The 70,353-nt window shown below is 46.8% G+C and overlaps 3 protein-coding genes across 3 annotated transcripts in view; 1 reads left to right on the top strand and 2 right to left on the bottom strand.

Moving 5' to 3' along the window:
* Positions 1–5,729, top strand: part of ACSBG2 (acyl-CoA synthetase bubblegum family member 2) — an 11,808-nt gene extending 6,079 nt beyond the window's left edge. The window contains exons 7-14 of the mRNA XM_009485731.2: positions 186–335; positions 523–699; positions 1,305–1,486; positions 1,747–1,980; positions 2,683–2,900; positions 3,845–3,984; positions 4,924–5,170; positions 5,581–5,729. Coding sequence (XP_009484006.2) covers positions 186–335; positions 523–699; positions 1,305–1,486; positions 1,747–1,980; positions 2,683–2,900; positions 3,845–3,984; positions 4,924–5,170; positions 5,581–5,696 — 1,464 coding nt within the window. The 3' untranslated portion in view covers positions 5,697–5,729. The remainder of the gene's footprint in view (positions 1–185; positions 336–522; positions 700–1,304; positions 1,487–1,746; positions 1,981–2,682; positions 2,901–3,844; positions 3,985–4,923; positions 5,171–5,580) is intronic.
* Positions 5,730–10,847: 5,118 nt separating this feature from the next.
* MLLT1 (MLLT1 super elongation complex subunit) lies at positions 10,848–40,320 on the bottom strand. The gene is made up of 12 exons (XM_075723518.1): positions 40,309–40,320; positions 37,049–37,229; positions 34,225–34,307; positions 25,313–25,456; positions 23,463–23,588; positions 21,155–21,700; positions 17,336–17,423; positions 16,418–16,529; positions 15,091–15,190; positions 14,795–14,866; positions 12,922–12,993; positions 10,848–12,405 (listed from the first exon to the last, which is right to left on the bottom strand). Exons 1-12 carry the CDS (start codon positions 40,318–40,320, stop codon positions 12,277–12,279), a joined length of 1,665 nt encoding a protein of 554 aa, XP_075579633.1. The 3' UTR covers positions 10,848–12,276.
* A 16,418-nt stretch (positions 40,321–56,738) lies between these two features.
* On the bottom strand, positions 56,739–66,851 carry ACER1 (alkaline ceramidase 1). Its single transcript, XM_009484287.1, has 6 exons — positions 66,759–66,851; positions 60,234–60,348; positions 59,717–59,855; positions 58,460–58,597; positions 57,729–57,866; positions 56,739–56,907 (listed from the first exon to the last, which is right to left on the bottom strand). The coding sequence occupies exons 1-6, from the start codon at positions 66,849–66,851 to the stop codon at positions 56,739–56,741; spliced, it is 792 nt and encodes a 263-aa protein (XP_009482562.1).
* Between the last annotated feature and the right edge of the window lie 3,502 nt (positions 66,852–70,353).

The following is a 70,353-nucleotide window of genomic DNA, read 5'->3' as shown; positions in this document are numbered from 1 at the left end:
CCATGCCTCTTGTGGCAGGCAGAGAACATCGTGGGGCTGACAGCGCATATTTACAACCTTTTCAGATTCTGCCAGAGCTTTGGACATAGGGAACAGTTTCCTTCTCTTCATGTGTAGCAAAGGGTTTAGTTTCACATGTGAATGATAGCCTACAAAGTGATTGAGCTCTTCTCTTACATACACAGTGGAGTGAGTTCATGGACCTTGGCAAAGATGTTCCAGATACTCAGCTCCGTGAAATCATTGAGTCGCAGAAGCCTAACCAGTGCTGTACATTAATATATACCTCAGGGACAACCGGACAGCCAAAGGGAGTAATGCTCAGTCATGACAACGTAAGTATCTCTTTGTTCAAATGCCCATTCTGTGACCTTAGGTGGGTGCTGAGGGAGGGTAGAGATCAGCTGAAAAACATGCCCCACGATCACAGGAAGTCATAGACTTGTTTTGTGAGCTGCGTGTTCTGTGTTGGGCCTGCTCGGAAGAGCTGTCACTTAATACTGACGTGGGTTCTTGTTACAGTTGACGTGGACGGCATCGGCGGCAGGGCGCTTCATAATGCTGTCAGATGCTAAAGAAAAGCAGGAACTGGTGGTCAGCTATCTGCCCCTCAGTCATATTGCTGCACAGATGTCGGATATTTGGTCGGCGATGACGTTCGGTGTACAAGTTTTCTTTGCTCAACCAGATGCATTAAAGGTAAAAACGTAAGAAAATAAAAATCCTACACCCATCCACCTGCTTGTAGCTGGGGTGGGTGCTTTAAAATGAATGTGGCTGACAGGATTCTGAAAGCTGTGCTAGCTCGGTTTATTTGTGTAGCGTTTAAGGAGCAACTGTTCCTGTTTAAGGGTCTGTTGGTTTGACAAATATAGCTGCTCTGACCTTTGCCTTCGACTATTGCAAGCTAGGGTGAGCTGACCAAGCACTTCACAACCAGGAGCTGCTTGGTGTCTCACCTGACACCAGTTCTCTGCCCCCGCAGCTTGCTTGAGCAACGGCTTTGTATTTGCTCTGTCCACATTGCAAAATGCCACCACCATTAAATCTGTGCCCTGAGAACGATTCTTCTCTTGGCGCTGTGTCAGCGCTGGCACTGAAAGCATCGATCCTTGCTGTCTTCTCAAAACCACTGTGGCATTTGAATGCTCCTGAGGTTCCTTTCTCTTGGTGGCACTGCAGCTGAAAATGAGCAATTCCTCAAAATTGATGGCAGAGTCCTAAGCTTCGGCTAGCGACCAGTGCTGACCTGAACTCTACAGTGAAGCGCTTTTGAAAGCTGTATTAAATTCTGCTTTGCGCAGGGCACCTTGGTAGACACACTGCGGGAAGTGAGACCAACTGCCTTTTTGGGAGTTCCTCGTGTCTGGGAAAAAATGGAAGAAAAAATGAAATCCATAGGTGCAAAATCGTCAGCACTCAGAAGAAAAGTGGCATCATGGGCCAAGGGAGTTGGGTTGCAGACAAATCTGAAGCGGATGAATGGGTAAATATGAACTACACTCAAGGGATGTAATGAATATTAGGAGAACTCTATTATTGGATCAGGAATTATATCCCATGCAACAGGCCAGACTTGGGAACAGTAAAAGCCAAATGTAGTGCTTGGACCAGAGGGTGAGCAGCAAGGGCTGGAGGGGGAAATAATTTTTTACTGAATAAACTAAAATAGGAGGAAGATGAAAGGAGGAAGGGAGAGAAGTTCTCCTTCGTGACTGAGATCTTGTAACCATTTTTCTCCTACAGATATTCTGAAGTCCCCGTGAACTTCCGCTTAGCCAGGCACTTGGTGTACAAGAAAGTGCGAAAAGCCATTGGGCTGGACCGATGCACAAAGTGCTACACGGGGGCTGCTCCCATTACCAGAGAGACGCTGGAATTTTTTTTAAGTCTGAATATTCCTGTGTTTGAGCTGTACGGCATGAGCGAGAGCTCTGGGCCTCACACGATCTCTCTACCTCACGCGTTCAAGCTCACCAGGTAAACGTCCTTCTGTGAGCAGAGCACTGCTGGCTGGAAGGAAGAGCTGCTTTAAGGTTTCTCCTGCATCTGGCACGTCCATCTTGCCTGATGCAGCTCATCCCCAGAGTCTTGCTGCCAGTGAAAAGTCGCTAGGGAGCCAGTTCCTTTGGCCACGTCTTGCAGATGAAGAGATCTGCCAAGGGCAACAGCAGTGTTACTTAAATTTAATTTGACCTGGATTCTCTAGGCACTGTGGAGGAAGCAAAGGGATTGATGGGAAGAAGGAAGAATTAGTAACTCTAGCCTACAGTTCCCTTTAATGTCAAATGAATAAATGCAGGAAGACTGTGCTGTTGCTTGGAATGGCTTGTTCAGTCCCCGTGGGTTCAGTCTGCAGAGTAAATACCACCATCAGTAAAAGTTTGCTGCCAAGGACATAAATCTTCTAATTCAAAGCTCAGGTGTTTGAGAACAATGAGTGGAAAACACCAGGTGTGTGAGCACTGATCTCTCTGCAATAACAACTTTTTTGGTAGTTCCCCTTACATAAGCAGATGCCTTTTAAGTTTATAAGTTCCTTGCTGAAGCAGTCGTCGTAAAAAGCTGGCTTTGTTCAAACACTTTAGCTTGAGACGGTACTGCTATAATTTCACTCTGCTGCTCAGCTATTGAATTTAAAAAAAAAAAATGCCATGGGTTTGTGTTTGTGTTCTTTTTAAGCTGTGGAAAGGAAGTCACAGGCTGCCAGACGCTGATTCATAAGCCAGATAGAGATGGCAACGGGGAGATCTGCTTCTCGGGAAGGCACATCTTCATGGGCTATTTGAACATGGAAGAAAAAACCAAAGAGGCAATTGATGAAGATGGCTGGCTGCACTCGGGTGACCTTGGCAAGCACGATAAAGATGGATTCCTCTACATCACCGGCAGAATTAAAGGTAACGTGTCCCCTCGCTTTGTCTTGAGGTTACGCAGTATTATGATACAACGTGTTCGGACTCTGCTAGTTATGTGGTTGTGGCTTGCACAGAACAGTATTTAAATACCTCTCCTTCTGAAGTTTTTGATATTCATATGGCTGCAGCGTGTCCTGCCACTGAGCACATGGCAGGGTGTGTGGTGAGGGGTGACCTCTGAAACCACCGTGTGTTTGCAGAGCAAGGAAGAAATCCTCTGATCTCAGAAGCAGTAGTTAATGCTTTGTTGGCTTGTTTTATGGTGCTGGACCTGTCCAGGTCCCTCCAGTTTCAGCCAGCTTTGCTAGGTAACCTCTGAGAGAAAACAATAGCTTAACACTGTGTGAAAACGGCTTGCAGCAATGCCGTTCTTGGGACACCACTTTGACCAAGCCCAAACAAATCCAATTTTACGCAAGACTTCAATCATCAAAAAGAGATAAGTGGTCACGCAAAGGGGCTGCTTTAAGAAATCTATAAAAGACAGCCAAGAAAGGCAGGCTCTCCTCTGCTGTGTGTCACACTGCATAACTTCAAACAGCTCTGCAGTGTTTGCCTTTGAAGTATTTGCCTCAGCAAATTTTGTACTTAAGTTTCTGAACAACTTGGGTACAAACTTACATGCCTTAGTCCAAAGTGAGCGTGGCAGGGCACTGAGGTGCTCGTACGCCACACCCCATGTTCCCGAACTGCAAACACCTCTGGAGCATCAAAGCAGCTTTTGCAATGCCCTTTGCATGCACGCCTCAGTCTCGTCTCTCCTCGCCTGACTGGCGTCCTTCTGGTTTGCTGCCTTCTCCAGATGTTGGGACACAGACTGGCTATTGGATCCAGTAGGCACAAAGGAGCTCTAAAGTCATTTCAGATTGTGAAGGAAGGGGGGGAAAAAGCTCTAAGCAATTAATCAAGATTTGACTGTTTTCCAGAGCTCATCATCACTGCGGGAGGTGAGAACGTTCCTCCCGTTCCAATCGAGGATGCTGTGAAAGATGCTGTTCCCATCATCAGCAATGCAATGTTGGTTGGAGACAAAGCAAAATTCCTTGCTATGCTTCTAACGCTAAAGGTAATGGAAAACAGGATGGGAATTCACCTGTGTTGCTAAATGTTTAATTCCAGTGAGGAAGATAATTGTTACACACTTTCACGGTGTCTTTTAGAGACAGGAGGCTACTTGTTGTAGCTGTGTTGCAAACAGCAGTTGTAACTGTACAGAAGAACAAGCATTGCTACTTGATCAGACGATCGGGTGGTTCTGTTGTTCAGGGCAGCTGGTTCTCTCTGTACCACGTAGGGCAGAAAGCAACAGAAGTAAAAGACCTAAAAGTGAGACTGAAAAAAGAAACCCTTCTGCTTTCTTACCCACTTTTCAGTATCTCCCAGAGCAGTCCGGACAGTAACAAGCTGCCAGTGATTTCTTTTTAAGGCACTGGCTTTAAACGCCACAGTGACGCATCTGTGGTGGCCCACACTGACTTCTGTCCAGAGACCCTGCAGGCTGCTGGTTTCCCAGGGCGGTGCTGATCGCTCATTAGCGAGACGACCGCCGACCTCCTCGCCCTTGTGCAAGGAATGCCGAGCCGGGCCCTGGAGGTAGTGGTGCCGCACGGGTTGACTTCCAGCAGACTGTTATGCTGCTGTGGGATGCAGGGAAGTAAAGCTGTGGCCCAGAAAAAAAGGTCCAGAAAACAAAAGGGATCAACTTAGGGTAGCACAGGAGGAATTTGGAAGATGAGCTCCGTACCCAGCTTGCTCCTTGGTATGGACAGGCTGTGGAGTATGCAGAGAGCTGAAGGGGTTTGCTCTGCATTTTGCCTCAGTGAGTTCTTGTCTGAGGCAGTGGCTGGCATCAAGCAAAGTATAAAATCACAGTGGTTGATTAATTGGACAATTGGTACCGTGGTGGGGAAGGAGATGGGGCAGCTTCCCATGGCCGTAAGCTTATTAGCATGAAGGGACTCGGTGGTTAGCAGCATGGAGTTACCTGTTCTCACTTGTGTTGCAGTGCAAGGTAGATGTAGAAACTGGCGAGCCAGGAGATGATCTCACTCCAGAAGCTATTGAGTACTGTCAGAAACTGGGCAGCAAGGCGACAAAAGTCTCCGAAATCATCAGCAGCAAAGACAAGGCTATCTACGCGGCTATCCAGAAGGGAATTGCGGCAGTCAACGAGGGAGCTGTCTCCAATGCTCAGAAAGTCCAGAAGTGGGTCCTTCTGGAGAAGGACTTTTCTGTCTTTGGTGGGGAGCTTGGTGAGTGGTGGGTGGGGCGTTTGGGGTTACCCCCTCACCCCTTCCTTGGAGGCAGAGCAGACAACACAACCAGGACCCCCAATACACAGAGCTACCCACCACCTTTCGCTGTGGCTTTTCCATGTCAGTTTTGGGAAGGGTGGGATGAATTCCCACCTCTGCCCAGCAGAACTGAGCTGAGCAGTGCGGACCCTTGGTTCTGCGTTGTCTGTTGTGGGATGGTTGTGCTGCTTCTATTCACGGGGGAAGGAAGGGAGAGATTTTTCATTAATCGCAAAGAGAAATTTAGAAGTCAACGTCTGTTCATGCGTTCTGAATCTTCCTCCCGGCTTGCTTCACTCTAATATTGATTTGTGTCTCAAAATGGTCACCATTAAAACCTTGTGCTGTATTTTTTTTTCTTTCCACAGGCCCAACAATGAAGCTGAAGAGACCAGTGGTGGCACAGAAGTACAAAGACCAAATCGCTCAGTTTTACGCAGATGTGGATACACCGACTGCAACAGAGAACGCCCTTCGGCAGTAGCGTGGAGGCTTTGTGCTGTGGACTGAAGCAAGCCCGGAGGACGATCCCCCAGCTCCTTGGGAAGGATTCCCTGGGTTCAGTTGAAATAAATGCGGCTCGGTCATCAGGCAGCCCCTCTGAATCGCTTCACTGTACATTTTTTGGCCCTCGTACTGCAGTGTGTTGAGCGTGTTTGTGCCCAGTGTTTTCCTGTGTCTGTGTTCTAACGCAGAGATATTCCCAAATGTCTCTGCTTCGTATTTTTTGTCTTTCCATTTTTGTAAGGGCAATACGATGTTTACCTTAAATCTGTATTCTATATTATGTTTTAACCAAAGTTTTCTTTTCCTGAGCTTGAATGTAAAACAATCAGGAGCTGCACTTCTCCTGCTGAGGGAGAAAGGCAGATTTCTTTTTATAGCGGTGTATTTCACCCCCCCGATGCACGTTTAAACTGCATGCTGATGACATCCAAATTATTTTAAATCTGTTTTCTGTTAAAGATGATGAATGCTGTGTGACTACACACACTGGCTCAGTGTGTACGTGAAACCTCACGTTTGCTGGGTTTTTCTGTGCAATATTTTGAGTTTGTTTTATCTTCTTGAGTTATAATGAAGCCATAAGTTATTGTTAAAGCAGTATACATGGCCTGTGTTCTGAGAAGTGTTTTACGCAAGGCACTATTTATGAGGCTGTGTACAAATGTGTGTGAAATCTGTAGTCTTACAATCACAGAAGTGCTGGCTAGAGCTTCTGGAAACGGGGAACTCCAGAGCTGTAGGGTGGGCTGAGGCTTTGTACCTGCGCTGGCAGGGAGGAGACTGTGCTGGGAACCTGGTTGTTCAAAGGCTGGTTCTTTTGAAGGTCTGCAATCAACCATTCCAGCCACTGTAACGGCCATTTACATTGAATTCATCGACAATAGGACACAGGGCACAGCCTTCTCCCAACCTGTGCGAAAGCACCCAGTACCAGTAGCTCTTGAAGGTCTCTTCTAAATGCTTCTGCAAGGCTTATTCCAGTCTGCCCAGTGCCTGGAGGGACTGTTAATCCCAACAGCAAATGAAGGACTGCTTGTAAAATGGCTTATTTGAAACTAGAAATCATTATCTGAATATAAGCACAACAGCTCTACCCTCTGGTTCTGGGTAATTGTTTCCCGTGGCCAGAGGAGCACCAGGAGCTGTCGGGTGCTTCGAGGGGGAGCATCCCGCAGGCGAGAGGCATCTACGCTATCAAATAACAGCAGCAGCTCGAGCAAGCTGCTGGCTGCGGGTCACAGGGGCTCTGTGCCTACAGCACTACCTGGCATCGAAACCTTGCTGGGGCAAGGTGCCTGGAGCCAGGCACCTTAGGGAGGTTTTTACACCTAAAACCGATCTGGGCTCAGTGAAATTCCTCTTGCGCACATGCCTGCAGCACCTGTGTGGAAGGGGTGGGTAACGCGCTACTGTGACCACTGCTGCTCTCATGCAAATGTGTGTGTTCTCAGCTGTATGAACCTGAAATGTCTCCCATGTTCAGAGGAATGCCTAATAAAGAAACTCTGCAGTTTGTGTCTCTTAACACTTCGGTACTTTCTGCAAAATAGCGCTCAACTCGGCATTGAGGGCAGTGGCAGTGACAGCGTGGGGAGCAGCAAAAAGGTTCATTTGCCTTGTGGCAGCCAGAGCTGGCTCCTGGATCCTTATCAAGGTTGAAGCTGCTCCCCGCAGCAGCAGAGGGAGGAGACCAACGCGTACAAAACCCTGCCGCGGTCAGAAGGGGAATTAAACTCCAGGCCTTCGGTCAGAGCCTGCAGCTGCAGAACACCTGCGCCAGAGCTCTGCCTCGCTCCTCGCGGTTGGTGCTGAGTCCTGACCGGGTTCAGGAGCCGGGAAAAACCTCCGCAGGCCCCATGGAAGTTGAGAGGGAGCACTTGCACCCGCCTTAGGCAAAGCTCTGCTCTGGGCTGCTCGCTCCACCTCGCGCTCACCGCTCCTTCCTGCTGCTGGCAAACTGCAGGGAACCCAGACACGAAGCTGCAGCAGCAACAGGATTGACGCGACCGACTGAAAGCTCCAATGTATTGACGGACACCGGGGTCACCCCCCAGACCGACTGTGCCTCAAACAAGTTTCCTTTCCCTTTGCTTTCCCTCTCCTGTGCCCCGGCGCGGTGCTGCCTGCAGGCAAGGGGCTGGCAGAGCTGAAGAGCAGCCGACTGCGTCACCGGCTTCTGTATTTCTAATGGAAAACATTTTCGCTAACAAGGCGCTTGGGGAAAGCCTCGTTGCTGTCCATGGAGAAGCAATACAACAAACAAAAAACGCTTGAAGTTTTACTTTTCCATCTTACTTTATTTCACTTTTTCTAGAAAATTCCTCCATAGTTCCACAAATTTAACAAAAAGTTTAAAATTCAGGACAAACAATCCTGTAACGTATTACAAACATGATTTTTTTTTTTTTTTAATCTTGAAGTTAGTCTTGGGCCAGCTGAATTTCTTACAGCTGAGTGAAGAATTCATTTCCCAACACAACTTTTAAAATCCTCAAGTGACAAGGTATTTAATACCTCGGCTCTAGGCAGAAATACAATTAAAAATTATCTAGACGTTGAAGTACTTACATTTTTTTTTTTCTTTAGGAGTGCAAACTCATCTTGTCAGTTTTTGATGGCTATTTCACGCCCCCAGGAAAGCAATACCGATCGATTTTCATCGTTTTAGAAGTAATACTCGTACAAGGTGCACAATGGTTGTCTACAGCATCGACACACGCATGCCAACTGGTGAGTGCCAGGCACCTGGGCTAGTAGAGAGAAGCTTCGTCCGAGTACACCGCCCGTGCTCCAGTGCATTCGCCAGCGTGACGGCTGAAATTTCCAGAACCAGAGTGACTCGGGTCTCTGCTTGCAGAGAACACGACAGGGCAAGCTCCATAAGGGAAGTTTAAACCTCTCTCACCATCAAATACGTTCAAGATCTGACAAAAACTGCTTCTGGATTGTTGCATCAATTGTTTTGCTAGTTCTGATGCTACCACCGCACACAGCAATAGAAGAACTGGTGGCAAAATCATTGCACTTCCATGTATTCAGCCTGACCACAGCACAGCCAGTCTCGTTACCTATGTGTCCAATATTCCTCAGCTGCTGTTTTGGGATCCAGCTAGCCTTGCTATCTTTTTTTTTTTTTTTTTTAATAGTTAATGTCAGTAATCAAAGCCTCAAGGCTTAATACATACGCAGACCAAGACAACAGGAAAATACTCCTGACCCCTCTTTTGCCCTTTAATACAAAGGCCAAGGACAAAGGAAAAGCTGTGTCCTGATCTTACCTCCAACACGATTCAACTCAAAGCAACTCTGAAAGCCTTCAGACTGATCAGCACTTGTTCATGCCTTCAGTAACAAGATGAAGGACACTGAAAAGTAACAGAATTCTGTCCATTTTCCTTGGAAAAACCATTATGGCTAGAAGTCAATTTTGGCTATTTTTTTTTTTTTCCTTTTTTTTTTTTAAACAATGCAAGCTACTACACATCCTCGAAGACCTGAGGCAATGCTGACAGCAGCACTGCCACCTCCTTCCTATAGTACAATAATCCATCCATGCTCTCAAGAGTGACACAAGAACGAACACTTTATCCACAAATACCTGTACACGGCATGTTCAGAACAGCATTCAGCCAGCCTATAGAGAATCTACACAGGGAACTCGTTCATATGTAACTAGAAGGGGACACAAGATGAGGCCCAAATTTGACCATTCTTTGTTTGCAGAGTCATTCCTCCTGTGGTCCCCGACGCTACCACATACCCCAAAAAACAACAACTCTGTAGAACAACTAAGTACTTGCAAGAAACCTTTTAGTAACAAATCAGCATGTGCACACAATGGAAAAGAACTATTGCTGGGGGAACAATCCTATTTCAGGTTTTCAAGGAGATTATAAACAGTCTAAAAAAAAAAAATCCATGTGTAAAATACTTCTTATAAAAACCAAACAAAATTCCTATCAATGCTCATTAGACTTCACGAATAAAGTCGGTTCCAGGACAGGACGATGCCACAGCCGCGGGCGGGAGCCCCGGGCACTTCCAGCCCAGTTCAGGAACACCCTCCCACACGTGTTCTTGGACTGGCTGGGAGCAGCGTGACGATTCAGATCTTAACACGAGAAGGGGGCAGAAGGGAGGTGGCACCTCCGATCCCTCGTGGGGTAGCTCTGGAGGCTACTGATAGTCCCAGGAGAAATGCTGCCAGGATGGGCGACACGGATGCAATGGCTGTGGGAGTAAGTTAGTAAGTAAGCTCCTATCGCTTCGGGGACGGACAATGTCACCAACCCCACCCTTCACTGGGGGCAGCGGGCAGGAGGCACTGCGTGCCAGGGGCCGCCCCGCTCGCCCAAGGAGCCAAGTTTGGGGCCATAGCGACCACGCAAGGCTTGCCTCCTCCGTGCCACAGACCCAACAGAGACCATGAGTAGTTCGCACGTACCCACCACGCCTAACACAGCACACGAGCCAGTCCGTGTCACTCGTGGACCGCGTCCGCCGTCCTCCACTGCGGTGCATCCCACTGCCAACCAAGACAGAACTGCAGCTCCTTCTCTTCCCGCTGTCCTCCACCTTCTCGGTGTACATTTGCGCACAGGGTTTCTATCCAGGCTTGGCATTGTCCATCAAGAAAGAAAACAGCTGAGATCACTGTCGTGACAGGGTTTGCACCTGGCATGAGCTTGATTTTTTTTTTATATATATATATATATATATACACACACACACACACACGACACATGAAAGATGGTACAAAGACAAAATTAATGGGAATCGGGTCAACATGACCCAACTCAAACAAGCTTATCATCATATTGCCACTTAAGTTGATTAGTTGCAACATTTCCATGATAAAGAAAGGGGTAACCCAAAACAAGGGACTGCAATTTCATAATGGAGAAGGGACAGCAAACCCTGGCGTGATGCAACCCCCCAGGTCCCACACAGGGCTTTCACAGATATGGGAGGTCCACTCATGAGCAGAGGGCTCCTCTGGACCATGGCTCTCCTCCTCACTGCCTGCAGCCCACCTAACATTTGGCAAAAGCTTACACACCAATTGGAAAAACTGAGCAATTCTTCAAAAAAAAAAAAAAAAAACAAAACAAAAAACCAACTGAATTTAGGGAACAGGAGTGTAATACAGTTCTGATGAAAGCTGCAGGACTTTCCTCACACCCACCTAGACAACACTTGGAAGTCAATACTAGTTTAACTAGAACTATAGAAAGATTCTGGATTAGTGTTCACTGTTTTCCTGCCATTTCTTCAACAGGCAGCAGGGCAGGAGAGGGAGGAGGAAACAAACCTGACTTCACTTGGTTTTTACATAAGTGTTTTCCAGGTGTGTCCCAAGATAAAATTCTCCCTTGTTTTGGTTTTCCCAAAGTACAGCCACTACTATAGGGGCCACTGTAGGAGATTCCTCTTTGAGAACATAGAACAAAACCAATCACGTATTTTGGCAAAGTTATTAAACACTGACAAATGAAAAGACAACAGGTGAGCCCCTTCCAGAGCACAAAATGCTTTGAAGATTGCTGTTCAGCTTTCATACACCAAAAATTGTCCACAAGAGGCATTTTAACAAACAAGTCAAATCTTATTAAGCACCCTTCCCCTGCCATAGCCATAAAAAAACATAACAGAAAAACACACCCTTAAGATCATAAGACCCAACTAGGCCCTTCTTATACATACAGTACATACATATATATAATATATATATAAAATATACAGCTTACAGTTTTGCAGTCCTATTACAGTTAAAGCAGACTGAAAGGAGTGAGACTTTGTTTAGGAGCTCAGATCAACAAACAAGACATCTCAAAACCCCAGCGGGAGACAGCAGATTCTAGAGGCCTCTTCAAAGAGCACGAACTGTCTCTGCAGGAAGCTGAGGGTCCTGCGCGTGGAACGATGCCCTGTAGGAATCGGAAGCCAAATTACAGCAGTGCTCTGTACCGAACCGCAGCAGAACTAACTTGCAAGTGATCAAAACTGGAATCTGTCCACTTTCCTCTGCAGCAGACCAGCAGGACCCCTGGGAAGCCTCCTCTGTCATCAGTCTCTCGGCTAGCTTTGTAAAAGCCAATCTTGCTTACACAGCATGAACGCTTCTTCACAGAGCTGGAGGAAACGGGACTCGCTAGAGCTCTGCGCAGGCAGGCTGGTCCCTAGATTTGGTGAAGAAAACATCGTCCACACTTCGGATCTCAGAGACGCCTGAAAATGTGCTCTTAAAACACAGTTTCTTGAAGTAAAACCAAAAAGGTCACACTGTGCAGCTAAGTGCAGCACATCTTTTGCTCTACTCAGGACCTGTGCCCAAGCGTACTTACGAAGCTAGGGAGGACAGACTCAGCAATACGGGCGCTTGTTTGAAGCCTACAAGAAAGTGCAGCTGGCTGTGCATTCATAGAGCATGGCTGTTCTCTAAGGCAGTGCTTCGGGTGAATCAAGAGAATAAGAAGGCCTAGTTCCATGGGTTCGTTTCCTGGTACCAATAAACGGGATTTCTGGTTTCAAAAGCAGCCTGCTTCTAAGGCCAAGCGTCATGTTGCTACCGCTTCCAAGTAGCTCTGCAGCTTACGGACGGTTGTCTCATCCAAGGAGAAGAGGTCAAAGTCAAAGGTTGTGTTGGTAACATTAAAATGCCCGGTTTCCTCAATGAGATTTACAATCTGTACAGAAAGGAGACAAACAAGGATGTATACAGAGACCCCATAAAGATTAAGCACAGCAGAAAGGCCAGCAAATACAGAGCAACCCATCCAGTCCTTTTCTCATCCCTTTAGAATAGCCTGAGAGTTGAGAATGTCTCACAACACAAAGGGAATCCTCTCCCAAAAAAGCAAACCAGCTCCTCCTGCATGCCTGACTAGCTCAGCCCAGGAAGTGAGGTGGGCACATTTCTTTCCTTTTAAATGGGACCGAGAGCGCCCAGCTTTGGGACCGCTACCAGTGTGGCAGAGGAAAAATGCACAAGCCACACTTCTGTGTCTTTCCCAACAAAAACATTGCATGCACATCTGATTTTTTTTTTTTTCTACATATCTTTGCTTTCAAAGTAAACCAGACCCTCTCATGAAAGAGAGGCAAGTGAAAGCTCAAGCATCACAGGGGTCCGGCTGAGACCCTTGGACACAAAGATTACCAGAGTACAACAGCTTGCCAGAAAGCTGACAAATGATCTCTACCTGCTGTAGCACATTGCGCTCTCGTAGTGCCATTAGTCGCCTGTGAAGCTCCACTAATTCATCAGTGTAGGCCTGTAAAGGAGGCATGAACAGAAATAGTGACATATGTGGCACGTTTGTATGGCTGCCAAAGTGACTTTCCTAGTGAGGATCAGAGGAACTCGAGGCCCTTTCAGATACGTTCCTATTCCCAATTCTTCCCTAAATTTTCTACTGCCTCCTCCATCCTTATCGAGTACTGGGAGAGTAAATACTTCATAAATACAGATGGTCTGAAGACCATCAGCAAGACTATTTAATGACACCATTATACAAACACCTGTAACCAACTTTAAGAAGTGGTGAGAACCTTTGAGCTTGGAGGACCTCAACAAGGTGAAGTTCATCTTGGTGAACTTCAGTACGAGTTTTTCATCAGTGGGCTGTACTAATAAACTATTCATTACCTGAAAACACCTGCATCGATGCTCAGTGACCAACACCCCAGCAATCTGGTGAACAGTGATTTGTGTTTAGGTAAGGAAAAAATGCTGAGTGCACTGTATTCCCGGGTGGTTTTATATACACCACAATGGGAAATGCAGGATTGTTTACAAGCTCAACATTTTCATTGTTCTTACATAAAGATGGTTTGGGGTTGGTTTGGGGGGGTTTTTTGTTGGTTGGGTTTTTTTTTTTGTTTTGGGTTTGTTTTGTTTTTTTTTTTTTATGTAGGCAGCCAACAAGGCAAATTTCTGTTGGCCCACTATTGCTCACAGGGGATAGATTCTTAATCTGTAAAGCTGCCCAGAGTTGTTCATGTCTGTATCAGCAAAACTGAACTCATTTAAGTAATTGTACCACGGCAAAAAAACCAAGCCAAAAAAAAGAAAATCAAACCCATGAAATATACCCCTCCCCAGCACATTCACACAGAGAAAAAGCATTCTTCCGAAAACACCTAAACAGCACTGAGTGCTATGCTTGCTGGGAGAGCTAGCATCTTTTATAAAACCTCTGACAGTTAAAAAAGCTGATATTTCAAGCACTCTCTTCAATGGGTCTCAAAGGTGTCCCCTTCTCTCTATATTAAGTAGTCTAATGAAAGATACTATTACCTACAGACCTCGCCTCAGATAAGCCACCTCAGCTATGGCTAACAGTATTTAGTGGTCGAAGATTGTGTAGCTAGCAGGAGACTCAGATGCAAGTAGCTCAAGATCACACTTAGACCTAGCATTAAGTGATTAACCTGTGCTGTATTCTCCTGTTGAACAAGTGCTAAAACATACAAGTGAGAGCTACAGACCGATTCTTTGATTACTGCAAGGACCTCAGTGCAAGGAAAAGTATTAAGCTCTCATTTGATTTCTTTATGAAAAAAATGACAGCGGGAGAACTTTCTGGACAACCTGGGGTTTGGTTATTTGCTTGCGAGTTAGCCATGCTTTAGAAGCATGTACACGCTCAACTTTCCTTGGCGGCAAGAAAGAAGGGATTTTCATCAAACAAAGGTTTCAGCAAACCAGCAAAGCAGAGCATCAAACAATCTTTAATTTGTAAGATCAAAGACAGATGAAAACTGCCTTTTAATGAAGCACTCGCCACTGCAGCAGCAGCCAGACCATTGGTTCAGACAAAGGGCAAACAAATAAAACCATTTTAACATTTTGCATATGGAAATGACCTGGGGGTCCATCTATTTAGTATACACAATTTCTGCAGTGTCACTCTCCAAAGTCTGTCCTTTCGACATCTGTTTTTTGTTATACTCAAGCTTTTAACCTGCCACGGCAGAACAATCTGAGCAGGCTAAGCTGATTCAAATTGTTTTCTACACAGAAATGTTAGTGAGCATCCAACAGTTCTACAATATGTAAATCCTCAAACATACCTTGTCATATGTTCCTTTCTTCAGGATCTTCTCTGGCTTGTTACAAGACTCTGGGCTTTTTCTTCCAGATGCCTGATGGTAAAAGAAATCAACATTAGGGACCAAAATTAGTTCAGACAACATGGTGGTTTAATGGTTTGGATGCACAGGACTGAACAGAGAGAGATTACCTGTCTGATAAGACAGTGAAATAGGGAAAATTTGGTGCAAGTCAGAACTAACACCGTGGACTGAACACAATGCAGGAACCAAGAGTGGTGGAAGGCAGCATTGTATGGACACGTAGGATGCAATACCTTATTATTTGCTGGGGGCAGTTTCTGACCAGGAGGTGGCTCTCGACTTGGCAGGCAGGAATCTGCACTGTTATCACTGTCACTGTCGCTAAGGCTCAGTCTGAAAAACAAGCAGCAGAGAATTAGCATCACCAGGTAATAGGACTGACTTAGCTGTCAACTGAACCACACAAGATCCCTTTTTTCCCAGCTGATGTCACCTTTGCCATCTTCCATTCCCTGGGCAGGCAGAGTAGGGAGTTTTAGTTTACGCATTACAGCCAGCAGTTCGACTCTTTCATACACAAGTCCCCTTAGAACAACTGACTAAGCACCACCTGATTTTCACAAATGGCAACTGTTCATTTTGGGGATTCATTCAAAGATCACCATGTACCTGCAGGAGAGGCTTACCAACACCTCCACTGAGAATACAGGCAAAAAAAAATTGCATTTAGTGTTTCTGTTGTGACCTTTGAGATTTCCTATTTATTCTCATTCTTCTTGTGGCTCTACAGATATGTTATAGCAGATATCCTACTTTTGATGAGCCTGAAAAACTGTTTATTACCTATACCCTAAAGGTCTTTAAAAAAAAAAAAAATCCTTCGAAGTCGCTCCACTCCTGTTTAGTTGGCAATGACAGAGTGCAACAACGGATTTTTTGTTTTGTTTTTGGTGAACACAAGCAGCATTTGAAGTTTGCAGCTGCTAGCTGGGCCAAGCATTTGGTTTCAAATATTCAGCCTGAGACTCGAGGTTTTGGCTACAACAGCGTTTCCTGAGGGGAGAAGGCTGAAATTCAACTATTTCCATTGACTAAAGCAGGAAACAGCTGTTAACCAAATCCCGTAGGAGTCAAGTAATCGTCAGCATGCACTACCAGCAAAGACTAAGACTTCTCAGTTTTGTATCAGTCATATGCAGCAAGAAGAGCACACATGCTGACAGCCTCCATAACACGTCTCTAATCTCTGTGGATCAAAGGTGTCACACACCATTCAGCTCAGTAGAGATCTGAAGACGACAATTAGGTGACTATTTTAAGGGGCTCAGTCACCAACGCCTGCAAGCTCAACACATACCATTTCCCAGAGGCTTCCTCTCTTTGAGCTCCGATGACCTCTCCTCATCCAATTCTGTTCTCACCCTGCTGTTTTCCTCAAGTCTGTGTCCCCACCCCGTGCTAAGTACTCCACACATCTGGCCTTTCTCTCCTTCTCTCACACTTTCCTCTCACGCATAGCCCCATCACTTTGATTCCTTCCTCCAAATGGAGGGCACACAAAAATACCAAACATGGAGGGCAAAAAGACAACAAACGTCCGTCTTCCTGATTTGTTACCACCTGGAATCCCGGCTGACTGGGTTTGCTTTGACTGCTGCCTCTTCTCCAGAGGAGCTGTCATCATCATCTGATTCCTCCGACTGCAGATCTTCCACCATGGAGCGCAGCGGGCCTGGGATCAGAGGGGAGAAAGCAATTCAACACCAGGACACGTGCAGCAGAACTCCATCCAAGCTGGATTAGTTATTATCACGATACATCAAGATTTCTCAGGAAGATGTCACTGGTATTTTCATTTTGCCCAAAGATATTGCTAAAAGACACTGTATTCCAGTCTCAAAACTAAAGCAGAGTTGACAAACTTTACAACTGCCATAAAGTCACGCTAGCCTCCCCCCAAATCCTCCCACTCTGTTCTGAAACGAAAACAAAAGGACACATTTTTCATGCCTTTGGGGAGTATTCTAAATGTCACTCAAGAGACAGTATTTGTAACAACACATCATTTGCTAAGGTTAGAACATTTACTATTGCCACAGTATATCTCTTTGGATTATCAGTGGAGGAATCTGAAAAAGAAGCTATGTTATGCACTGGCAAAGTGATGAATGTCGCATTTATAATTTTTAATAAAACATATATGAAATTGGAGGAGAAATATTCCAGTGACGCTATAGATCAAGTAGTAGCAAACACACTTATAAATTGAGGCAGAAACCAAAGTCAACAGGGAAAGAACCAAATCCAGAGAGATACCCTACTCATAAATTAACTGCCAAAACAAGAAAAATACTTGTTCATGATTACGCTATGACATTATTGCGTTTTCTCACTGAAGTGTCACAGCTTCAAGACACGACTGCATACAAGAAACTGTATTAGCCTCATATATGGTCCCGGGAAAACAAATCTAATTCTCATGAGCCTTTTAAGGTTACACAAGGAAGATTTTAACAAATTTTATTTCTTGCAACACACCTTGACTGTGGTTCTGAGATGGCTCGAAATCAGAGTCAGAGCTGGAGTCGGAGCTGGAGCTGGAGTTGGAAGGGCTGGACTGGACAGACTTAACCCCCCATAAAATGAAAAGAGAGAAAAAGAATCTTAACCTTTCTAATTCAGAAAACCAGCGCAGAGCACAAAGCACAGTGAGACAGAAGCATCTGAGCACTCTACAACATCATACATCACTGAATGCAGTTCTTGGAATTACAGAAAATACACAAGATGCAAGATGAATAAGAACAACATTTATGAAAACTTTGGCATGCTGTAGCTCAGCACTCCTGGGCAGTAGCATCAACAGCTCCCATCAAAACCCTTCACGCCACTAGTTTCAAATAGCCTCAAGCAATGAAATATAGCATCTGAAAAATGTCAAAGTGAAAAAACCCTTACTTTGAAGTGCGAAAGATGGCTAGCATACAACCTAGAACAATTATCAAAGCCTCTTAAAAAGTGTATTTATTGTAACCCACCAACATTCCCTCTGAACACCTCATACCAGTCATTACACATGGAAAGGATGCCTATCCTGACTAGCCTACTTGACCCCAAAATTAGTTCTAATTTATTACTATACTCTCAAAACAGTTGTTTCTATACCAATTTTAGCGGTCCACTGTACTGTTTCCAGCTTATTGTGAAAACATAACAGAAACCACCTAAACTCTAGTGAAACCAACTCCACTGACGGTCAGTATTCAGCAGAAATGCCAGGTGCATACTATACAGTAAGAGTAAAAAGATACGATGAACTACTACTAACAGCAGCATCCAGAAGCAAAGTTTTAGTGCTACGTCTGGTTTTTAACATAAACCCAGATATCGTACAGCAATCACCTGCTTTAGCTTAAAGGACCACGAGGTGGCAGTGAAGGCTAAATCAACTATTTCATCCCCAGTAGCAGCAGCGACTATTACAATAACCTTAAAGGGTTTTTTTTATTACTCAGTAGGATCTAGTTTAAAGATTCCCAATGTACTGTAATACGATCTTGCGTTTTTTTTAAAGTAATCCCCTGGAAATTTAGCATTTCAGTTTCAATGCACCATTCCTGGGAATCTACCTATTACTTCCACTACCAAATCCTGATGCTACAAAAATCACACATTCCCACTGATCAATAAACTTTATTACAGAAAGTGTTAATACTATAAAAACATTGTAAACAGGTAGGAAAGAGGCACATCAGCAGCTCTGGGCATTAATAAGTGAAAGCGACGGCAGGACTTTCATCCCAATACCACCCTTCCTTATAACAATACTTGGGTGATAAATTTTAAGAGTTTCGTTTTATTCAACTGTAAGAAGGCGGGGAAAAATGTCAAAAAGGGGTACTACAACCCTTGTGAATTATTCAGCAGCAAAGGCCAGTAACTTAACAATTCCAATATCTGGTACATCAGCACATTGCAGCAGCCCCATTTGTTTAGAAAAATTACAACGTGAAAGAAAAGAGCAATATTTTCAAGATACAGGAACACAGCTCTTGTGTCTTATGCACCGATTCAATCCTAACATCCTTCATTCCTGATAATCTAGCAGGTGTTCCCTTAAAATGACTTAATAGGACCTAAGAAGCAGAAGTTGGAAGTTGTATAGACCCCCATCTCTCCTTTTGCCATTAACCCTATCAGCTATTTCAACCGTTTAGGAGGCATCCAGCTGGACATGCTCTGCGTGCTCAGGCTGCAGTTACTGTCACCATGATATGACAAAAGCACATGCCGACAATGGAAAAAAGCAATCCTGCTCTCACATCTCAGCCTCTCCCTTTTGTCAGCACTAGCATTTAGGCAGCCAAGCATGAGGCCAGTTCAGGGAACTGGACTTGATGAGGGAAGGAAAAAAAAAAAAACCAAAGAAAAAAAAAAGAAAGGACAACTAACTTTCAGCAGGAGCTGAAATGGAAGGAGAAACTCCTCCAGCCCATTGCAAAGTCACACCAGCTCTCGTGCCAGCAGCACAAATGAGAGCAAGACTGTTCCTTTCAACAGCAGCCTGCAAAGATGTCAACTCAAAGCAATTGTGGAGTTGCAGCCTCAGAGCATGTTGCACAATACGTTGGCTGCAGCAGCAAAGCTGATTTAAGAGTTTCCGGGCCCCGGTCCACCTCCAGCTGCTCATTCGCTTTAGTGATGTGGCTTACCACACAGATGCACAAACAGCTGTACCAATACAAACGATGGAGTAGCAAACTGCAGCGTTGGGAGCAAAAAGAACCCCGCAGGGTGGAAAAGGAACTCAAACAGTCTTCTCTGCTGATGCCAATGCATTATACAGCTATACCCTTAAGCTTCAAGTTCCACAGAAACCTAAGCTGATCTGACTGGCAGCTGCCACGGTTCCCCCTCCATCACGCTGAGTATTCCTACCCTCCTTCTGGGCTAGCACTCAAATACCTCTGTCAAGCATCCAACAGACACAAGAGCTGGTGCAAGAGAGGACACAGAAGCATACAAAGCTTGGTGGGGGCAGGACAGGACTGCAGCAGATGCAGTGGAACCACAACCACAGCTTGCGGTTTCACAGAACAGTCTGAACACCTCTATCAGCTTACAGCTGCATGGCGAGTCCCAAGGGGATAGATGACACCTAAGAAATAATGAAGTACGAGACACTCGGGACTTAATAGAGAGCAGCAGAGTACAGAAGCTTGCAGCGAGGGCCACGTATCTGTATAGAAACGAGGAGCTTGCTACACATGCTGACGCACTTCAGGAATAAGGCTAAAGTGGAGAGGAGCTGCTTCTTTTTAGTGCACAAGCTACACATTTAATCAATCTGGGAAAAAAAATCTCTGCCCAGTAACTTGAATTAACACTTGAATTAACACTTTCCCAATAAAAACTCTTCTACTGGGAATCTTTTGGAAAAAAGTCCATTCTGAAATAAACACATCAATACTTACTGTATCATGGTGCTGATTAAATCATAATACAAATTGTCCCTAGAAGATTTATTCTAGTAAAACAAATCTTTCTAAAAGTGGTCAGTAGAAGCAGTTCAAAAATTCATGTGGTATTATCCTGTGAATCCTGTTAGAAGATACATGGCTTCTTTATAGCAAATACAAAATATACAGGTGAAAAGTAGCAAGAGTCTGGATTTAAGTTGTGTCCTCCCCCTCTTACTTCTCCCCCCCTTTCTTTTGGAAGATGATTTTTAGAAGACAGAGGATGAGGAATATTCTTAGTTGTAAAAAGGAAAAAATGCTTAGACAGCTTTTAAAAATAGTAGTACAATAACATAATTTGTTTTATATTTTACAACATGACTTATCTAGGTTTAGTGGCATGTGGTTGTATTTTGAGCTTTAGCCAATCGCACATTTCTTACAGGCCATGTCAGGAATAGTTTTTTTTTAATTTACATTTTAATGCTGTTTTTTCAGAAACAAAACTGAAATTATTTCCTCCTGTTCTGAATTAAGATCACGTTCAATAACATCATGTTGTCATAGGCAGACAGAAAGCGTATCTATGCCTACTATGCTCTAGCTCTGTAAATGTCACTGCAAGGGATGAACGAGAGACCATAACCTTAAACTCTGACTTTTAGGTAACTCTGCCTGCAGATAAATCTAAATAGAACTGCTGTCGGAGACAGGAGGTAAACCAGGTAGCGGTAGTGATTAATACTGGTAGGATTCTCAAAGAAGAGATACAATCCAGCCTAAGCATTTGCCAATCTGGTTCTCTGTCTTATCTGAGAGAGTATTTTTCAACATTTTTTCATGCAGGGATTTAAGCAGCATGCTTAAAAGTTCTTGTTAAGGACAAATCCCTACTCACCTCTGACTTGAAAGAAGTTTCATCCTCTGAATTTGACTCCTCCATTTCCACAGGCTTTTTGATCTCCTTGGCCTCACTTTCAGATTTTACCTTTTCCACTTTGGCATTCATCTTCTCCTTGGTTTGTTTCTTCTCTGGGTATGAGGAAGATGAGGTTCTGGGAGATGTCCCTAGGATATTCTTTACCCCTTTGGAGCTACTCTTTTTTTGCTTTTTGGCACTAGGCTTTGGTGACTCCACATTGGAGGGCCTCTTGCTGGAAGACTTTAGCTCCGGCTGTGGCCCACCCTTTGGAGAAGTGTTCTCCAGTTTGGTCTCCTTCACGGCCAGTTTTGGTTCCTTGAAGGCAGCTTTTGGAGGTGCCTTCTCCTCCTTAGGCAATTTGTTCTCAGTTGGTTTTCTGGAGGAGTCCTTCAAAGGCTTGTTTTGTTCTCTTTCAAGGTCTTTGGAGGAGTTTTTACTCTCAGAGTCTTTTCTTGGCCTCTCTCTGTGCTCCTTGGTTACTTTGTGTGGCTTAGATGCCTTGCTACTTTCCTTGTTTGCATCCTAAAATTCAGCAACAGAAACATGCAAGCTAGGTGTGAAATTGAAGCTCTGCACAGAATTATAACACACATTCTCATAAACCACACTGAAACATTTGTTTCATGCAGACATCCACCCACAGATGCCCAACGTACTTATCTACCTCTGAGGTAGACATCTTGATTTCCCTAAAGCTGATAGACAGAAATTGACAGTAGGCACTTAAACATCTACATTAGGACAGGATGAAACATGTTTCACAAATGCCTGTTCTTTGTCATGGTCTATAAAAGGAGGTCTATAGACATCTACAGATGTTTAGTTCAGATTTAATCTGCAGGGTTAACAACTGAAGCCAGGTAAGAGAAAACTCTAGCTGTGTTATACAAAGTTACACTTCACACCACATTTTAGGGGAAAAACCCCAGCACCTAAAGAGGTTTTTTTTTTTTTTGAAGGTTAAATCGCATCTATGGCAAATGCGAGTTATGTTCGCAGCCTAGCCCCCAACTCACCACATCAACCACACTGCAACTCAACAAAAATACTCAATGTCCCCACAACCATAAGAAAGCCAAAGTCTCTGATATCAGCAGGCATTTTATCACCTTGAATAAGAGCTTTAAGACACCAATCATTAGGACCCTGCCTATCCTATGTGTCAGGTATGCAAAGGACTACTTCCCTTTGCAAATTACATGTGAGCTCAAAACAGAGAAGTGGGTCTTGTGTGGAGACACTGGAGCATGAACAGGACACGCTGAGATGCAAACACACATGCACCTCTGAGGGCAACCTGGAGGAAGAGAAGCAGGAGACTACTGTCTCTCTAGCTACGGGCAATTTTCACCAGAGCTTGGGTCAGAGCCCTTTATTTCTCTTCTGTCTTCTCTGTTTTCTAATGCTTAATTCCTGACCAAAATTAAATCAGCCACTCAACAGATAAGTCATCTTTATTCTGTTTCATAACATCAACATCAGAAGACGTGACCGAAGTGCCAGACGTGTTTAGAGCCCTGAACAAAATGGCTATCAGAATTGAATTACACCATGAAATGAATTGCTCCTAATATTTGTGACTGTTCAGGCTGATAAAGTGTATGTAATCTGCTTCAAAACACATTGCCTGTGGATTGCTTTTCTTATGCAGAATTACACAAGAGTGTACTCACACAAGTGAAAAAAGGAAAGCTTCACACAAGTGAAAAAAGGAAAGCTTAAGCTTCTTCTGAAGTCTCAAAAAGTAGATACTGCTGGATGCAAACATCAAATCTTGAAATCACTCGTTTGACCAAGTGCAGCATATTTTATGTTCTTTACACCACTACCCTAAGTAGTCCTAATGACAGAGGAAGTGCCGATTCTCTGCTCAGCCTTGCTGCTAAAGAGACGCCATGACTTAGAGCACAGCTTGACATGACAGACAGTGAAAGATCCACATAATTCATCCTCAGCATCAAGGATACAAGTCAGAACAATCAGAGAGGACTTCACTCAACTTTATCTGCTATAGCAGATCAGGAGGAAGATACGGTTTGCCAAAAATGCCAGTCTCGGACATCTAATTTTCTTTTCAAAATTTCCCTGGAGAGAAGTCCAGCAAATCATAAAAAGGCCTCCTAAATTATTTTAAGTTCCAGACCATTAGCTAGTGAACTAAAGAGTACAAGACAGACGTTTTCAGAATTAGAAGTAGCCATAAACAGCTGCTAAACAAGCTCTTAGCAGCACGTCCTGAAAGACTTCTTCACCTCGGGATGACACAAAAGCATGCTTCACTGACCTTTGACCCATGGGAAGGTTTGGTCTTCTTGGGATCAGAGAAGGCAGAGAGTGGTATGGTGGGTAGCATCGGATAATCGGGACTTGGCCTTGAAACAGTTTCTGCTCCTTCTGGCATTACCATTACCTAGTAATAAAGAGGAGAAAAATTATGCATGAGTAACATTGCATGGACTATTAACACATGATTATGTTAAGTCACTTGCTCAATTAACACACTATTATTCATCTTTTGAATGTTTTTTCCCCTGCTTAAAGGCCATAAAAAGATATTGTCTAGGTAATGCTCAGTTTCAATGCAACTCCTCAAATACAGAACATTAAAACCACAAAAAATGAAAGGCAACATGCAATATCAAGTATCTTTCCCAAAGGGAACTCCAATATTCTGAACACAAGCAGGCAATAAAGCTCTGGACAAGAACTGTGTGTTCTGCTGCAAATGGTCTTATCCTGCAAAAGGGTAGCAAGGTAAATCTGGAAGGAATAAGCAAGACTTCATCAATTTAGAGGAAGCTAAATTCACTCATTCAGGGGAGGGGGAAAAAAAAAAAAAAGAGAAGAAAAAAGCTGGCCTTGGGTCTCTCCCTTGACCAGATCTTAACACTAAGCACTGAGCTCCATGACACTCCTTCTTATCTCCCCTATATTCTGTCAGAATAATCCCATTGAAAATTTTGACCAGATGAACACTATCAAAAATGATTCACAGATGAAACGTCTCAATACGTAAGGAATACAATAATGTACTATGAAAATCCTAGAAAGCAAATGATGTTCTAGCCATCCTATGGCTGAAATAAGCACTCTCCTCTTTGTGCCAACCAGGAAAAGCACTGGCACAACAAGGAAGATCTGGACAGATCTTGGAATACTTGCCACTCTTGAGATCTATTATTGACAAATTTTCCCACAGCTTTTTTTACTTTTTTAATTTTTCAGGCTAGAAACATGCTTTTTCAGAAGAAAATTTTGCCAGCAATTAGGACTATCTTGAATAAAGTCCTTGAACAGAACATAATTATACATTACCATATATGGGGGTGTCTCAGAATACAGTCTTGACATTCTCTGTCTGGTTAAAAACTTCACGCACTTTTGTGGCTTGCACTAATTTGCCTAGATCTTGTAGTTAGCATTTCTTTAGTCTATCACCGCATATTACTTTCCCAGAAGCAAGAGTTCATCCACTGTAGCAACCTGTATCTTATTGTGCCTTCAAGAGTGTATCTACTGGTAGTGTTAGGTTAATGGTTGGACTGGATTATCTTAAAGGTCTTTTCCAACCTAAACGATTCGATGATTCTATTTTTTCCTCCCACACCAATTTTCACTCTAAATTCTAATGCTTTTCCTTAATTTTTTATTATCTAAGCCACAAGCAGCCAACCTCAGGTTTAGAGGACATTTATTGACCAGGAAGTGCTAAGTATTAAGCTTTCCTGTGGCAAAAATGAGTAAGGAACACACTGGAAGCCTCTCCCTTTTCTTGAGCTTTTCTATACTGATACAGTGCACGACACTAGGAAAGTCATAGATAACTGTAACTGCCTGATGGACAGCGTGCAACATCCACAGATCTCCATTTCCAGAGGGGTTTTAGTGCTTTGATATTAATGGTCACATTTAAATTGAAAATGAAGTACCACCAATCACACAAGCAATGGTTTAGTTCTGCTTCAAGTGCTGCAGTCGTATAACCAGGAGTAAAAATTGTCTGGGTCATCCTTTAGATGAACACAGAAAACTGCAGCCTGCTGGGCTGCAGCTAAAAAGAAACCCCAGAGCCGAACGAGATCACTACACATTTTAGCGGAACCTCTTCAGATCCCCAATCCCTCTGGCACTTACCCCTCCAGCCCTAATGAGTTTGCGTCTGAATTCCTTGGTGGGGTTGTTGAAAGTCAGTTTCTCACAACGAAGGTGGTTCACAGGTGGATTTCCCTCCAAATTTAAGAACAGGTCATATGTAAAACAAACCTTTTTCGGCTCCTCCTAAAAACAAGAAAGACTTTGGGAAAACGGAAGAAGTTTGGCAAGCACACTAAGGCAGAGGATTCCAACAGTCGCTCCTGAAAATCCCAAATAAACCACTGAGTAAGTGTTGCATTCATGGAGTTTTTCATCACGAGATCAGAGAGCTAGAAATTAAACTATTTGTGCCTAAAGTTAACATACCATTCATCAGAAACTCGGGCATGGCTTTTCACTGCAAAAGAAACACGCGGACAAGGATACTGACTGACAATTGTCTGTTTAAAGCCGTTCAAGTCATCCTAGGAAAGCAGATTCGCAAGCTTTACCCACTATTCTGTTTTCACTGAAATTCAGATCCTATCGCCTTTGGGAAGCAACTGAACTATAAGTATCAATATTAAGAAAAGCATAATCCTTTATTTAGAGAAGGAACAACTTCAGAACTCACAGGATCTCTGCGGGTACTGAGAAAAGATTAAACGGAATGGGAAAAGGATGACTCGTTTTGTAAAATCCTTTTCAATATGCATATTGCAGGGGCTGAATGGGAAGATATCCTAGGCTTTTGAACTTTCCAGGGGCGCTTTCACTGAAGAAATCCGGAGTTTGTATGCATGTTGGGGATCATCTGCGCCTCACTGGTTCTGTTCCACCTGCTGCAGAAGCACAGCAAACACTCTGCATTTGCAGTACAGAATGGAAGAAATCTCTTCCTCCCCCCCCCGAAATTGCAAATATTGCATACTAGTAGTGTATTACAAATATTGACATGACATTTCCTGGTATTATCTTGTATTCTACATTTCAAGATGAAAACTCAAAATGTGGCAAAAGAGACTCTCCTGCAAAGCACACAGAGCCTTACAGTACATTCAGTATTTACATGAATGCATCCCACATGCCTCATTCAATGCGCAACATCGAGCGGCCACACAGCAGTCTTTTCCACAATTCATATCCAGCAGCTCGATTTCCTGGTGTAGTTGCATTGTTGTATGGGAACAGACGCCGCAGGCTTCTAGCCCAAGCCATTAGATTTGCTGAAAATAGGTTGAAGCGTCAAACGGCTTCAGACCACACTGATTCCCGCTGTTTGCTTGGTGGATACTAACGTCGCTAAAGAAGCCATTTCTTGCAAGAACTATACCTCTAATAATAAAAAGTGCGGTAACCACACCTGGTTCACATCAAAACCAGTACCCTAAGCCCACCTGGGAGTCAAGGTCTTGGATCCTAACTCCCCAAACAGGGGAAAGCAGACATCTAAGCAGACACATACAATAGAAAAGTCTCACATTAACAAGCAAGAACATGCTACCAACACGAGGGTCCTCAGACCCTCTTTCGGAAAAGTCCTGAAGAATCCACTTATACTTGAAAAGGTTCAATGTTTACTAAAAAAGATGAATGGGAAGAAGAAGAAAAATACTCGCGAAATACACTGCATTGTCATTTTGCTCTTTTGCTATGACCATTCTCATTAACTGAATCATTAGCGAGCTCTGCATGTGCATGCTTACGCTGGAGTTCAAACAGCAGCTGTAGAGGGTCCCTCAAAGTCTAATAAACTTAAATGAAGGATGAATAGAAAACCAAACGTGGCCTAAGAACGGTTTCTAAAATGCTTTTCCTAGTTTACATCATAGAATGAACTGATCTTGGATATATTAGCAAAAGCAGGCTTTAGTCAAAAGCTGTTATGCCATCACATTAGCAGAGCTCTGTTTTGTCACTTGCCTGTTTGCTTTCAGAGCAGGAGAGGGGCAGCAGATTCATTTCCCTTTTATCTTCGGTATCCCATTTTTATATAGACTCAAAAGCATCAGAGAACCTCCCAAATATTTATTGTACCTCTGTTGACGAGCTTCCACTTTTTGTAAAATTAAGACAGTTTTTCAATGTGATTTTTCTCCAACTCGGGGATCACGACCGCCCTGGGAACCGAGCCCTAGCCACGTACCATGATCATTAAAATATCCTTTGTATCGTCTCAGGCCATCAGAAGCCCCTCACCCAAGTGAATAGTTAAGATTACAGCACTCCTAAAAGGAGGAGTACAAAAGTCTCAAAGCAAAAAGCTGCAAATAAACATTCTTTCCTTTACTGCCTTCACTGACAGCTAATGATTACAGCTCAAGACACTCCAAAGCTTAACCCATCCGGTCCTCCCTAAAAGGTTCTTCCCTCCAAACAACCATCAAGGCGAGGGGGGTGGTGGTGGCAGTGCATGGGAAAGAGGGAAAAAGAAAAGAAAGCCAAGGAAAATCTCTCTCAATTGACCTGGACCTACACATCCTCTAACTTTAAATGGAAAGCTACACTGAATCCACACTTCAAAGCCTTTCTAAATAACACGGTGGGATCTACACACCCTGCTGCTTGGAGTTGCAACAGATTGTAGGTACTTTTCCACCCTACAAACCTAGGCCCAGGCAGTCCGTTTTCATACTGCAACACCACTTCACGTACTCCTGCTCGAGTAGCAACTATGCGGGCAAGCCAAGCTTTACTCATAGATGATTCCATCTTCTGATATTCAACCCTTGATGTCCACAAGCAAAACTGAAAAGGGGAGACACTTTCTGTGGATATTTTGTCACCGAGACCGTAAGCTTTTCTAAAGGGCCTTACTTCCAAGAAAGGCTTTAGAAAGGCTGGATCACATCCATTTCTAACTGGTAGATACTGCGGTTACTCAGATTAAAATTCAATGGTCAATTTGGACATGAAATGGTTAACCTGGTAGGGCATCTCAGAGGGAGCCACCTTAGAACCTCAGTTTCTATCTGCCCCTTAAATCTCATGATGCCAGCGAAGTAAACTAGGAGCGTGTAGTACAAAGCTAGGGCCAAGCTTTATTTGCAGCTGCTGTGAATCTCCCTCCATCCAGTGAATCCCCCTCAGTCCACCTCCAGCCTCCAAAGCCGAGTACGCTACACTTTATTTTCACTGTTTTCCAGCTTCCTGTCTGCCACTGCACTGTTAGGAACACTGAAGTTTTTTTTTTTTTTTTTCACTCTGAGCTCTGAAGTAATGGGTTAAAGTTCTTTTGGCACTTTTCATAAGAGAAGGAATTTTTCAAAGTCTTTTGTTAAAATTTCCTTGTCCTGTTTTTAAGGCAGGGTGTGCCCTTTGCCACTTAAACACAAATCAAAAGAATTTCACTGGTAGCATGTGCATAAAGCTCATAAATCACTTTTAGAAAGCCATAAAACAAAATTATCTACAAAAATCTAGCACACCAAGGAAGCAGACTCATGGTTATTCAATAACTATAACATCTAACACTACTTCCCTTTTGCCATAGATCTAGCCTGACGGAGTCATTTATCCGTAACCAGTTCATAACGTCTGTTAGAAATGAAAACCCCTTTCCAGGCTTGTACAACCCGTCCGACTAGTCTTCCACCCCACTTAGAGATAGGACATTTAAAAGTGAATAGCCCAATATTCATTTTTTTGAAGCCAGTAGCCTTACGTTACACACTGCTAACAAGTCCATGAAACACCCTTATCTTTTATGAGATTCTACAGGGTTATGTAAAATAACAGAGAACAGCATTTTGGAACTCTCCCCCATCTGAAGCCTATTACCTTGGTTGAAAATTAGGAAAATACACTCGCTGCTCAAAGACAAGCATTTAATAATCTACTAGCTCTTACAAATACATGATAGGATGCTGGCATGCTAGTAAAGCTGCTACATTCAATAACGCTTCCTCGGCAGGCACTGCGATCTATTCAGCATATGGAGATGCCTATCGATGCGCCACACTGAATGGCTACTGAAACACACACAGCCCTGGTGTTTTGACCAGGAAAACAGTCCGCTCGGACAGAAAAATGGGTAAACTGGTAATGCTTATTAATTTATGACAGAAAAAGGTCAAAAAAGGATTCACCGCTCATCATCAAAAAGAAAGTGCTGCAGGTTTGGTAAGATGATACAGACCAGACCTAAAAAAATGTGGGCAACAAATGCTTCCACTTAAAGGCTAGACAAAATCTAAGTTTTACTCCTCCTGCCACAACTTCCAGCAACACTGAATAAATACGAACAGATTAAATCTACTCCTTTCCTCAAACCTGTGCAGACTCTGTCCCAATAACACAGCAATTTAAGTAAAATCAAATGTCTCACGCAAACACAGGCTCTTCAGCAACCTTCCTCAGGAGTATTTCACAAGGCAATCCCTCCCTCATGGCACAGTCCTGACACGCAGTTCTAATTGATCTCAGTTTCACCTACCCTGCCAAATGTGCAACCCACGTGCAATGTCTCCATTGAGCTCCTACTTTAAAACACAAACAATTTTTCCCTTCTCCAATATTTTTCTATGTATTTTATATATCACGCCTATAAATATCGCAGAAGGGGTAAAATATGCATGTTTTTATTTTGAACCTAACTGGAAAAATCAAACCGATTTCTCTGCTTTCTTTGCTTATCTCCCTTTTCACTAACAGAAAAAGCCCAAGTTACATGTATCCATTATGTAAATACTGGAAGCCTTTTATCTCTAGCACTGAAATTGGGAGGTAGTATCTTTAAAGAGACTTTAATACAACATCTTATCCATGTTGCATTAATATCAGCTGCCTTATATCGGAATAGCATTTAAGCACACTAGACCTTTAGCTTTCAGTGGTGGGGAGGATTGATCTAATTTGATTAGGATGCAAAAAATGTAACAGGGGATGAATACCAAAGTCATACCTGTATTACAGCCTCCAGATTACAACATACGCCACTGCAAGAGATGTATTTGGAGACAACAATAAGGCCATGAAAAAAGCCTCAAGACTGTTGAAATTGAGTGGGGGAGAGGGAAGGGGAAGAGCAGTAGAAAAACAGCAACGCATTTATTGTACCCAGTTTGTATTGATTCAAGCACCAGAAGCCACTAACAGCAGCCCTCATTATAGGAAGGAACACAAAGGATTTAAAAATAAAAATAGCATTCTAACATTTTCAGTCCAACAATCCCAAATGATCCGCTATCATTAGTCAACTGTGCTTTCAAAAGCTTTATCATTCAACCTACAGAGACCCTGCCATTTGTTTTTCAGGTTCAGTTACCGAGGCAAAGGCTCTAGCAGGCCGCCAATCTCAAATGAGACTGCAAGTCCTGTGGCCTGTATCGACCACTGCAATTTTCTAGAAAGCTCAGATATACAAACTATCCAGGTTCACAGCAATACTCAAAATACATATTCTGTAATTCAAATAAGACTGAGAAAGCACCTACTTATTGAGAAACTGAATTACAGCACAGGAAGGACACACGCCAACAAGGCACAACTACGTTTGCAGAGGATAAGAACAGGCTCTTGCACCTTTTTTTAATATTCTGCTGACACTTCCCTGCCTGAAAGGCACCAAAAACTTCAGTGGGGCCAAGAGCACTGACTGTACTACTCCAAACAGACAACAATAACAAAAAGAGAGTACTGCAACACAAAGAGTTAATGGGCAGTTTTATGCAAAGTTGCCTAAAAAAAAAAATCCCTGATGAAGTTCATTAAAACCATTCTGAAGTCTTTCTTAGTAAAACCGTTCCTTAGCAGTGAACAGGCCCATGTTCCTTTAGCCAAAGCAAAGAGTACACTGGCTCTGACAACCACTATTTATCATCCTAGTAACAAATTAGAACAGGGAAAGGAAATGGCTAAGAAAGGAGGCTTAAACTGTGGAAAAAAATTTCAGCCAACCATGGCAAAGATCAACCTCCAGAGATTAGTTCACTCCCTCTTTAAATCCTTTCTCTTCTCACCTTTACAAAGCTAAACATGCATGATAAACAAATCCCAAAGCCTTTGCAACTCTTGTTTCAACCGAGAGGACACACATCAACAAAAACGTGCTAGAATGTAGGGAGCAGATGGCCAGAAAGACCCACCCGACTCCTCCTGCCCAGCCACCTACGGAACAACCTTTCCTACCCAATCCCAGAATCAATCCGTAACATCTACTTGGAAAGAGTTATTCAAGGATGAGTCCCAAGTGCTGTAATCAATTCAGGCAAATTCAGAACAATATACGCTCTACACACAACAGCTGATCCCCACCAATGTCAACAGGTTTACAGAGATCAGAGTGAACATATGGTCTTGAAGTAGTAAAGACTTATTCAATGTCACATTCTTTAATGCAAAGGAAAATAGGCTGTATTCTAAGCCTTTGCCATTCCTCCTCCTCCTTCCCCATCTTTTTCATTTCTACTATATTCCAGCCTTTGCTTATCTTTTGTCTTTGCATTTCTATCTTTGCAGAAGTATTTACCTCTTACATTTCCTTCAGCTCCACTTACTGAAAACAATCATAGCTCCTAATATTTCAAGATGGCATTATCACTGGGCAATAGCGGTCAGGGGAACCAAATTCCTCATGTTGTCACGCAGCTTCTAAGCTTCCAGCAATAAGTACCATGTGTAACTTCCAAATGTGCAGAGAATATAACATTTGCTGACATAAGGACAGAAAAATTACTTTTAAGCAGTAAAAGCAAATTTCAAACAACTTCAGGATAGCTCATGGATTTCAAGTTCACTTGTCTCTGTTCAAATGACATGCTGAGAGACAGAAGCTATCATGTTTTCCCTCAACCACCGCTTGCCCCAATTTAATAATGGGAGGTGCTGCCTGAAACTCCTTAATTAGTCAATTTGTCAATCAGCTTAAAAGTGGAAAAGAACTTCTCCATAATGCGTGCATCTAAAAAACAGGGCAAAGATGAGTATTTTGAAGATTTGTAGTTTTGAAAACAAGCCTGCAGCTAAACCTGGTTTCCTATTTATTTTTCATCTTTCTGAAGACCAAGAAGCCAAAACCAAACCGCCTTCTCCTAAATTAACTGCTACTTCCATTGTTTCCCCTAAGAAGAGACCACCTATTTCCCTTATTTACAAAAGCCATCCTACCCCTAATGCTAGAAAGAACAACTATGCAGTCACGTGTTTCTAGAAACAATGAGAAGTGATGACCCCGGTGGGTGTGAAACCAAGTTATACTCAGAAGAGCTGCCGGTTCCACATTCTGTGAGGAGCATATGAATATAAGGGACAGAGAAAAAGAAAGCATACAAATGCAGACGACAGTCATCGCAAACAAGTGCGCCTACAAAAAAATACAGGAGAGGCAGAAATGAGAGAGAAAGATCTGAGGACTTGTGAAAGAAAGCCATCGGTGACCTGCAGGGAAAAGGCAAGTGTGAGAAAAGAGTGGGTGAAGAAAGGAAGGAAAAACAAAAGGTAAGAGTAGACACTAAACATAGTGCACCCACCACAGTCATTCGAGATTCCTCTTACAAGAAATCAGCGTGGAGAAGTTGACATTTTCTGGTCAGGAACGTAAAGGTAGATTTTGAACCTGAATTAAACCAACACACAACGCAGATGAAGACTTTCCTGATTTCCCTCCAAACCCTCAGCAAAGCCACCAGAAGTCAAACTGCTTTTAAGCTTTTGAGGTTTTTTTTCTGCTTTCAAGTCGTAGTTTTCAGTGTTTGCCAAAAAAGCTGCTTCTATCAACAACATTCGTCCCCTACCCTCTAACTGCCATTTCTCTTCACATCCTTTTGGCTTACCCCACCCACCCAAAAGAAAGTTGTGGGCAAAACGTTCCCAGGTTTAGAAGACAAGTCTTCTTGTGGTTCAGTCTCATTACTTGGCTTATTACTCAGACTCATAAAGTGGGGTAAGAGCAATGCGGTAGGCCAAAACACCAAACTAAGACGTTAATTATTCACAAATGACACCGCCAGGAGAGTATACTGGGGTGAGAAGGAAACAACAGACGGATACGTTGGTGGGAGGTACAATGGAAAGGATGCTGGGAAGCTAAAGAGAATTAGGTTGTGATATGTGGTCTGCTGTCAACACAACCTGGGGTAATGGCTTGTGCTGGGAGGGGTGCGGGGGTAGGGGTGACAGCACACATAGTGATGTGGCTTAACAGTCAAATTGTAGTTTAGCTAGGTTCCCTCTTAGGGATAACAAGCAATTTTTTTTTTTTTATTTAAGTAGTAATCAAAACCGGAAAGATTCAGTATTCATGTTTAACACCACCATTTAACTGAAACTGAGTTAATAGGAACGCAAGTGCCCAAATGCCTATTTTCATAACCTTCTTCAAGTCATGTACCATGTGACCTCTGTGGTAAGACTTAAAGCAAGCAATAAATCCCAAATTTTAACTTTCATATACTTTTTGGCAATGCATCTGAAGATTTAAAATATTCAGTGTTTTCTTTTTGGAAGAGTACTGAATCAGAACGACAATATTTTTAACACAGCTGTAAATATCTGCCCTATATATGCAAATCTTTATCTTAGGCCTATACAAATTTTATACCTGTACAGCTAATTTAATAAGATTGCAAATAAAAAAAGTGGATTTTTTAATATATTGCCAGTCACCACAGTATTTACAAATGTTTAGAAAAATCAGTGGTTTATGTTTATTTACTTCCCTATTTGCATAAAATCTTTTAAACTGCTTTAATATTACCCATGCTAGAAAAGCTCGTTACAAGTGGTACAATCTCTGTTCAGAATCTCTAGGACCATCACACTGTCCTGATATTACCTTTCTATACAATTCCCTTTCCTCCAAAAGCTTTCTTTTGAAGTCTGGCAGGAGCTTCCAACTCCCAGTTAAAATCTATTTATTAGACTAATAAAAAACACACACATAAAACAGTCACATAATTTAGAGTCTTTCTGTCAGGCAGTTTCAGGCTCTGGCACAGCTCAAAACAATTAGAAGACCAGAAATCAGATTCTACCTTATTTTTGAAGTATACTTCAATGGGCATAATGAAGCCTGCGTAGCCAGACTCCTCCACTTTGTAAGGGGGCTCCTTGCACACTGAAAAGAGAACAAACAAATGTTATCTTTGAATATAATGCAACTTAATTTGAGCCAAAAAGGAGTTCCAAGATGAGAAATGGGCCTCTGACAGCTCAGGACACATTTAAAACACTGACCTTTGTGAAAAAACAAAGTAAGATGGTGGTCATGAGCTTAGTTAAGAACATGAAAATCTGTTCCTAGCTCCTCCCATGGAAAGGAAACATAAAACACTCCATGCCAGAGTCTTGGTGAGATTCTCCCCCTCCCCACTTTTGCAGTGAGATACAATTACATTTCTGTGCTGTTCCACAACAATGCAAACTGCCAGTTAAAGCTGTCTTGCAAAAAAAGGCAAAGACCCAAAAGGTGGGAATTTGAACAGTACGGAAAGGTAAAATTTACTTTGATGCCAATATTTATTAATCAAAACACTATACCATGCGAGTGGGTATTTTTTTTTTCCTTGAAATGCTCTCCTGCAATGCTCAAGCTTCATAATTACGCAACAGCCATACTACAAGCTGCTTCATCCAAACCTCCTAACAAACCTGAAGGGCAGGTAAGCACTGCTATTTATTTCACATACAAGGAAACGGAGAAAGGTTAAACACTTTGCCACTGAGGTCACAGTGCTGCCTACTGCAGAAACATCGATTACAAAAGTTAATCGCTTCTAAGAAATTAATCTACGTGCTTCCTCAGTTCCCCCATCCCGCTACCTGTTGTATCTTCATGTTACTAAATCCTTCCTATCATCTACTCCTGCGTTTCAGTATAACGACAGCCGGCTCGAAGGATTCTGGGATCATTTGTTTGGCCATGACATAGCTATATATAACAGCTGCCAGAAGAAACATGAGACCAACGCAGATATTCTCCCTCTCAGGAACCGGATGCACTTGCATATAATTTATGCGCTACAATATATGTAAATAAAGTCGGTAAGTAATTAGAGGAATTCAGTACAAATCTTTTTACTTTCTCTAATGAATTCCAAGTAATTAATATGATTAGGAAACAGTACCTCAAACCTAAAGAGCACACAAATTATTTTCCTTTAATGTAGACACACTACCCCCAGCTCTAAGCACTTCTACCATCATTAAGGTGCTAGAAAGCAGTACTCAAAATTCAGCTGTGAAAAAAGAGCATATCTAGAAATAATAAAAATCTCTAGACTTGCTTTAATTTCAATTTTGTTTAAGAACCCTATCATTTAGGGGAAAAAGCCCCAAACCAACAAACAGTGCCAATATGGCAGCAGGAATCTTAAGACTATCTGCCAAGTAGCAGATCTATTCTGCCGCTCTATTCTAACAAATTAAAATTACTACACAAGCAATCTGCTAGCAGCACAAGCCTACCTTCACCAGTAGGTTTTGCTCCAAGTAAGAGCAAACCATCTGAAGAAACCCTTCAAACAAATCTAGAAATAGTATGCATCTGCCATACCGTTTATGTACAACCCAGACACAGTGTGGTCAAAAGCAAGCTGGCGTTACGAGCAAGCTTAAGAAAGCATGCAAAACCTAGAGCTCGGAAAAAACTGTCTCTTTAAAGGTAGATGATATGGCAACCGACTGAGCAAAGACCGTGTACGATCCCAACACAGTTGTTTGTAATAAAGTAATTACACCAGATGACAAGAATTGTAGCACAGCAGATTGTAACTTTTATTCTATAAATTAGTTTTCAGCTCAGTACTGCACTTGCTTATCATACATCAGTTTTACTACATCAGTTTGAAGGAGATGTTATTAACATACAGACTAGATTCACATCCTTATAAGCTGAACACCTTTGAGTTACTTTCCACTGTGGACTCTCACAAATAACCAATGTAGTAGGTACTCCTAAGGCATCCTGCACGACCAGCAGTTTTCCAAAGAAATATTTCAAAGAATGCACATTACGAAGTAATTTACAGCAATACTCTTAGGCAGCCAGCATTCCTTGTAACACTACATAACAATAACACTGCAGATGCAGTTACACAATCTTAAGCAGATCTAAGTGTTTGCTGCTGCTGAAAAGGGCAATTCCTGCTCCTCCACCTCAACCATGTGTTCCTGCTGCCCCGTGCCAAGAATAAGGTTCATGTTGCTGCACAGTCAGAAAGAGCAATGAACAGATCCAGCAGAAAATAACCCTACAATTTGTATACGCTCCCCAACCTTGCTGACTGCACAGTGCTTGCACACATAGGCGCAGCTGGAACACACAGCCAGTGGCAAAAAGACCACCACACCTTTGGCATCACTGATTTCTGCTGGCTTAAGTACTGCCTGAATTGGCACGCGAGACTAGAAACTGCAAGAATCCTGATGGCCACTTAATGACCAATGCAGAAGCCTACACACTCCTGTATGTACACAAGCCCACATTTGAGCATCTCTCACCGATCGCATGCTTCCAGCTCATGTTGGCAAATATTAACAAATCAAACCCATCGTTCCCATTCTGTAACATGAATTATCTTCTGCTGTCACTGTCTTGAGAACCTGCATGTACTGATGCTTAAATAAGAGGAGAAAGCATCTCACCCCCAGCCCTTTCGTCAGAAGAAAGGTCCCATTCTCCCTGACCTTCCTCAAACAAAGACAGTAAAGGTTAGAGCTGAAGCGCACGCGATGTACATTTTGCTCCTCTTTAAGGAGATATTTTACAGAAATGTGACAGTTCAAGACAACCTTAACTCACACAATGCTCTTTCATACAGAGAAGACCTAATAACGCATCTTCAAAAATACACTCACCTCGCTTGGGTTTTGGGAAGCTCTCATGTAGCCGAAAGACCACCCTTTCCACAAAATGCTGGATGTCACACTGCTCCGGGCCACGGACAAACACCATCCAGTCATGAGTAAACCCTTCGGTGGTGGGCTTTTTCCGCAGTTGGGCTCGGTGCCCCAGCTCCAATTTTACTTGAACCGTGCACTGTTTTAAGACAGAGGTAAGCAAAACGGAACAGCTTACGTGTTATGCATAATGCTGAGCCCCACAGACAGAAGACGCTAGATCACCACAGGGGAGGAATACAACAGCCTCCACAGAGAGATTAGTCTAATTCTGAAAACTACAGTGTTGTCAACAGAAAAGGGATCATAAAAATAGCTCCTAGCACCATTTCATACCTATTTTCTTCCTAATATTAGCATTGCAGAGAAAACAGCTTTAGAAGAGGGATAGGTTTATCTGCCTCACTTATCAACTAAATTGTCAGCAGAGTCCTAATTGCGGAATCTTTATTTCTAGAAAATGTCAGAGACAGAACTTGATGTTCACAGCTTACAGAATTCACAGCACCGACAGAAAACTAATCTTAAAACAGGAAAAATCAGATCATGAATTGGTGGTTCACGATATTCTCCGAGATATGTAATCCATTAGAATACAGCTATGATGCTCCTTGTATTCTTTTAAATGTATTTTATTAACGCAGTTTCAAAGACCAAGTCTAACATATAACATGCCTGCACAATATCCAACACTAAAACGACCCCATTCTGATTTGCACTCCTGAATCCTACTCTAATCATAGAATAACAGAGACTGTGTATTTAACATCTCACTCAAAGGACAAAAATCCCATTAAATGCCTTAAAAAACAGATTAAATTAATGGTGAAGATCCACATATTGCAGACTGCACAGTCAGAAGTAAGCAAATGAATTAAACAGATGTAACACAGGAAAGGCAAACGTGATTCAGACACAAGTTAAAAGCAAGCAAATCTTAGGGCAAGATTTGTAGAGTCAGGGAATAACACCTAAGGTATCCGACTACTTACTAATTTTGTGCATATACGTTACACAAACTAGACCAGCAGCACAGTGATCTCAAACTAAACCGAACAAAAATTCAGCTTCAGCAACTGGGAGCTTAAAAAAAAAAAGGGGGGGGGGGGCACGGCCAGTTTTTAGTCATTACCCCCTTCTTCACCTAAGACTTGAAAATAAGTGTCCTGTTCTTTCCGGCAGTTCTCAGTTACCATTAGGAGAAGCAACATTATTTGTCATGACCTGTACTACAGGTGGACACAGACCCAAACTGAGGGCATGATGTTAGACAATGAATATAGGAAGAGCGAGCTTCCCGAGATCTAGACAAATGTTTAAGAAAAGTATTACCCTCATTTTCCCATTGAGGAACTGCAACAAGGAGTATGACCATGATTAACGCTCAAAACAGTATTTCGCATGTCCAACCCAACATTTTATGGGAACGTGATTTTTCAGAGCATGGTTAATGCTTTCAGAGAAAGTGTAAGTCACTCCATCTCTGTATTCTTTTCTTTGTAAAAAGATCACACAGGAGGTCTACAGAGTACCAGGCATCAAAGCTCGACCTCCCAAACTGCAGTCCAGTTCCAATTTCAACTACAAGCCTTAACACACTCCTTCAGGCGGTGGTTACCTTTATAGCAAAATACCTTCAGCTGCCATCCAACACATCATTTCTCGGGGACAAACTCATCTAATTAATTGCTTCACCTGTTTTACTACAACATTTCTTTAGGTTACCTTCCCCTGCAAGTTCTCTTGGCAGGCCATTTTTCCCCATTCTGCGCTTTAGGGCTTATCTACACTGGCTCCATCTTGCTCCTGGGCTAAAAATGAAGGTACACGGCCGTCTGTTCTTTCACGTTGTATTAAGGAATAAGAAAAAAAGGCAAGGTGTGTTTCACTCAGAGCACAGCAATCTCTCCTGCGGTGGAAGCGCATTGTGCGGAGACAGTCTGCCTAAATCCCAAGCTCGCACAGGAGAGTGCTTGCAGGCCTGCTTTATCTGGGATACTTCCCACAGCGTTCATGCAAGCGTTCACATCAACCGAGCCAGTCTGTTCGGCAGCTTCACGTTATCGATTCCATAATTACCCTTTAAATTGTGCTACTGTTGCCAGTTACTACCCCCCTCCAGAGACGTGCAAATGACTGTCGGTCTTCAGAATTTGCCTTTCTAGTTGAAACGGCTGAGAAATTTTAGCTGAGAAACAGATGGGACTATGTGGAAGAGAACAAAATTAAACGTAAAAGAGAACTGTTTAACTGAGAGTGAAAGTTGTACTTGCTATACTCCTCACATATCGGTCCAATTAACAATCGCTACGAATTAAGCCAGAAGTTGAAACACATTTGAAAATAAGATCTCCCAACATAACAAACATCCAAAGTTGCTCCACTGAAAATGGAGGGATTTTTTTTTTTTTTATCCCAAGCGTGTCTCTCAACAAAGGGAAATCAGGATCCTATTCAAACAATTTGTAATAATATAAAGGAGTCTGCTTTTCAACTTCTCAATAAACATTCTGAAGGCTGCTCCGGGTTTTTGTTTGATGTGCTAATTGCCTGAAAGCCATAACCAGTTTCCATTCGCTCTCCTTCGGCTGGTTATTCACAGGCTAGCGGGGCTCACCTCCTGCACCTCAGGCTCGGAGGTGACCTGTTGGCAGCTCGCACACAAAAGGCCGGGGCCAGCCTGCTCCGGATCACCTCAGGTAAACTTCCCGCATCCATCCCCGCCCGCCGCAGCACCGCGGCGACCCGGCCGCTGCCGGGCGGCTTCCCACCGCCCCCCCGCCGCGGCAGGAACTCTCTCGGTGGCATTAACCCTTCGCGCGGCGGCGGGTGGGGGCAGGAACCGCCGGCACCACCCCTCCCCGTAAATAAGCCCGGGCAGGAATTTGCGGGAAAAGCTGCTGCCACCCCCCGCCGCGGGCGCGGCTGTGGCGCGGCCGTCCATGGAGGGGCGAGGGCTGAGCAACACCCCCCCCTAAAAAAAGGGGGTGCGGGGAGGAGGTTTGCCTCCTCAAAGGGGGGGCGATGCCCCCCAACACCACGGGGGGATCAGCCCCCCCCTCCAGGCGGGGGTGGGGGTCCGCCCAGTGCAGCCCCCCCCCCCCGGTGCAGTGGGGCCCGGCCCCTCCCCACGCGTGTCCCCCGTGGGGGGGGGGGGGAAGGGGCGGCGCCCAGGGGCCCCACCCCCCCGGCGGCGCGGGCGCCGCCGCTCCCCTCACCTGATTGTCCATGGCTGGGCGCAGCGCCGCGGGCCCCGCTCGCTCGCTCGCTCCCGCCGCGGCGGTTTCGCTGGCCGGTCGGCGGGGGGGGGGGGGGTCTCGTCCCCCCCCTCTCGTCCCCCCCTCTGCGAGCGAAGCCGCTCTCCGTCCCCCCCACCCCCCCTCCCCGCCGCCTCGGCCGCCGCCGCCGCCGCCTCCTCGGTCGCGGCCCCTCACGGCCCCGCCGCCGCCGCTCGCCTCATTGTGTGTCACTCACAGGCAGCAGCCCCGCCACCCCCCCGGCGCCCGCCCCGCGGAACCGGAAACCGACGCCAGCAGAGAGGCACACGCCCGCCGCCAATAGCCGCGTCGCCTCACGCCTGGAGGCGGGGCTTCCGCTCGGGCGCCGCCGGCCTCCCCCGCCTCCGCCTGATGGGCGGCCCGCGCGCCCAATGGGCGGCGGGCGGGCTGCCGAGGGGGCGGGGCCAGGGGCGGGGCCCGCGGTGGGTCAAGCGGGTGGTGGGAGGGAGCGGGGCCTCGCCGCCTCCCCTGCCCCCCCCGTCCCCCCGCGGCGGGCGCGGCGCCTCCTGCCCTGCGGCCTGGCCGGGCTGGGGCCCGCGCCCCGCTCCCGGCCGCTCTTCCCGGCCCTGGCCCCCGGCGCCGCACGGCCGGCACCGGGACCGAGCGCTGGGGCCTTGTCGTGCGCCCCGGCCGCGCCAACCCGCCCCTTTTCCCTCCCTCGGCCCACGCTTCCCCGCCGCTGGCGGCAGCGAATCTCACCCGTTTATTAATTTCCTATACAAATGAGCTGAGAACAAGGGAAACCACAGCTCCCAGCGCAGCGGACGGGCAGTCCGGAATGGCTGGGCAGGGCTGAGCCTTGGCTGCGGAGGAAGCTGGCGGCACTGCTCGCCCTCAGCTCTCCTTGTTCTCCCTCAGCCTCTCCTTCCTTCTCATTTTTCCTCCATCTCTCCCCCCGGTCTCATTTTTCCCCGTACTGTCCTTCATTTTCCCTCAGTGCCCCCTCCTTTCCTGCTTTATCCCTCATTTCTCCTCACTTTCTCTCATTTTCTCCTGTTCTCCCTCGTTTCCCCTCGCTCTCCTTCATTCTCCCTTGTTCTCCATCAGTCTCCCCTTGCTCTCCCTCGTTTCCTCTCAACGGGCTTTGCTCTTCCTTATTTTCTCTCATTTTCCCCCTCTGCCTCCCACATTTTCTCTCAGTTTGTTTCCCCCTCGGTCTCCCTCATTGTCCCCTCAGTTTCTCTCATTCCCTGCCCCATCTCATTTCCCCCCCGATCTCCCCTCATTTCCCGCTCAGTTTCTCTCATTTCCCCCCCTCAGCCTCCCACATTTTCTCTCAGTTTCAATCTTCCCCTTGGTCTCCCTGATTGCGGTCCCCATCCCTGGAGGGGTTCAGAAAACGGGCAGAGGTGGCACTTGGGGACGTGGTTTAGTGGGCACAGGGGTGTTGGATTGGTGGGTGGACTGATGATCTTAGAGGTCCTTTCCAGCCTTAATGATTCCTAGTTTTACTTTCATTAAAAAATAATCCAGACACCAAGTCAGGAAACATGAAATTAACTATTACTCTCCCTTTAATTGTTTTAGTGGTGGACTTGGTAATGTTAGGTTAATGGTTGGACTGGAAGAAAAAAAAAAATAAAAAAAAAAATAAAAAAAAAAAAAAAAAAAAAAAATCTCAAAAAAAAAGAAAAATCTCCTCAGTCCTCTCATCTTCCTCTTAATCTCTCATTCCCTCATTTTCTCCCTTGGCGTCCCACATTTTCTCTAAGTTTCAATCCCCCCCGATCTCCCTCATTCTCCACCCGATCTCCCCCATATTGCTCCTCAGTCTCCCTCATTTTCTCCCTCATTCCCTGCCCCATCTCCCTCATTCCCCCCCCTCAGTCTCCCTTGGTCTCCCTCATTTTCCCCTCAGTTTGTCTCATTTCCCGCCAATGTCCCACATTTTCTCTCAGTTTCAATTTCCACCCCCCCGGTCTCCCTCATTCCCCCCCAACCCCTGGTCTCCCCCATTTCCTCCTCAGTCTCCCTCATTTTCTCCCCCATTCCCCCCTCAGTCTCCCTTGGTGTCCCTCATTTTCCCTCAGTTTGTCTCATTTCCCGCCGATGTCCCTCATTTCCCCTCAGTTTGTCTCATTCTCCCCCTCAGTCTCCCTTGGTCTCCCTCATTTTCCCTCACTTTGTCTCATTTCCCGCCTATGTCCCTCATTTCCCCTCAGTTTGTCTCATTCTCCCCCTCAGTCTCCCTTGGTCTCCCTCATTTTCCCTCACTTTGTCTCATTTCCCGCCTATGTCCCTCATTTCCCCTCAGTTTGTCTCATTCTCCCCCCTCAGTCTCCCTTGGTCTCCCTCATTTTCCCTCACTTTGTCTCATTTCCCGCCTATGTCCCTCATTTTCCCTCAGTTTGTCTCATTTCCCCCCGATGTCCCCCATTTTCTCTCGGTTTCAATTCCCCCCGCTGTGGTCTCCCTCATTCTCCCCCTCAGGCTCCCCCATTTCCTCCTCAGTCTCCCTCATTTTCTCCCTCATTCCCCCCCTCAGTCTCCCTTGGTCTCCCTCATTTTCCCTCAGTTTATCTCATTCCTCCCGCTCAGTCTCCCTTGGTCTCCCCCATTTTCTCTCAGTTTCAATTCCCCCCACTCTCCCCCTCATTCTCCCCATCAGGCTCCCCCATTTCCTCCTCAGTCTCCCTCATTTTCTCCCCCATTCCCCCCCTCAGTCTCCCTTGGTCTCCCTCATTTTCCCTCAGTTTGTCTCATTTCCCCCCGATGTCCCCCATTTTCCCTCAGTTTGTCTCATTTCCCGCCGATGTCCCCCATTTCCCCTCAGTTTGTCTCATTCCCCTCCTCAGTCTCCCTTGGTCTCCCCCATTTTCTCTCAGTTTCAATTCCCCCCACTCCACTCTCCCTCATTCTCCCCCCCGGCCTCCCCCATTTCCTCCTCAGTCTCTCTCATTTTCTCCCTCATTCCCCCCCTCAGTCTCCCTTGGTCTCCCTCATGTCCCCTCAGTTTGTCTCATTCCTGCCCCTCAGTCTCCCTTGGTCTCCCCCATTTTCTCTAAGTTTCAATCCCCCCCACTCCCCCTCATTCTCCCCCGATCCCCCCCATTTCCTCCTCAGTCTCCCTCATTTTCTCCCTCATTCCCCCCCTCAGTCTCCCTTGGTCTCCCTCATTTTCCCTCAGTTTATCTCATTTCCCGCCAATGTCCCTCATTTTCCCTCAGTTTATCTCATTCCTCCCGCTCAGTCTCCCTTGGTCTCCCCCATTTTCTCTCAGTTTTAATTCCCCCCACTCCCCCTCATTCTCCCCCTCAGGCTCCCCCATTTCCTCCTCAGTCTCCCTCATTTTCTCCCCCATTCCCCCCCTCAGTCTCCCTTGGTCTCCCTCATTTTCCCTCAGTTTGTCTCATTTCCCCCCGATGTCCCCCATTTTCCCTCAGTTTGTCTCATTTCCCCCCGATGTCCCCCATTTTCCCTCAGTTTGTCTCATTTCCCGCCGATGTCCCCCATTTCCCCTCAGTTTGTCTCATTCCCCCCCTCAGTCTCCCTTGGTCTCCCTCATTTTCCCTCAGTTTGTCTCATTTCCCCCCGATGTCCCCCATTTTCTCTCAGTTTCAATTCCCCCCGCTCTCCCTCATCCCCCCCCAACCCCGCTCTCCCTCATTCCCCCCCAGTCTCCCCCATATCCCCCTCGCTCTCCCTCATTCCCCCCCTCACTCCCCCTCATTTCTCCTCTTTGTCCCGCACCTTCCCCTCGCCCTCCCGCAGGGTCCCTCACGTTCCCGCCTTCCCGCTCCGCCGCCCGCTCTCCCCGCAGCCCCTCCGGCCGCCGCCGCTCTGGGGCCCGGGCCCTGCGGGCCGCCCGCCCCGGGAGGGGGAGCGCGGGGGAGACGACATCCCCGTTGCTGCTCTGGAGCGGGGGTGTTTGCAATGCAAATGGCCCCGGGGATTCCTTCGGAGCCGCGGTGGTTCTCGGCCGCGGGCTCAGCTGGGTGGCGAGCCCGGAGGTCACCGTCCTGGCTGAGAAAGGAGCTGCTGGCACCGCTAAAAGCCGCCCGCCCTGCAAACGCGGCTTTCTCAGCACCGCTGCTGACTCCGAGCCTGGCATTTGCATCTGAAAAGTGCGTTTTGTTTACCTTTTCTTAGAGCTCTACATGACAAGCCAGCGCGCTCGATTTTGGGAGCCTCAAATTAAGGCGGGACCGTCGCTACACGCGCAGTTTGTGCCTGTTTCTGAGCAAATTGTCTTTCCGATGCACGGCAGAATTTTTTCCTTCGCGCAAGTTTCTTGTTTGAAATACTTTGTTGATCTCTAAGGCAGCAGAAAAATGCGTGTCAGCCAATAACGCCGTGTGTGTTGCTAACTGATAGCCACGGGCAAGGATTAATCGGTTCCCAAATCGTTCTAAAGAGCCAGTTTACCTCATCAACCTGATAGAGGATATTAGCAAAGCGAAATGCTTAATCGCTTCAGTTAACAGCAACAACAACAAAAAAGAGCCTGATTTGGATTCTTTTAAGTGCCCCAGTTTTAATTTTCCACGTTTCTGTCTGATGCGGTCCCAAGAGACATCTCCTCGGACAGTCTCTTTTCTTCTCCATTGAGACAGGGCCTCTTTCTCTGGGAGTTCTCATTGATATCTTTAATTGTGGACATTATTCCCATGCACATGACTCCTAGGTCCAAATCTTTTATTTTCTAACTCCCAATCCTAGCTATTCACTCGCAGCCTCATCGCGGTCCTCGGTGGTTACACGCTCCCAGGCCTGAATCTTTTCTGGCAACGTCTTCGTCTTTCCCAAGTTTGACTCCACTCTTGCTCTGCTGAATTTCTTCCTTGTGCAAGAGATGTTGCACAGACACACAAGACTTTTCCCTTTCCTGAAACGTTGTCTGTTACTTCCTCGGAAACATCATTAGAATTTGCTTTTAATTTTAATTCCCATCAATGACAATTTTTCTGTGCCTTTATTTTTGCCCAGCCTGGTGTTAACGGTTGTTCTCATGCCCTCCCAACGCAGCACCCGGACTGCTCTCCCACTTCAGCACACCCGTATTTACTTCTGCTGCTTTGGACACAAGTCGCTCCCCCAGCTTTCAGCTGCTCTGTGGCCTGGGGTGGGATCTGAGCAGGAACTTGGACACTTCCAAGTCAGGGATGGGAAGCCCAGAGTCAGGCACCTCAGCTTCCACAGCATCTCTGGCCGGCACTGCGATATACGGCCATTAAACCTCACGATACTGAAGAAGTTGGGGAGCCCCATTCAGAGTAAGCACATCATTATATTGATGCCGGCTCCAAGCCGGCACCCCAGGGCTCTGTGCTGGGACAAGTAGTGCGAGTGGATTAATTTAAAATGTGCTGGGGTAGCTCTTTACATTCAACTGTGAAAATGCTCAAGGAGAAAAATTCCTATAACCAGCTTTTGCTTCACTAGCAGTTCCCAGTTCTGAACGGTTTCCAGCCCAAGGACTGATGAAGCTTACCCCCGACTTTTCTTCTCAAGCTCCAAAAAAAAAAAAAAAAGAAAAATCACCACCAAGGGTAGAAAATTTGCCAGGCTCTATGGGAGTGTGTTGGGAGTTTCAGGTGCCGAGTAGTGCTGGGGAAGGTGGAGCCAGCAGCCATCCAGGCTCCTCCAAACTTCTAATTTTGCAGGGACATCTCAAGCTAACGAGCTGTCAGCTGAGTGCCTTCGCACCCAAGGCAGCCGTGGGCTGAGCTCCTGTTTCTTTATATCTATTCCAGCAACTTCTGGGTTTTGCAATAAGCGTCTGCAAATCCAATTAGCGTCTTTCTTTGTGGTACTGTACCCTGGCAGAGATCTGCTGTGTTGCTGCCATCTACAGTAGGGCCAGTGCCAATGGATAAGAAACAGATCTTATTTGCATATTCAAATATGCAAATGAAACATGACAGCTCTCCCTAATTTTTGTTTGGGCTTTTTCTTTTTCTTTCCAGAGCCTTGCTTCAAAGATCCTTGTCTTGGACTGAAAGGTGTGTGTTTAATCTGGCTTGGTCCATGGTAGGGGACTATGCCAACCACTGGTTCTGTTCCCCCGAGAGTTGGGGTTGGTGGAAAATAATGTGGAAAAAAGACTTTGCACTGCACTTGTCCCTGCCTGGGCCAGGTAAACCCAGGGATGGGAAAGATTTCTGGGGTGTTTCCCCCAGCACAGGCTACTCTACAGTCCTGGGAAGGTACAACCCATCCTTTCTCTTTCCTGCCTGTACATACCACGGCCGCTTTACAGGCCAAACCTGGCTGGTCTTGGGGAGCCTGACTGAAGGAGGCAACGACTGGGGCGTTTGGGAAGAGATGATTCCTAGTGCTTTGGTGGGGAAAGTCACGTCAAGTGCAAGTTGGGGCAGCACAGCCCACACTCAGGCGTCCGCAAAGACCTATTGCGAGAGGGCTGGTTGGCAGGCGCTGGACTGCGACAGAGCCCACTCCAGGTTTTCTGAGGCTCTGTCTGGGGAGCGGGCAACAGCCGGCAGAACTGCTCCTCGAGGCACCTCTCCTTCCTCCCGTGCTGCTCCCTTCCTCCTCCTCGGCTCCCCCTCTCCGCGGGAACACAACATTGACCCCCCGAACACACACAGCCCCCCACCCTGGCAGCCCCCCCAGACAATCCCGATTGCCACGCAACCCAAGATGCCCAAACTGCCTACTCGGCAGCCTCCAAGCAACACCTCTCATCCTGCAGCAAAAGTACTTTCCTGTAGGCTTAGCATCACTCATCGGGCTGGCTGGCTGTACGTCCGCTGTAAGGCCCCATCGTCAACTTATATGCGTGTGTCTGTATGTTTGAGGCTTGCCCTTCCTATCCCTGGAGAAGCAAGTTTGTTTTGCTGTTTGTCGTCATTCATTATTATTTTCTCATTACTAATTTACTTGCATCTTCCCTTTTTCCACTCTGCACTGAAGACGGCAAGTTCTGTGGTCAGTCTGTGCTTTGAGTGGCTTGGACACCAGCCAGCCAACAGGCAAGGCTGTCTCCAGCACTGAAAGAGTCGGGCAGTGTAGAAAAAATGATGATCTTGTAACAGTCCCACGAACCTAAAGATTAAGACACAAATCTTGCATTTGAGCAGGGTTTCTCTGAGAAAATACACGCCTCCACTTTGTGTCCATGTGCAACATGATTGAATAGAAAGACCCCTAAGTTCTCTCCTGGACGTGTGTAAGTCATTTCACTGCCTTCTTTTACCGGCTGCAAAATTATTATAGTGATCTTCATCTACTTTCATGAAGCACATCCATACTCTGCGCTGTGGCATTTCCAAGATGAACATACGTGCAGTCGAAACAAAGAACTGGTGATATTTTAGGTAATAAGGGACAGGTATCTTCCTCCTGGTACTTACCACGGCTTTGCCACCAGCAGTGTCATGTCCTTACATACCGCCTCAGAAAATATCCTGGACCTGAAGTCAAGAGAGGATTCAGTTTCTCTGGTGGCTCCGAGGGGAGCTGGGTGTTGCTTTGCTTCGTGTGTTACTGTCTGTGGCCTTTGTTGCCTTTAGTTCATGGCACAGGCTCGCTGCAGGGCTTGCCCGTGTTGGCTGCCAGGGAGAAACCAGAACAGGCAGTGACAGAGAGAGAAGCTGTGAGAGAAGGAGGGAGTTCGTTCTGCAGCCATGCTTGTTCTGGTGTAGCAGGGCTCCTGGTTTGCTAATCAGCATCGGGATCCCTGCAGGGAAGCGCGTTTGTTCGAATCAGCTGTTAATCCTAGCAATATTTATTCTTCTAAAAATGATTTTGTTTTTGCCTGTTCTCTGCCTTCCCCTCGTTCTCCAATTCACACTCCACACTGCAGTATTCTCAGCACATATTTAACACCAGGATAGTATAGCAGAAGTCCAGATTGTTAATAGCCAAAAACTCTGATTGCCAAAAAGATACTCCTAGCAACTACTAGCTGCATCTGGGGAAAATTATAGACAGCTTGGAAATACTTTAGTTCCCTTATTAATGAAGGACCTAGTAGGAAAAAAAAAAAACCCCACACTGTAACACAGTTTAGCTTAACTAAGTTCTTTTGTGCCTGAGGAAAATCTAAATTATAGCATACTATAGCTACTGAAAAATGCAAAAGCCTTTTAACGTACAATAACCCTCCAAACCAGAAGGAAGAGGGAAAATTTTCTTAGTAAGCGGGAACACAATGAGAATTTATTTTATTCTTTCTGTGTATTTAGTGCTGGTGAAAAGAGCCAGATGAATAGTCACAAATACGTCATGTCCCTTGCAGATGCAACATGGGCAGCACAAGCGTCCTCAAACTGCCCCGCCAACGTGCTTCAATTCTGAATGAGAAGGACCAGCTTTCTGGGTGAGAAAGGAGTCTGTCTCTATTCAGTCCCTGACCCCTCTGCTCAAGGCTGTTAATGAAGGGGCCTCATTAACACCAAAGGTGAGGTTGGCCTTATAATGTAGCTACTGGTCCACTGCGGGCTGAATTGACACCTATCAATTCGTTTCGCCTGGCTATTGAGCAGCCGTCGGCTAGCGGTACCTTTCTCTCGTACTCTACAGACAGAGGTCAGGTTTGGCCAAGTGATGTAACGGTCTGTGCCGTGCCAAACCCGCCCGCCGGCTGGACCTGCCACGAAGAGCAAACACAGGCTGGATTTGTCCGACACTGAATACGAGCTGCTGGCAGAAGTGCAGGCTGGAGAAGATGGGCCCAGGCACCTTATGTGCCCGTGGGAGCAAACACGATCGCGGTACAATAGGAGGGAGTGAGACTCATTGCTGAAATTTGTGTCTGCTTTGCATGGGGCTTCTTTTGGTTGATGCCAAAGTCATTGAAAGGTGGTCATCTGCATGCTCAGAGAGAGGCCACCTGCTGACTGGCGACTGTCACCCTAGACGGGATAACCTTTAGGCCACTGAAAAATACCAGATGGGGGAAAAAAACAGCTTGAAAAATAGGACATGACGGGAGGAGATCAGTAGGAGAGTCTGACCAGCACCAAAAAGCCTGTTCTGAGTTGTTTTCTGGATTGAAGAGTCCAAAAAGCGAGTAGGAATTACTATCCCAGGCAAATACACTGTCTGAGGTATAACCTCTTCCAAGGTATTCCCAGTGTTTGGACCTTCCTAGGGCGCTCATGGAGCAGTCCGGTGGCCGCACACTCATGCTTGCCATGTTTCTGAGCAACCTGAGCTCTGGCTCACATTGTGTGGTGCCTTTTCCTCCCGGGACTGGTGTTCCTGCTATTTCCAACCCCAGTAAGTCAGCTTGGTGGTTTTCAGAGCAACTGGCCATTTCCAACATCAGCGGGCACCCAGCCTGGTGGTTTGATCCTCTCCAAACTCAGAGCAGATTGTGAGATATCCCGGAGCTGGCGGAGCAGCGTTTCAGAGCCTGTAACATTCAAATCGGTATGAATTTCTGATTTTTGCGGATTCTGGGTCAGCTGCTCTTGTGACAGATTCCAGCAAAACTAACCTGTTTTGTTCCAGCAAAAACAGCTTCGTTTTGCTGCAATGATATGAAATGAGCTTTCACCTGTCTACACAGCAACAGGAGGTGGGGTTGCCACATATGTAAATGTATGCAAACCACCTCTAATCTAGCTAGCTCAGGTATGATAGCAGTTCAGATAATCCCCCACGCTGCACTATGGGTATGCAAACTTGCCCGTGACTCGGAATTTGGCTGGCCCTACCATGCTGAAATTCATCCCACTGAAACTTAATCATTATCACTGATACCACTACCTGTGAGACAATAGTGCACCTGATTGCAGCAAAGTCATATCTTAGCAGCGTGGCACGTCTCAAAACCCTTGGAGCTTGATTTTGTTCCATAAAGGCCCAGCCAGGGCAGTTTCAAGGGAGTCGGGTTGGAATATAAAGCGACGTGCACATGCGACAAATACTGTTTCAACCAACGCAGGGAGAATTGAGAATTGCCTCTGTAGCTGCACTGTGGAGGCAGAGCTGTAACAAATCCTTTCCCTTTGTTACTCAGGCATCAGAATAAGGCATGTAATACATGCTCATGAGTGAATCCACTACACATACATTTTATATGCCATCAATATTTTAGATAGATGAAGAATACGATCAATTTGGACACATTTCATGCAATTTTGAAATGCATTATGTAAACATTGCAGATGCAGGCCATTTTCTCCCATTGCCTGTGCATTTTTATATGCTATGAAATCTATTTTAAATATATGCATGAAATGTGTCATGAAACATCTGACATATGTGGAAAACATATTACTGTACCGTATGGGCAGTGTATGAGGTCGCTCATGAACAGCTTGAAAACAGCAATCATTTGCATATGGATATATAGCTGTTTATACGATGATACCGTCATAGGGGAGTGAGGGGTATGTCCCAGGTCCGTGTGGGTCACTGGCAACATCAGTACTGTTGGACTCGTGACGAGGGAAGTTATGAGAACAAATACAAATAAGTGTTTGGTATCTGGAAATTTTCATCCATTCCTCGTAACAGAGCAATTCATACTTTTGTGAAAGGTAAGGCACAGTAAGCAGGAGAGCAAAATCACGGTTTTAGTGACCCTTTGCTCTATCAGATTTTGATCATTAAAAGTCATCCTTGTTCAAGGCACTTTTCTGCTGTTACAGAGTAGATCCTGTTCTCCCTTTCAAGCATCCGCTTCAGACTGGGCTGGCTCTCTGGGGTGAACAGAGCTAGTACACATTGGGGATGGTACAAATGGGGTCAGACCCTGTCTTTAATCTATATGGATGTCTTTCTGAAAGGATGGTAAATGCTATTCAATGTTACATGAGTAAATCTTTAGGTGTGATAGGATGATTCATGATGAATAACAAATTCCACTTGTTGCCATTTTTGCTCTGTTACACAGATTTGGGTTTGATTTCACTTGGCAGTGCTCTGTGGATGTTAATACTTGGCAATATTAGGATAGTAAACAGCAAAATCTCACATATATTAATTTTTGTATTTTCACATTACAGTTCTGTTGTGGTTTAACCCCAGCTGGTAACTAAGCCCCACACAGCTGCTTGCTCGCTCCCTGCTGGTGGGATGGGGGAGAGAATTGGAAGGGTAAAAGTGAGAAAACTCGTGGGTTGAGATAAAGAGAGTTTAACAGGTAAAGCAAAAGCTGTGCACAAGCAAAGCAAAACAAGGAATTCATTCACCACTTCCCATGGGCAGGCGGGTGTTCAGCCATCTCCAGGAAAGCAGGGCTCCATCACGCATAACGGTGACTTGGGAAAACAAACGCCATCACTCCGAACGCCCTTCCTCCTTCTTCCCCCAGCTCTGTGTGCTGAGCATGGCGCCGTATGGTGTGGGACATCCCTGGGGTCAGTGGGGTCAGCTGTCCCGGCCGTGTCCCCTCCCAGCTCCTTGTGCCCCCAGCCTGCTCGCTGCTGGGGTGGGTGAGAGGCAGAAAGGGCCTTGACTCGGTGTCAGCACTGCTCAGCAGTGACAAAAACATCCCTGTGTTATCAACACTTTTCAGCACAAATCCAAAACACAGCCCCATCCTAGCTCCTGCGAAGACAATTAACTCTATTCCAGCCAAAACCAGCACAAGTTCTTCACTGATTAATTTTTAAATTGGTCCCAGAAAGCACTGAGAGAAATATTGCAGTTTGCACTTTATTGGCATTACATGGCAATATTTCTGGCTCCAGCCCAGCAAAATATATTCTTAAGGGTAAGCAAGTGCCATTGATACCAATGGAATTATTCATATTCTTAAAATTAAACATATGCTTAAGCATTTTAGTGAACAGAGACAGCTGGTCTCTTACGGAAGGCCTATCTAAATAAATGCAGCATCGGCTGCAGATTGTGGATTTTATAACCCGATGCACAATTTTGGTGACTATTTCAGCATTTGCGATAAATCTTTGCCTTTTGTTGAATATTTGTGACAGTGAAACTAAGTGTGCCGTTTCAGAACAACCTGATGCGGTTCTACATTTAAACACATTTATAAAAAAACATGTGCTTAAGTGAGCTCATGGATTGGGACCCAAGTGACTGAATGCTCATAGAAAGTGAATTAAAAAATGTGGAGAACAGTCCTAATTGAAACCATGTTTTGATCTGTAATGTGAAGGCACAGAAAAATTAATCCTTCCATTTTAGGTACTTTGATAGCAGCCATTACTAGAGAATTGAAGTTATTTGAACCACTTTGTCAGACAAACACAGTGACTGAAAACAACAGTGACAATGTCTTACTAAGTGGAACAAAATCATGGGGTTTTATAGAAACAGCTGAAGACATCATTTGATCTTTTGATTAAAAATCATTTTTTGTCAACTGGTTTATTTGGCCATGTAATGGCCGTGCTTCTCCTTACTGAGAAGCGACTTTTACCCACATCTCTATGATCACTAGTCAAAACCAGCCCTGATTATGTGTGCAGCCACCGTGTGAGCTAATACAGAAAGACATAGGCAGGGGACCTCGAGACCCTGACGGCTGCAAACACGGCGACGGAGCATTCGCTGAAATATGACTTTCAGCTAATCAGGACCTGGTACCTTTCATCCGTCCAGAAAAGCCATCAATATCTGGAAAATCCTGGCATTTGTTTATGTCCCTATGGCTAATTTTGTCTTATATGAGAAGTGGATAGTAAGGATGTAAATAAAACAGTGAAAAAAAAAGAAACATCTTTCCTAGCAGTTGTGAGGTGGGTGTAACAGAATTGCCAGCCCCTGAGTTGGAAATCCTGTGTCAAACCTCAAAAGTAGGACTTAGGGTTGAAAAGACAAGACTTTTAGAGGTAATTATTCTTGGAGCTTCTCTCTTTCCTTCCTGGGTTTCTTAGCCCTTTGCGTTCATGGTTTCAAACTTTTGACTGCAGACTTAGGAGATTAAAACTAAAAAAAAAAAAATCAAAGCTGAATCCATGTTGTTTTAACATGACTCCAGCAGAGGGTTCTTTAAATCAATCGTAAAGATTGCCAAGCTGGCAATAAAATCCCAGGACCTAGTGACATCCGTTCCATGTTTCAAAACTATTATCTTCTTTCTCTTTGAGACAGTTAACAAATAAAGATCTTTTGCAAAAGGCAAAAGAGACATTCCAGTGAAGCAATTTCTTCTCCTGGCATTGTTAAGAGCAGGGACTGGGTTATTATTAATTACTTCTGCATTATTTATGCAGGTCCATGAATGTGCAATGTCTTTTACAGATAAATCACTCTGCCTTGAAGAGTTTCCAGTCTGCAACCCAAATCCTGCAGTGTAAATGTGTAACAGCAGGAGGCAATTCGGTGCAGCCGAACAGGTAAGTGTTAGTCCTTGATGCTGCAGGACTGGTGTGTTATCAACATTATTATTTCATTTGTGTTGCAATTGCACCAAATAGACTCGACCGATGTCGTTTCACAACGTCTTTAATCTGGCATCAGTTGAAAGGAGCAGCCTCTGTCCTCCTCCTCATTCCTGCTCCTTCTCTTGCCTCTTTTCTTGTGGTTTAGGCAGCCACATGGCGAACCAAATCAGGGAAATGATCCGGGTTAGGGCTCATCTGGCAAAAATAAGGCAAGGTTTCATTTTGACCAGTCCTAACGCACATCCCCGAGTGCGGGGTTTGCAGCTCTTCCTGCCCTGCCTGCTCTCCTGCCTTGCTCTGCTGAGCCAGCTGGCCGGTCCAGGAGAGGCACTCGCGCGGCCAAGGGTCCCGGTGCAGCCGGTACCATCAGAACTCCCCGTGGCCTGGGGGCGTTCAGAAGGAGCCACCGTTGCCTTTCGCCCTCGGAGGGCTCCCATCTTGAGCCGTTCAGCGTGCTGGTCATCTCTGCAGGACCCCTTTCAGCTCAAGGCAAAAATGCCCTGACTCGTCCCTTTGGCAGCCCCGCTCGTTTTTACGGGGTGTTTGTCGGCTCTGCGGCGCAGGATGCGCCCCGCAGGCTGGAGCCGTGGCTCCCTGGCAGGAAGGACGGAGCATCCCCAGCAGCTCAGGGGCCTTTTGGAGGTGCGACCCCAGCCTCAGATAACCCTGTGCAGCCCCGGGGATGCCCGGACTGCAGTCACACGCTGGTGTCAGGGCCGCTTCGCTTTCTCAGGCTCCAGCCCCGCTTGGAGCAGGAGGCCCTGCCTCAGGCACCGCAGTCCTTTTAAAGCTGCTTTGTGGGTTTCTTTTCTTTTCTCTCTTTCTTTTTTTTTTTTTTTTCTTTCCCCCCCCCAGGTTCCCAGGGCTGGGGATTCAGCTTCTGGCTTCATCCAGAAATCCCTGAGGGTTTCAGATCCCCACGAGGCCTCTCAATGTCTTGATCTGCTTGAATAGGCATTTTTAACGCGGCCCCGGCTGTCATCAGGGCCTGTTACAGTCACTCAACTGCAGCAACATTGTTCTCAAGGCAGTGGCGCCTGGGACACCTCCCTTATTACCATACTGCACGGGGGATTTTGCCGCTGGGTTCCTCTGCCGAGCATCACACCGGCTCCACGGCCGGTGGTGGCCAATTAGCCCTCCTGGCCCACGCCCCAGCCTCCATCCCCTCGCGGCTCTCTCGGCATCTCCGGCCTGCAGGGCTGCTGGCGCCTGTCCATCTCCGGCGGTCCTGTCGGAGGTGAAGGTGACCCCCTTTTCCTGTGCCAGGCTCCCTGGCAACGCGGCCTTTCTTTTCGAGCGGCCTCCTCCACCCCCTGACGGGGAGAGGGGCTGTGAAAGCCCCGCTGCACTTTTGAACTTGCTGCCGGCGCGCTCAGTGGCTGCGCAGGGCAGCGCCGACGGAGGGGCCGAGCCCAGCGGGGACCCGGTGCAATTGCCCAGAAGTTATTAATAGGCTGCAGAAGAATGTGATGGGCTGGGGAAGGGGTGAGGCGGGGGGGAGAGCAAGAGGGAGCGAAACGGGGAGGGTCAGCGAAAGGGAGACGGGGTGATGAGAGGAGAGGCGAGAGTGACGGCTTGCAGGAGAGACAAAGAGGCAAACGGAGGAGGAGATGGGCACCGGCACGGGGCGGCAAGGGCATGCGAAGGCTGGAGCTCCCGAGTCCCCCTTGTCCTGCACCTTGTGCAGGTGTCTCGTCGGTGGCCATGCTGGTGGAGAGGTGTCTGACGGGTGCCAAGGGATGGAGAGGGCAGGGGGACCAGGCCTGGGAGTTCAGTCCTTGCGCACTGCATCCCTTTCCCACGATGAAATATTGCTCGGGGTTCATGAGCCAAATTTGCCATCTAGTGGCTCTGGGGACCATTGCAGAGGGACCCACGAGGCAGCAGCGGCCACGGGAGGGCCACGGCACGGGCGCTGTGCAGCATCTTCTGCCTCAGACGTTAAGCCCAGAGTGCTTTTGCTTTACTCACAGGGGCCCAAAAAGCCTGGGGCCCCTGGGGTGACATTACCTTGTTCTGGCTGCTTTGCAGGGAGCCAACCTCAGCTGCTCTGCCAGCTCTCGGTGCTCTCCAGAGCCAGTCCCCGCTGGTTGTGTGAGGACCCAGACCCACGACATGGTTCAGCTCATCACTGTAATGCAGCAAGGCTCGGAGAACAGGAGTGCGTCCCGAGGCTGCGAGAGCAACTTCTTCGCTGTTACACTGTGGGGAGAACCTGGAAAGCATCGCTTTGTACCCATGGCACAGCAGTGGTCTTTCTCTGAGGCTTTACATCTTTTGTTCTTGCAAAGGTACCAACATGTTTATGTAATGTACTGGCTCCTTACCTCACTCTCTGCCACCGGCCAGCCCTTTCAGTGAGCAGAGGAGTTGCCAAGTTACACGTGGCTGTGGGAGACTTGTCAGAGCTGGGGAGGAACAAGGGCCACTGGGGGTTGAAGAAGGGGTAGAGCCTGGGGTAGAGCACCTCAGGACCTGGGCCAGCAGAACCTCTTTTGGGCTGTCACCCAGGAGAATTTCTCTTTATAAACAGCTCTCCCTAGGTCAGAGAGAGCTTTGGCCGCCTTGCCTGTGGGAATGACTGGCGGATAACAGGGGATGTGGTGCAGTCAGGGGAAAGAAAGGGGCTCAGTACAAGTCAGTGTCCATAGCTTTAATGCACAGCTCTCCTGAGCAAGACCACATACATCAATAAATAAAATTTATAATAATAATTAGAGCAGCCCCAACAAACCCAGCTGTCACCAGTTTGGCTTCTGTGTTCTCCGCTGTGCCCTTGTCAGCAAGGGGTGCTGCTGTTTGAGTAATGCAGAAGACACAGAAGAAGCACCATCTCCCTCCCCTTCTCAGTGGGGATCTGCTGGAGGAGGAGATCTTTGGTTCCCCGGATGCCAGTCTGGGCAGAGTCTTCCAAGGCACCTGTGGGCTCCCACCCTGCTTCATGCCCAGCACCACGAGGCCTCAGCTGCTCCCTTCCCCATCCGCTAGCCTCATTGCCCTCGTCCGAGGAACAGGCGCACAGCTGAGGTGTTCCCCATGCAGACGCACATGTGTGCATCACGCACCCCGTGCTCGAGGGATGCCTGAGGGCAACCGGCTCTAGCACCGCTTGTGGGGTTCCTCCAGGGCAATGTAAGGCACCGCGACAGGCCAAGAGTCGCTGGGCCAATATCCTAGCTTTGGCTTGAACGATGGCATCTCATAGTTGACGTCAAAGTAGATGACCAGCGGGCAGCAGTATAGGAGGGACATGGCTATCAGCACATGCCTGGCAAGGAAACAAAAAACCATGTGTTGGACAGGGGTAACTCTATCTGCTCCTCCTGCACCTTGCAGCGGTGTGCGGCTGGCGTTGCCACCGTGAGGCTAGAGCCAAGGGGTCCCACAATGGCGCGCAAAGGTCCCAATCCCTTGATGCATGAGGGCTGCAGGGAGTGCGGGTCCTGCAGGGTTTGTGCTTAGGAGGGAATCCTAGAAGAGCTCTGTGAGCTGGGGCTGGGACAATTCGTTGTGCGGAGGGGATGGGGTGGTATAGGGGACTTAAGCCCCAAACAAACCCACCCATTCCACCTTGCCTGGCCTAGCCTAGCAGCACTGGGTATCTGTCCCAGTCATCCCAGTGATTTGTGAGGATGAACCTGAGAATGCGTGCTGTGTGCAGCGCTTACAGCCACACTTGGCCAGGCACTGAAATGTCTTGCCCAAGCGAATCACTGTCTTTCAGTTTGGCTATTAAAATAACTCAAAGAACATCGTACTTCATGCAGCTTCCTGAGAGCAGATGCAGCCCTTTCAAAACAAACTGCTTACCTGGAGGGACTTTTAGAACAATTTCACTTGCAAAACACTGTTTGGCTGGTGTGGAGGAGGTGAGGGATATTAAGCAGTGATTAAGACCAAATCCTTGGGCTGGGGCCAGAGTGAGGAGCAGCGTCAATAGCGACAGAGGAAGGGGGGAGAGGGTTGGGCAGAGATGTGGCTGCTCCCTGGTCGAGTATCACAACCCTGCTGCCATCTCTCCTTAGCTGTGGCCCTTCAGCCCCTGAAATGTTTGAGCTGGGGTTCCTGCCTCTGCGCTGGAGCCCTTACCAGAAGCTGTGGAAGTAGGGGAAGTTGATCGCCTGCCAGAGCCCACAGAGCCACCTGTCGCTTATCCAGCTGCTGATGGCCAGTACCCAGCACACGACCATGGCCGCGGCTGTCCGGTGAACCCTTTTGTCATTGCACCTGGAAGACACAGCGAGAGAGAGGGAGTGGGGTGTCGTGTTGGAAGGAAAGAGTTTTAAAGAGAGCTGGTTCCTGTCTGCAAGTGCTAATGCAACAGAGCAAAACCTAGCGAGTTTCTTCTGGAGAGTATTCATCAGACCACAAGAACTGGAGAAGAGTGGCTCTGTAGAGGGGGTTTCTGACTTTCTGTGGGTGAGGATGATGCTAGGAGATGCCAGGGCACTCCTGTCCTTCTCCCCTCTCCTGGGGGGTTCTCCCAGGCCCACACTGGTTCCCAAATCCCCCACAAAGGGGAAAGAGCTGCAGAGGTGGCAGCTGGGGAGGAGAAGATGTACTTGTCCCATGAATTGTCCCCATTCTGCGTGGCACCTGGGCCAGATGGCCTTCTTGTACCCCACTGCCCACAGTCCTGCCTGTGCCTCTTCCTGGGTCCCTCCCAGGCTGCCCCAATTCTTTGCAGAGCTGATAGTCCAACATGTGTCTGTTGAAGACTTGGGCTCCATTCACTGTTGTGCACAGAGTCACTGCTGCACGTGAGCCTGCCAGGACCGTGCAATGGACCTGCAGATAACCCCTCTCAGCCCCCTCCTTACTTTTTCAGCTCACACCATGTCAGGTACAGCAGGTGGAAGGCGATGCAGTTGAGCACGTAGGCATTGAATGCTGGTTTGATGAAGGACATCAAGGTACTGATCACAGTGGTGACACCACTCAGCCAGAAGAAATGCTTCCTAAAGGGAGTTGGGAGTGAGTGTCAGTGCCCCCAAGGTTCACAGTATGGAAGGGTAAGGATGGGAGAGGTCCTGCTCATTGCCTGAGAGAGGAAACCCTTCTCCAGCCTCTGCGGTAGTCCTGGCAGGAAGGCAAGGGTATCTGTTTGTATCTGTGCTTTACCAAAAGCCACCCAGTTAGTCCTTGACAGGGTGGAGAACACAGCCCAGAAGGTAACTTGTGCGCTTTCATGGTCATGCCAGAGACGAGCATTGGGAGGCAAAGGCATCGGGAGCTTTGCACAGGGAAGGGCTGCAAAGCAGGAGTCCTAGCAGCGGCTGCTTGAGCCGTGCAAACATGCAGATTTGGGCTGACTGAACAACAATAGGGTTCAGAGGGGCCTTTCACATGCAAATCTCTTCCCAAGTCCCTTCCCCTCTCCCCCAACCAAGTCTCCACAGTGAACTCCTGGTGACCTCCTCTTTGGCATGGGAAGAGCAGACTTGGAACAGGCCTTTGCAAGGCTTCTAACTGGGCTGGCTCAGAGGGCTCCAGCAAGCTTGCCAGGACGGGACCATCCTTTGAGCAAAGCCCTGCTGGGTTCCTGTTCCCGCTGATCCATGCTCACCCAGTATCCCCATCCTTTCTGCTGAGCTCCTCTAGCCCAGCCAGCCCTCCTGCAAACAACCTTTGAAATGTGGGGTGTTAACTTGGACCAGCTTGTCCTATGGGAAACCCCATCAGCCTTCAGGGAAAGCTCTCTGTGGATGGCAGGGGATGCTATGACAGTTTGACAGCATGGGTAATTGAATGTCAGTGCTCAGGAACATGTAATTTCCTAATTAATTTTGAAATTCTCCATGCAAAGTTTCCTCTGCAACTGTGCAAAGACAAGCAGCTCCAGTTGACAGGAGCTCAGCACAGCCCTTCCCCATGGGAGGCTTTCTTCCTCTTCCTCTGTCAGCACATCCACCACTGAGTGATGGAGGGTCTGGTCCTAAAGCAAACTGCAGTAACCTCAACGCTGACCCCTTGCAGGGGAGCCGGCAGTGGGCTGGGATCTGTGGGTCACACGCATCAATGTCAATGACCCAACCCTCCCCTCAGAGCCTGCAGCCCTATGTTCCTGTGACTCATACCTGCTCTTGATGAACCTGGGGAAGTAAACCCTTGGGTACCAAAAGGCATATGCCACAGCCAGCGTCCAGAGAATGGAGAGCTCATCCAAGAGTTGTCCCACGTAGCTCAGGGTCATGTGAAAGTACATGGAGAAGATACCTGCAAGGAGCAAGGGCAGCTTGCATCAGCAAAGCTCCATCCTCGCACAAGCCCATCTGGCCTGGGAAGTTCTTGGGGGCCATTCCTAAAGACACACCGTTCCCGAAGGGCAGGGAATGGACCTTGGCGTTCATGGAGACTTGAGTGAGTCAGTCCACACAGCACCACGGGAATTTACTGGGCTGGAAGCTGTGCATCCACAGCCAGCAGGAACCATGAGCTGCAGGGCTTCAAACAGACGTGGCTGTTCGGTTTCCCACCCCAGCTTGCCCCAGTGCTTTGGCCACTAAGAACCAGCCTCCAAAGCCAAAGGTGTCATGAATGAACAGTTGGGTACTCTGGCAACCTGTCTGGTCTTCTCGCAACCTTGGCACCCACCTACGCAGAAGAGCAGACCAGAGAAGAAATACAAGGGCAAGGCGCGCTGCTGACGGTACTGCCGGTTCAGGTAGAGCAGGGCAGGAGAAAGGACAAAGAAGCTTACATTGCTGATCTGAAAAACAAGAGGCACATTCAGCTTGTTGCATGATCTTGTGCAAGTCCCATCCCACCATGTGCCTCAGTATCTCCATGTGCAAAGAGGATACTGATCTCTAGTGGAAAGCATCGCGTGGAGGCAGGTATGACTCTTGGCACAGGGAGAGGGCAGAGGCGTTTCTCGAGAAGCGAGGCTGGAACTAGAAAGGCGGCTATTGCTGTGAAAGGAATGGCTGCAGACGTCTGTGCTCTCCCTGCAGGCACCTCTGGGGCCAACAAGCCCAGGATAAGCTGATGTGCCTCTTTTGGGTGATGGTTTAGCTTCAGCTACCCAGTGTCTTCCAGCAAGCTGCCAAAGCTCTTCTGTTTGCAGCCATCTCCCTCTCCTGTCAACCCAGACCTGCCAAAAACTCCCTGGATGTCTTCTGCCCCTTTCAGCCAGCAGGCAGCCCCCTGTGAGGGTCTGGGTGGGTGTGAGGAGCTGGGCCACCACAGCAAGCCACAGTCAGGGAAACCAGCGTTAACTGGGAGCAGGTGTGGTGGAGAGCAGCAGGAAAAGCGGGAGGTTGGTGGGTGGGAACAGGACTGAGGTGACATCCTGTAGTGTCATGTGTGAAGGCACCTGGCCTGGCGGGGGGAGGTATTCTGGACACTAGCAATTACATGAAGTCATAAACCTCCTTTAAACATACCTAGCAAATGAATGCAGCGAAATTATTCTGCCCTGAGTTCCAACTCTGCAAAATTGCTTCATTGACAGACTTTGATTTGTCTGGGGAGGACGGGATGATGCTGGGGCTCAGCCTGTTGCTGCTGTCTGGGCTGGTTGAAGGTGCCAGTGCTTTGGGGAACAGCAGATGCTGATGGGCAAAATGTGGGAGCTGGGGAGGAGCAGCGAGTGCCCAAAGCCTGGACCTGTCTGCTGGATCAGGCCCGCTCCACCCTGCAGCTACGGGGGAATAAAGTTTGAAATAATCCTTACCCTCTATGGGTTCTTACCCCGGCTTTTTCACCTGATTTTGCAAACTCAGTAAAGGGATATCACAGGGAAGCACAGCCTCCCTAGGGAAAATCTTTCTTGCTCATGAAAGGTTGGGACTATGGTGCCACGTTTTACCTGCCAGACAGCTCTTTGGGGCTTTGGAAGAGCAGGGCAGAGCCATCTGCTACAATGCCATTTGGCAAGCCACCAGGGTGACTTTCATCTCACCCTGACAACCCTTTTCCTTTCATCTTCCAGCTAGACGCTGGCCCAGACCCCAAGCCTGGAATCTGACCTCCACAGCTGGAGTCTCACCCCCCAGCAGCCCTTACATGCACCAGGTAAACTGCAAAATCGACGCTTGGCTCGTGACACCCAACGGGATCTAAGTTTATGGTAACAGGGCTACAAATCACAGGGATTTTGTCATATATATGAAACACACCCTCTCATATTCCAGAGGGAAACACAATTCACGCTTAATGTAAGGTCTCTATTCCCTTTAACACCTGGAGATTAATCTTGAATTTCACCAAGGCTTTCATGAAACAAGTTGATGCTCCCATTAACAGCAGTCCTCAGGCCAAGTGTATTGGTTTTCTGTAGGTGCTTGGAGCCAAATCCAGGCCTGTTCCCATTCCAGCTATGAAAAGAGAAGTGCTGGTCCCACTTGCACACTTGAGGTCAAACTGTTCAGAAATGATTGAGAAACCAAACCGTGTGTTAAACTAACAACTGTGTTGCAAACATTTCTTTCCCTGTGAAATGGTTAAAGGGGCTTTTGGAAGACAAGCAGGGATAGCAAGAAGAGAGCAAATGCTTGCAGAAAAGGCAACAGTATGCAAGTGCCAGCATGCACGTTGAAGTGAGGACCTTGAGATTGCATATAGAGAGGTCTGAATGCCTGCTGCAGTGGGCATTGCAACTGTGCCATTAATGACATGACAGCAATGTTATCGCGTCATTAATTCAGTATGAGATGTGCAAGGTCAGATAGCAGAGGGGAGTGATAATCAGGGCAACCGCGCCAATAGGGTCGAAAAGATTCCCTGCAGAGCAGCCAAACTCAGAGCTTAGGGGAGAGCCGCTACAAAACCGCATCTGTGGGGGGGACAGGGTCTTCATCACTTATCGGATCCAAGCCCTGATTTGTAAGTGCTGTCTTATATTTTCCCTTTAGGATGTGGCAAGCTCCATCTCCAATGTGGTTAGGAGGGTTTTGCTCCCAGTACTCCCATTAGGAAGTTTTTCCAGAGTCTCTGCTCACTCTGAGTTCCCCCAGCACAGCTTCTACTTATACCTAGCTGGGTCGTGCTGGCCAGGAGGCACCAGCTCTGCCCAGGGTGCCAGGGAGATAAGAGAGTGGTGACGGAGCTGAGGTGTGATTTGACCTGTGAGAGTGACTTAGCCCTGTGGTTTTTCATTGTGTGAGCTCACAGTGATGTCCCGCTTCCTAACAAGTGTGAGTTATTGCTCCAGGTGCTTAATTCAAGCCCGCCTATATTGGCATTTGCTTCTTTTACTAGGAGAAAAGCGAGACCGCGATCAGCGACATGGCTTTAATGCTGGCGCATTAGCAGGATCATGGGAAAAGCCCCAGGGCTTGCGCAGCTTGGCACTTTGCAACCTAACATGGAGAGAGAGACCTGCAGAGAACCTGTTTGCATCTCCATCCATGACAGGGTGAGAACAAGCCTCCGATACAGACTGGGACAGGAGATGCTGGTCTGCAGAGCTCTGCCTGGCTCTGTGAGCATGGCAACAGTGCAATAGCAGCCAAGGCATGTGCTGGTCCTTACTCAAGGCAGGCATTTTCTGCAGTGAAAGGAGATTTCTGCAAGACTCATTGGAGTGCATTCATTCACTTAAAGGCCAGCAAACCAGCTTTAGCTGACAGAAGAGCCCACAGGGCCAAAGACAGAAGTGAATATCTCAGAAGCTCTCCAGACCTGTATAGCAAGTTCCTAATAGCCAGACCTGTGTAGCAGAAGATGAGGCTGCATGTCCTGACATCGCAATGTCACATCAGTGCTTTGGGGCAGGAAACAGCTGTTTGTCTAGTGTTTGCAGAGTGCCAGGCAAGGAGCTGCCGCACTCCTGCACGGGACTTTCTGGGCAGGCGAGAGTGCGATGCGTCTGCGACGCCGTGGGGTTACTGAGCCCGTGCGGAGCGCCGGGGCGCGTGCCACGGCTCTGACACACTCTGAAAGTGAGTGCTTGTCTGGGCATAGCTAGGTAATTTGCACCTGCAGTTCAGCTTATCTCCGCTGATCGATGAAGCATACACGAGCTCTGGATATACAGCAGTGTCAGAGCTCCTCCAGCTTTGCCAGAGAGAGAGCTGAGGATTTGGGTGTCATTGCCAGCATCCTGGATCAGTCATTTCAGGAAAGAAATGAGGGTAGAAAGACAAGTCCCTGACTGATGACCCTCATGTAGCACAATACTGTTCTCCTACGAACAGGAGAAGACAATAAATTTCTGGGTCACTGAGTCACTATAAATAGTTAGTGCTTTGTTGCTGAACTGTATCCAATCACGAGCCACCATGTATTATTAGGTATTATTAGGTATTATTAGGTACTTAAAGACACTGTTTACATTCTTTGCTCATACCCTTGGTGCTTATTTCTAAAAAAAAGCATCCCACCCAAGCAGACCTGAGAGAGTGCAGCTGGCACAGAGCAATTCTCAGCAGCACATCGCTGCTGCTGGCACAAAACTACCCTGCTTGAGCCCCGGGCAGTGTTGGGAAGATGTTGAAGACGATGCTCCATTAGGAAGCCCTACTGATTTAGTGGTACAGGAGTCTTGGTAGGAGCTGGCTGGATTCCCAGCTAGTCTAAAACTCTGGCAAACTGGCGCTGAAGTCAATATTGTTATAATTATCTCAGGGCAGGCCAGTGAGATAAGGCCGATAAAGCTTGCCGCAGGGAGAAAGCAATCTGAATATGGGGAACAAATGAATGGAGGAGAGAAGAGAAGGAGATCCAGGCTGTTAGGATCACATCTGAGATAGTGCCCTGAGCCCCAGCTGGATCTGCAACAGGCTGCCAGCCATCAGGGATAGCTAGGGATCTCAGTCTGGTCTGATTTCTACAGTCCCCCCTTCAGGGCACATCACAAGGATCCCGATCCTGCGAGAGAGTCCAGAGCATGAGGAGGGCTCCCCTGGTGCTGCTGCAAGGGGTGAGAGCCAGGCAATGCCAGCCAGCGTGTGCAGACTGAGGAAGGGGTGATGCCCATGTAAGTGATGCTCCTGCCCGCTTTTGGATACAAGCTCTGGCCCTGAGCATGGTGCAGCCTTTGGGGCTGTTGTCAGATGCTCAGACAGCAGCAGTTTTTAGGAGAGTTTGCTCTCTTGTCTCCCCTTGTTTGGACAGGAGATCATATGCCAGCCCTGATGCAGGCAACTGCCAAGGCAGGTTTGGTTCTCTGCTGCTTTCTCTAAATAGGAATCACATCTTAAGACAGAAACTGCAGAAGTGGTACCCTCTGCCTGCACAGGCACTCTGCTGAGCTCTGTGGAATCATAAAATCGAGCCTGGCAAGGAGGAGATCAGTGCAGGGACCAAAAAACCCTCTTTCTCTGCTGGGAAAGAGGTGCCCTGTGTTCACATATAGAAAGGAACACGGGCTAGTTTAATCACTGGAAAAAGTCCTGCAGGGTTTGCTCTGCCCACATCTCTGTTCCTTGGTATTGCACTGTCTCAGTCCTACCTTGTGCAAATTCATCCAGAGAAGCCCGGTGCCTCGAAGGTGGTGTAGTATGGAAACACGGGAGATGGCTGTGGCTAGTAGGGACCTCTGTCCAGAACTAGGCACCTGGGTAAGATCTTCAGGAATAGCTACATAATTTAGAAACCTGTGCCACAAAGCAACCTAGGCAGCTAAGAGTTAATGTTTTAGGTCCTAAGAAAGACAATTAGGTCCTAAGAAAGACAATGTTTTAGGTCCTAAGGCTTTAGGTCCTAAGAAAGACAGTTATGCATCTGGCCACACCAACTGGTGTCTAGCAGTGTGCCGCAGAGAAGTTAGACACGTAAGTGCTTTTGGAGAGCTCCTAAAATACTTCTTGGTGTGTTAAGGATCCTGACCCACTTGGACAGTCTGGATGTAAATCAGGATCCTTGTGAAAATGGGGTCTCAGCTCCAAAGACACATTTGAAAAGCGCTGCCTATGTACTAAACTAGGAGGTTAGGCAAATTTATCTCCCAGGATGAATTCTGATTAAAAACATAGCTGTCAGACTTCTTGCTCTTTGTGGAAATCAGCCCCTCTCCAGTGTTGCCAGCGACACTCCAAAACGCAGAGGCATTTGGCATCTCCAGCTGCATTTGAAATGCTGATGTGAGTATAAGTGATTTCTCTACCTCCTTGCTAGTTATGCCTTGCTCTGCAGCTCTGAGCCCATCTGACAGGGATGCAGCGCCAGTAAACAGGCAACAGCACAACACATTCAGTTGGATGCCAGAGGGAAGGAGGATTTGGTCTGGACTGGCAGATCTTTATTTGTTAACTGTCTCAAAGAGAAGAGACTATATATAGCCCGAGCATCCCTCCTTTGAGACTCTGGCTGGGCAATTAGAGCTTGGGAGCTGCGGGACTCGGGTGAGGGAATTATCGTTATTATAGGCAATTTATTAAAAGCAGGAAATGCTTTAGAAAAAGAGGAAGAGACATTTCCATGAGAACAAGGACTTCTAGTGTTAGACAGTAATTGCTAAAAGTTGTAAACAAGGCCTTTGGAAGGTTGTAAATCCACATGCCTCACACCCCTGCTGGCCTGTAATTGCTCTGAGGTAGAAGGGCATGCTTGCAGAGACCGGTTATCCACCAAGTCCTCTGCAGACGGACATGGATGCTTCTAGCCGCTCTTAAGCCGGAAGTCTGTATTCAAGGGACTGGCGCTGGATGGAGTCTGAATTATAAAGGATCATAGGAGGTGAAACTGGCTCATGCATCAGCTTTCCTCTGTCCTAAGTTCCGGATTCCCAACCTGCCTGACACGGTTCATGCAAGTGCTGTCTCTCATTTTGCCACTCCTGTACGTTTAGCTGGAATATATGAGCCCTGTGTGGGACTTACCCCAGTTGGCAGGAGAGCTGCAGGACTGGTATAACAGGATCTCACAAATCTGGGCTAAGGAGCACCTCCAGAGCTTTCTCACTGGGAACTCAACCCCACACGTGCCAGAAGTACCCCTGACCCCAGCTCGTTTTGTGAGCAACTGGCTGTTGTAAGCAATAAAAGTCCCATGATTTACCTGAAGCTCAGAAAATGTTCCCCATACCAGCACCCTCCAAAACCAGGAAGTTCAAAGGAGTGAGCAGGAGGAGAGAAAACAAGGTTGTCCCATCTCGTCTCCTAAAAGCAGCTCCTGGGTGCCTGGAGCTGGCTGCCTTCGCACCCCAGCCTGCCCTTCGGATGCGCCCGCACTCACGGTGTTGTAGTACTCCGCAATGACTGTCGAGTGCTCAAAGTTGCCTTCACACCAGTCGACTTCGGCACTCTGGTAGGAAAATATGTTCGGCATTGTCGGACCACCTTTGCAAAAGGGAGAGGAGCGGGTTAGTTTTGCACCCGGGGAAGGAGTGTGCTGCACACCCAAAAGGAAAGGGGAGAAGCGCGCTCTGCCTGCCTGCCCCTTGCACACACACGTGCTCGCGTTGCACCAGCCTGCTCAGGCACAGCATCCTTACCCTCCTATGAAAGACTCATCCTCTTCCCAGCACGCATCATATTGCAGAATATTTCCTCCTCTGTCCCCATGACACAGGAGTGACAAATCACCCGAGGAAATGTTCTTGAACTCTGAGCCAGGGAATGGTGGCCACAGCCCCAGCCATGGCATTAACATCTCTCATCAGGGGTCGTCGCTGCCACACGATGCTTCCCCATTTCAGCCCTGTCCTTGTTGCCCTGTCTTCTCCCTTCTCTTCACTTTCTTTATGACTCAGATCTCTCTGCCAAGAGGACGTCCCTGTACTTTGTGGGCTGTGAGCTACCTTTTGGGAGTGGACAACTCCACAGGGTTTATTGCTCATTGGCTCTGTTCTCAGTCGTTTCTCAGCATCTTCCTGAGGGCTGGAGCTCACCTTGTGCAAGCTCAGCCCTGGAGCACCAGCACAGAGCCTGGGTATTACCAGGGTCCTGGGGGTGCAGAGCAAAAGCATTGGGAGGTATCTTTTCAGTGGGAGGTGTCTCTTCAGTGGCAGTGATTTCACTTTGAATGCGCTCCCATGCAAGCCCCGTCCTGGTTTCCCAGTGAAAGGCATCAGAGCTTCACACCTCGAGTGGGCTGTCCACTGCCAGGTCCCCCAGCCTGGCCTCTGGCAGTGGCAGAAGCTGCAGTTATGAGTGGGATTCTAAAAAAAAAAAAAATCTTTTGCCTGTTTTTTTTCCCCATGCTAAAGACTTTCCTGTCTTCAGTGTGAGCATCATTTCTCAGCCCTCTTTTATTCGTTTGAAAAAGGAAAAGTTCTGATCAAGTTCCCTATTTGGCATATTTTGTTTCAGATCCTTGAGACTTTGGAGCTATTTTAGAAGCTGATAGATGGGTGCCAACCTTAGAGGTGTTTGGAAGCACCATCCAAACCCTAGCAGCTGAGTATTTGGTACACAAGAGCCACAGAAATTCCCTGGAACTAGGCAGTTAAGTCCCTGGATGCAGTGTTGAACTAACCCATCCGGCTGTGCTTCTCTAGCTCTGCAGAATGAGCAGGTGCCAGGGTGACACCAAGCACTTCAGCAGCATCTCTGAGCTCCCAAGGCACTGGTACTAAGGGGTGGAAAACAGAGTTTTTGGAGAGTTTTCTTTTCTTTGAAAATCCTTTCAGCTGTCTAACACAAGGAAGTTTATCTTAAAACCACTCATCAGTTGATCACGTTCTTGCGGAGAAACAGTCAAGTCCCTCTTTACACCGGTGTCAGCTGAGCAACACCACCGAGTTCAGCAGTTACTGTAGGTGCGCAGTGGTGTGAAGCTACCACAGCTTCCTCTGCTTCTCTTCCCAAGAAGAAGTTCAAAGGGAGAAAACACAGGCGTGTAACACTAATACAAACAAGCTCTTCTGTAACCTCCTGCTCCAACCAGATAAACTGACTTGTGGATAAACCTCCACCGTTCTTTTACAATTGCAAGTTAATGATGCCCTCCCTTTAATCCAGGCTGGCTGGTTCCCCAGAGCAGGTGAGATCACAGCTACAGAAGAAAAATAAAATAGATGGCAGACAGATTGGTTTGAGGTCTGACTCTTCATGATCTTGGGTTTCCATGTGCTCATTCGCAACACAGTGACTCTCCCCTGATCCCTGGTGCTCTGCATTATGCTTTTACAGCAATGCAAGTGGCTGTGTAGGGCAAAAAAAGAATCATACCCAAGATGGTAAATCCCATCCTCTCGTTGAACAGACCTCAGCCAAGAGATGGTGAAGGGATGGAGGAGGCATGACACAGAAGAAGAAAAAGGGAACAGAAAAACTGAAGCAGTGACCGGAGTGCCCAGTGTCTGCTGGCTTGCTGCTCACCTCTCATCCCAGCCTGGCTTACCTGTGTTCCCCCGAGACAGACCAGCACTGCTTCCACGCGGTGAGGCGAAGCGTCGGGCGCTCCAAGGTTTCTAGCAAAGCTGGAGCAGTAACCTGCCCTGCCGCTCTAGCTCTGAAGGAGTGCCCACGGTGTGAGCTCACCGGGAGCAGCCGCCAGGAAATACCCTTGCTCCGTCTCTAGGGAAAGCGTTGGGATGAGAAAAGAGCCATGCGCACCCTCCAGGCAAACCTTCCAGTCCCCCAAAGGAAACATATTGGCTGGAGGGTTTATATCTGCGCCCAAATGGGCAGGGGCAGAGAGGGAGGGCAGAGAAGCGTGAGCTGGAAAGGTTGGAAGAGCGGGTAGAAATGCACTCTGAAATCATCGGTGTGCCCCTAGGCAGGTTGCCTGCACACGCGCACACACCCTGATCCTAACCCTGTTTTTCCCAGGGGAGGGACTGATCCATACAGCCTCCCTTGCAGAGCTGGTTAAAAACCAATAAACCAGTTTTCACCAAAAAGCATGCGGCAAGCTGATGCTGCCTCATTTTCAGGGGTTAAATTCGAGCCACTTTTCAACTTTTCCCCCACTGTTTTATTATAAAAAATAACTTTATTATCAAATCACACTTCTTCCAGCTAGTTTACTTTGTTATTTTGTTAAAGAATTGGCTGAATGGGACACTTTAGGGTGACTGCTTTGCAAACATTTTCCTCCTGAATCCCATTCAAGATGTCAAGACAATTGGCAGCAATTAAACTTTTCCCCAAAATCAACACTTTTTTCCTCTGTGTAGGATTGGGAAAAGAAGAAATATGTTGCTTTCTTAAGCTTAAAACCTTATTATTTGGTCAGTTCTTCCTGTTGGACCTGGGGAGACGCCACGCTCAGCATCACAGGGTCAGACCAAGATCCAAGGTGTCCCTGTCCCTGTCCATGTGCTCCCTGAAGAGTAGGGATCGAAGAGCAGCCTTTGCTGTGATGCTTCCGATTTGCCCTGGGGACTGGCTCTTTGGGAAGCTTAGCCGTTTACTTGATACTTCTATAAAAAGGAGCATACCTGGGAGACCTGAGCTGTGCAACACCTGCTAAAGAAGCCAGGGCTTACAAAAGCCTCACAAATCCACATGCATTTTGAAATGAGAGGGTAATTAACCACTGAAGCAGCTTGTATTACAACACGGTGGAGGCTCCGTTACATGCAGCTAAGTCAGGGCTGTCTTTCAAGGACAGACGATGCAGCTTGAAGCAGAAGATTAGAGGCAATCCCCAGCAAGCTGCTCTCACCCCCTGGATGGCTGCACTGTGGTGTCCACGTTCAGGAAGTCTGGGGTGAAGTTGCTTCTTATTCACTTATGTGCTGGTTTTGGCTGGAATAGAGTTAATTGTCTTCACAGGAGCTAGGACGGGGCTGTGTTTGGATTTGTGCTGAAAAGTGTTGATAACACAGGGATGTTTTTGTCACTGCTGAGCAGTGCTGACACCGAGTCAAGGCCCTTTCTGC

This window comes from Pelecanus crispus, chromosome 20 (genome assembly GCF_030463565.1).
Source record: "Pelecanus crispus isolate bPelCri1 chromosome 20, bPelCri1.pri, whole genome shotgun sequence".
Lineage (NCBI taxonomy): Eukaryota > Metazoa > Chordata > Aves > Pelecaniformes > Pelecanidae > Pelecanus > Pelecanus crispus.
The sequence above is the reverse complement of the archived record's forward strand: the minus strand, read 5'-3'. Positions and strand labels throughout refer to the sequence as shown.

What these genes read in the sequence shown, in the direction of transcription:
- ACER1 (XM_009484287.1), bottom strand. Translation starts at nt 66,851, where the DNA reads ATGCCGAACATATTTTCCTACCAGAGTGCCGAAGTCGACTGGTGTGAA. An exon ending in CCCAGGTTCATCAAGAGCAG is followed by an intron (nt 58,598 to 59,716) that starts GTATGAGTCACA and finishes AACTCCCTTTAG; the next exon opens with GAAGCATTTCTTCTGGCTGA. An exon ending in CCCTACTTCCACAGCTTCTG is followed by an intron (nt 56,908 to 57,728) that starts GTAAGGGCTCCA and finishes TTTCCTTGCCAG; the next exon opens with GCATGTGCTGATAGCCATGT.
- MLLT1 (XM_075723518.1), bottom strand. An exon ending in CTTCCCAAAACCCAAGCGAG is followed by an intron (nt 34,308 to 37,048) that starts GTGAGTGTATTT and finishes TTCTCTTTTCAG; the next exon opens with TGTGCAAGGAGCCCCCTTAC. An exon ending in CCAGTCAGCCGGGATTCCAG is followed by an intron (nt 15,191 to 16,417) that starts GTGGTAACAAAT and finishes CTTGTTTTTCAG; the next exon opens with ACTGAGCCTTAGCGACAGTG.